The sequence below is a fragment of the Oryx dammah genome, unplaced genomic scaffold (assembly GCF_014754425.2).
Source record: "Oryx dammah isolate SB20612 unplaced genomic scaffold, SCBI_Odam_1.1 HiC_scaffold_5, whole genome shotgun sequence".
NCBI lineage: Eukaryota > Metazoa > Chordata > Mammalia > Artiodactyla > Bovidae > Oryx > Oryx dammah.
The window spans coordinates 95,556,063-95,628,151 of NW_024070189.1; the positions used below are offsets into that span (position 1 = coordinate 95,556,063).

At 42.5% G+C, this 72,089-nt stretch overlaps 2 protein-coding genes and 1 pseudogene across 2 annotated transcripts; 1 reads left to right on the forward strand and 2 right to left on the reverse strand.

Annotated features, from left to right (window-relative positions):
• Positions 1 to 10,566: 10,566 nt before the first annotated feature.
• On the forward strand, positions 10,567 to 15,921 carry LOC120864594 (olfactory receptor 7D4-like). The gene is given in 3 exon segments (XM_040241638.1): positions 10,567 to 11,017; positions 11,020 to 11,473; positions 15,729 to 15,921. Coding segments are annotated over 3 exon segments (1,098 nt in total).
• Positions 15,922 to 16,382: 461 nt separating this feature from the next.
• Positions 16,383 to 35,087, reverse strand: ZNF317 (zinc finger protein 317). Its single transcript, XM_040240769.1, has 7 exons — positions 34,900 to 35,087; positions 27,469 to 27,588; positions 26,419 to 26,561; positions 25,865 to 25,991; positions 25,320 to 25,415; positions 24,755 to 24,837; positions 16,383 to 24,247 (listed from the first exon to the last, which is right to left on the reverse strand). The coding sequence occupies exons 2-7, from the start codon at positions 27,566 to 27,568 to the stop codon at positions 22,928 to 22,930; spliced, it is 1,869 nt and encodes a 622-aa protein (XP_040096703.1). The 5' UTR covers positions 27,569 to 27,588; positions 34,900 to 35,087; the 3' UTR covers positions 16,383 to 22,927.
• Positions 35,088 to 47,031: 11,944 nt separating this feature from the next.
• LOC120864595 lies at positions 47,032 to 47,936 on the reverse strand (annotated as a pseudogene).
• Between the last annotated feature and the right edge of the window lie 24,153 nt (positions 47,937 to 72,089).

The following is a 72,089-nucleotide window of genomic DNA, read 5'->3' on the forward strand; positions in this document are numbered from 1 at the left end:
GACTGTGTCTCGCGGCCTGCAGGATCTTAGTTCCCTGACCAGGGATTGAACCTGAGCCATGGCAGTGAAAGTGCTGAGTCCCAGCCACCAGACCACCAGGGAATTCCCTCTTCTAGGTTTTAACCCACATTCAAACAATCTCCCAGGAATTTCTGCCCCATCTGCTATCCAAAAAATTATGTCTTCGGTCTTCTTACTTCCACACTGGTGAGTTCAAAACTTCGATTTGAAATTTACTATAGCTTTGTTATCTCCAGTGTTGACATAGCATGTTTAAACTCCTGATTGTTCACTTTATTTCTATGTGTTGACTGTGGATTTGTGTTGTGTATATGTCTGTACCACCACCAGTGTTTTTTAAATTGGATAAAGTACGATTGAATACATATGAAAATATAATTGATGTTTGAGTGCTTATTTTATGGTAAGCCTATGCTAACTGCTCTCTGTTATCTCATGTAATCTTCCCAACAGGAATGAATCTATTCCAATTTTAAAGGTGAGACAGTTGAGATTCTAACAGCCAACAAAACACACACACACACACACACACATAAAATGGGATATACACAAACACCAAACAATTGTACCAACTAGATGACATTCAAGACACAGACACTGCAATACAACCGTTTCAATACTATGAAAGTGAAATGGAATCTCAACAAGAAAATAAAGTTGTGTGTGTGTATGTGTGTGTGTGTTGTTGTTCAGTTACTCAGTCATGTCCGACCCCTTGTGACCCCATGGACTGCAGCATGCCAGGCTTGCCTGTCCTTCACTGTCTCCCAGAATTTGCTCATTGACTCCATTGAGTCAATGACACCATCCAACTACCCCATTCTCTGTTGTCCCTTTCTCCTCCTGCCTTCAATCTTTCCCAGCATCAAGGTCTTTTCCAACGAATTGGCTCTTTGCATCTGGTGGCCAAAGTATTGAAGCTTCGGCCTTGGTCCTTCCAATGAATATCTATGGTATGTACGTTACACATTTTCTTTGTCCATTCACATGTTCATGGACAGTTGGGTTCCTTCCATCTTTTGGCTACTCTGAATAATGCTGCTATGAACATGGGTTTACCACCTACAGAAGTTTTAAAACTTTTTAAAAAACAGATCTACATTTATAACTTTTGTCAGCTATGAAATGACTAGGATTCTTGCACACGAAATAAACACGAACAGTTTCCCATCCATGAGAAACTCAATTTTTGTCAACTGAACAACAACTCTTCCTATGCTCTCAGCCTGTGATCACAGCAATTCCTCTTTAGTTGATGCATCAGGTGCCATCCACTGCTCCCCACTGTGGTCTCCCAGGAACCCCCAAAGGTAAAGCAGAGTGAGCAGGCAATCTCTTTCTGGAGTGTCCAGGAAGTGAAATGTCTAGTTGACAGAGGGAGAATACCATTCAGTTGCCCTGTGCTGGGAGTCAGACGGCATGATTTAAACTTGGCTTCACACCTTTCTACTTCATGACTGGTACAAATTACATAAAAATTCTTAGCTCCTTCTCTCTTCTATAAAATAATAATAAAGCAGAAAAATAGGATCATAATATCACTTATACATGGAATCTTTAAAAAAAATGAAGTTATTTTCAGAGCAGAGGTCCCAAAGGTTCATAACACAGTTGCTGTCCTTCTTGTCTTCATTCTAATTATCACCTTCACCATCTTTTTGGAACACTTAGAGGACACTTGAGAGGCACCCATTTGCTGCTCACAGCTGAGATGCCTATGGGAGCTCAAATAGGTGTGGAAGAAAAGCAAAACTCTGAGGGAGACTCCTGGGACCCCTGTCAAAACAAAGAACACAAACTGCAGTCCTCGGAGCAGAAATCTTGCATATTGTTACCCTAGCATCTGTCTGTCCCAGCTGTCCTGTTTGTATTGACGATGAGGAAATACCGCTCCCAGCAGTCCTTCCCATTCACCCCATGGACATCCAGACCCACACAAATCCAATGGACCTCTTTAAAGATGCATTGTGGACTTCCCTCATGGTCCAATGGTTAAGAATCCATCTGCCAATGCAGGGGACACGGGTTCAATACTTGATCTGGGAAGATTCCACATGTCAAGGGCAACTAAGGCCATGCACCACACTCCTGAGATCAAAAGCCGCAACTACTGAGCTCACATGCTGCAGCTACTGAAGCCTGTGTGTCATAGAGCCTGTGATCTACAATAAGAGAAGCCACTGAAATGAGAAGCCTGCACACTGCAACTAGAGAGTAGCCTCTGCTCGCTGCAACTAGAGAAAGTCCGCACACAGCAAAAAAAAAACAAAACAAAAAAAAACAAAACAGTACAGCCAAAAATAAAATAATAATTTAAAAGGTGCATTGTTTCCCATCATGAAAACCTGATATCAGACCTAGAAGAGAAAGGTTACTATGGGGTGACAGGTTGGCCAGTTGGCACTTCCATCTTTTTCTGTAAGTGGTTGGCATTTTCCTGTGGCCTAGGCATTTCACATTGTTCATAAGATTCTCTAGGCAAGAACACTGGAGTGGGTTGCCATTTCCTCCTCTGTGACTGAAGTTGAAGCTCCAATACTTTGTCCAGGTGATGTGACGAGCCGACTCATTGGAACAGACCCTGATGCAAAAAAGTAAAGGCAAAAGGAGAAGGCAGTAGAGCATGAGATGGTTGGACAGTGTCACTGACTCAATGGACATGAATTTGAGCAAACTCTGAGAGATAGTGGAGGACAGTAGAGCCTGGCGTGCTACAGTCCCTGGAGTCACAAAAGAGTTGGGCATGACTGAGCGATTAAACAACAACAAGGCATTTCATAATCTTGGAAAAATTTTTGTGCTCCCTTTGGGATGATCAGGTGAGAATTAAACTAACTGAAAATATATAAGACAGATAGACTGATCAGAATAAAAATATCCTAAAGAGTAATGATAATTGTTGCCATCACTCCCCCAGATGGTCTCCACGTCTCTCCATTGGTCTCCCTAATTCCAGTCTGGCCCAGCTACAGCCCAATCTCTACACAGCAGCCAGAGAAAATTTAGAAATCAAAAAAGGACATCACATCACATCATGTTTGCTACAAAGCATGGCAGTGTCTTCCCATCTCTCTAAGATTAAAACCCTAACTTCTCAAATGGGTCTATAAAGCTCTGAATGACCAGGGCCCTAACATTTGGCCACACTCATCTCACATATTTTCCATGCTGGCTTCTGAAACACTGGCCTGTGACAAAAACATCAAACCAGTTGCTGTCTCGGGGCTTTTGCATATGTGCTTTCCTCTCCCGAGAGTGCCGAGTATGCTTTTTCCCCCTTGCCTTTTGCCTGGCTCCAGGTCTTTTCTGAATATTTCCATCTTAGTTCCAAATGTCACCTCCTCTGAGAAGCCTCAGGCTCACTCTAGCCCATAGCCCTACTTAATTAATATTTGAAATCATATACATCATTATCTATTTACGTAATTACATCATTGTCTATATATATTATTTTCTCTTTACCTGTTTATTTATCCTTCGTCTTCTTGGATAACCTCAATGGATTGTACAAGGACAAGGAAATCCCATGGGGCTTACTCTGACTTGTTTATCACATCATCAAAAATGGAAGGTGCTCCAGGGAACTCCTCTCAGTGCCATGTGGCAGCCTGGATGGGAGGGCAGTTTGGAGGAGGATGGATACCTATATATGTATGGCTGAATCCCTTCACTGTCCACTTGAAAGTATCACCACATTGTTAATCAGCTATACTCCAATATAAAATTTAAAAAGGAAGGGGCTTTAAAAGGGTTTATAAGTAGAATGAACAGGGGGCATCAACTAGGCTGACTACAAAGCAGAACACAGAGCTCTGTGAAGGTCCTGACATCCCCATCACTCAGTTACCCCTGACTTCCAACTTAACTCTCCAGACACACAGTATCAAGTTGCCTCATGCCTGTTTGGGCCTGGGAATGGTCTAGGTCATTGTCCTGTTACTGTGGTGACTCTTGAAAGCTTGTCCTCCTGTTCACTGCTTTTTTTTTTTTTTTTTTTTTACTTTTTGGCTGCACCCAAATAGCTGTGAAAAGAAGAGAAGTGAAGCAAAGGAGAAAAGGAAAGATATTTCCCATTTGAATGCAGAGTTCCAAAGAATAAGGAGGTGAGATAAGAAAGCCTTCCTCGGTGATCAATGTAAAGAAATAAGAGGAAAACAACAGAATGGGAAAGAATAGAGATTTCTTCAAGAAAATTAGAGATACCAAGGGAACATTTCATGCAAAGATGGGCTCGATAAAGGACAGAAATGGTATGGACCTAAGAGAAGCAGAAGATATGAAAAAGAGGTGGCAAGAATACACAGAAAAACTGTACAAAAAAGATCTTCATGACCCGGATAATCACAATGATGTGATCACTCACCTAGAGCCAGACATCCTGGAATGTGAAGTCAAGTGGGCCTTAGAAAGCATCACTATGAACAAAGCTAGTGGAGGTGATGGAATTTCAGTTGAGTTACTTCAAATCCTGAAAGATGATGCTGTGAAAGTGCTGCACTCAATATGCCAGCAAATGTGGAAAACTCAGCAGTGGCCACAGGACTGGAAAAGGTCAGTTTTCATTTCAATCCCAAAAAAAGGCAATGCCAAAGAATGCTCAAACTACTGCACAATTGCATTCATCTCACACACCAGTAAAGTAATGCTCAAAATTCTCCAAGCCAGGCTTCAGCAAAACGTGAACCGTGAACTTCCAGATGTTCAAGCTGGTTTTAGAAAAGGCAGAGGAACCAGAGATCAAATTGCCAACATCTGCTGGGTCATGAAAAAAGCAAGAGAGTTCCAGAAAAACATCTATTTCTGCTTTATTGCCTATGCCAAAGCCTTTGACGGTATGGATCACAATAAACTGTGGAAAATTCTGAGAGATGGAAATACCAGACCACCTGACCTGCCTCTTGAGAAACTTATATGCAGGTCAGGAAGCAACAGTTAGAACTGGACATGGAACAACAGACTGGTTCCAAATAGGAAAAGGAGTGCGTCAAGGCTGTATATTATCACCTGCTTATTTAACTTATATGCAGAGTGCATCATGAGAAACGCTGGGCTGGAAGAAGCACAAGCTGGAATCAAGATTGCCAGGAGAAATATCAATAAGCTCAGATATGCAGATGACACCACCCTTATGGCAGAAAGTGAAGAAGAACTAAAAAGCCTCTTGATGAAAGTAAAAGAGGATAGTGAAAAAGTTGGCTTAAAGCTCAACATTCAGAAAAAGAAGATCATGGCATCTAGTCCCATCACTTCATGGCAAATAGATGGGGAAACAGTGGAAACAGTGTCAGACTTTATTTTGGGGGGCTCCAAAATCACTGAAAATGGTTATTGCAGCCATGAAATTAAAAGACGATTACTCCTTGGAAAATTATGACCAACCTAGACAGCATATTCAAAAGCAGAGACATTACTTTGCCAACAAAGGTCCGTCTAGTTAAGGCTATGGTTTTTCTAGTGGTCATGTATGGATGTGAAAGTTGGACTGTGAGGAAAGCTGAGCGCCAAAGAATTGATGCTTTTGAACTGTGGTGTTGGAGAAGACTCTTGAGAGTCCCTTGGACTGCAAGGAGATCCAACCAGTCCATTCTAAAGGAGATCAGTCCTAGGTGTTCTTTGGGAGGACTGATGCTAAAGCTGAAACTCCAGTACTTTGGCCACCTCATGCGAAGAGTTGACTCATTGGAAAAGACGCTGATGCTGGGAGGGATTGGGGGCAGGTGGAAAAGGGGATGACAGGATGAGATGGTTGGATGGCATCACCGACTCCATGGACATGAGTCTGGGTGAACTCCAGGAGTTGGTGATGGACAGGGAGGCCTGGCGTGCTGCAGTTCATGAGGTCGCAAAGAGTAGGACACAACTGAGCGACTGAACTGAACTGAACTGAACTGAACTGAATCTTAGTTGCAGCACATAGGATCTTTGATCTTTGTTAAAGCACGTGGAATCTGTAGCCGCAACATGCAAACTCTCAGTTGCAGCACATGAGATCTTTTAGTTGGTCATGTGAACTCAGTTTGCAGCATGTGGGCTCTAGCTCCCTGACCAGAGATTGAACCCAGGCACCCCACATTGGGAGCATGGAGTCTTGCCACTGGACCACCAGGGAAATCCCTCTACTGCTTTCATATCTGTCCCAAAGAGTGGTCCACAGGTGTCCCCAGGATCTTGAAGAAGACTTCACCCAAGATGTTTCTTAATCTTTAGACTTGTAATTGAACTGGAAGTGGAGTAAGATGCTCCCTAAGGGAAGCTGGGTACCCTAGAGTCCATACCCAAGGAGAAAAACTGCTTCTGGAAGAAAAGGGGCTAATGAGGGCTGAGGTATGGGGTTGTAGGACTTGGGGATGAGGGGACAGCAGATCCCACGTGTGGCTCCAGTTCTGCTCCCAGTGGGTGGATGTGGCAGAGCAGGTTACTGCCCGGACCCTCGAGGGGGGAACTTTCCAGAAACAGACCACAAAAGCAGCCAATCATTCAGTAGGAAGTGAGGGGATTCAGCCCCATGTAATCCTCCTGTGCTCTTCTCCTCTGGCTCACCTATCCCACGGCAGGAGGAAATGCCCTGTGCCACGCCAGGTATCAGTCTAGCCCTGAGTCCCAGACTCAGCTCTTTGTCTCTGATCTCTGTCCTTGTCTGTCCTCCACTGAGAGAGGCAAAGATCATACAGCCCAGACCTTTAGAAATTGTACTGTGATGCCTTACGTTGCTCAGAGACAGCTGTGGTAAAGAGGTAAGAAGGAGCCAAATATTTTCCTTGCACATTTTCCTGGCACACAGGTAGGTATGTATGGGGAAGAGGTGTTAGTCGCTCAGCTGTGTCTCTTTGTGACCCCATGGACTGTAGCCCGCCAGCCTCCTCTGTCCATGCGATTCTCCAGGCAAGAATACTGTGGTGGGTTGCCATTCCCTTCTCCAGGGGATCTTCACCCCCTAGGGATCAAACCCAGGTCTCCTGCGTTGCAGGCAGTTTTTTTTTTTTCCCGACTGAGGGGAAGAAAAGCCTACCAAAATCAAGGAAATGTCCCTGGTGCTGGACAGAGCTCTCCAAGCCCCACTACACTCTGTGTTCTCTTACCTCTATTTCTAGGTCAACTCTCCTTTAAGTGTCCCTCAGTTTTGGCCCACCCCCTCATAACCCACTCTATGTGTGTATGTGTTGGTCCCTTGGTTGTGTTCAACTCTTTTCAACCCCATGAGTCAGCCACAGACCGCCAGGCTCCTCTTTCCATGGAATTCCCCAGGCAAGAATGCTGGAGTGGGCAGTCATTCCCTTCTCCAGGGGATCTTCCCAAACCATGATTGAACCCGGGTCTCTTGCACAGCAGGTGGATTCTTTGCCATCTGAACCACCAGGGAAGACTACTCTGTACCCACCTGAATAATTTTCCACCAATTTTTCATTCAAAAGGACATTTTTACATCTACAGAGCTTCTCCTCTATGCCTAACACTGAGCTGGGTACTGCACATAAAGAGGTAACTATAATGTATTGCTCTCCAGGTAAGATGTAAAAACCCAGAAATGAACACATGGATGCAATGTGATAGCTTGCTTCAGGTGTGGTCCAGTTTCAACAAGGTACAGAGAAGGGCCAAAGAGAGTATGCCCGTTGCTGCCTGGCAATGCCAATGAAGATTTCAGGACAGAGTATGGAAGGGGGGATATGACTTTTCCAGGTGAGAGGGGACTCCCAATGAGAGGGGCAAAGGTCCAAAGCTATGAAATTGTACAGGATGTTCCTAGAATTATAAAATGTTGAGTTAGTTGAGTATCTAATATCAAAGCATTATTTTCCAATAAATAAAAGTGTGACTCTCATATACATAGTGTTGCTCATGCTCACTTGCTCAGTCACGTCAAACTCTTTGTGACCCCATGGACTGCAGCCCCCCCAAGGTCCTCTGTCCCTGGAATTTTGGGGATAAGAATAGCCAGGCCCTTCTCCAGAGGACCTTCAGGTACAGGGATCGAACCCAGATCTCCTGCATTGGCAGGCAGATTCTTTAATCACCACCAGGGAAGCCCAGTATTATCTATATTACAGACTAAATTCTCACATTGGCTAATAACTGTTTCCTGACTGTCTAGTCTGTCCCATTGATATATCTGTATTTATGTCATCTCACTGTTTTAAAAGTTGCCTGTCCTCATTCATCTTTCACAAACTTTCTTGGGTTTTCAACTAAGTTCCTTACATTTGACCTGTTAATACTCCTACTAATCACTTTCTTTGAGTGGCTGGATCATCAGAGTCTTAATCAGAATAATGACCTCAGAGGAGTCAAAGGCAGTAACATTTCTGTAACACTCAATGCTACAGAATAGCAGAGCCCATGTCTCTTACCTTCCATACTTGGCTCTAACCCAGTGCCTGGCATACAGTAGGCACTCAAATAACTGTGAAATCAATGAAAGATGAGGAGACACAGAGAATCATTTAAATGTCTGCAAACATCTAAAGTTATCATGGCAAAAAGAAATGATCTTCAGAGAGGGGAACTAAAACCATGTATGTTATAGACACATTTCAGCTCAAAGGAAGTAACCTTTGCTTAAATGCATATAAAATTGAGGACAACTGTTCTCAGTTTAGACATTCCCTCCTGTGGCAGGGGTGCAACATTCAAAGAGAAACCAAGGCTTTTTTTTTCTTTTTTTTAATTTTAAGGAATGCAATAAAAGACAGAAGGCTCTCATTCTCTTTATTTTCAATTGAAAAAAGTTCATAATAAATAGTCTCTTTGTTCTTAGTCAAAAGATTTTATGATAGGGAATTGTCTCTACTCTACCCTGACAATTTCTGTTATTCATTCAACAAATATTTATAGAGCACCTATTATATCCCAGATGGCTCAGTGGGGAAAGAATCCACTGCAATGCAGGAGACGCAGACAGAGTTTGACCCCTGGGCTGGAAAGATCCCCTGGAGGAGGGCATGGAGGCAAACCACTCCAATATTCTTGCCTGGAGAATCCCATGGAAGAGGAGCATGGTGGGCTTCAGTCCATAGGGTCGAAAAGAGTCAGACATGACTGAAGCTACTAAGCACACACACATATTATATACCAAGTGGTGGCTCAGAGGTTAAAGCATCTGCCTCCAATGCGGGAGACCTGGGTTCGATCCCTGGGTCGGGAAGATCCCCTGGAGAAGGAAATGGCAATCCACTTCAGTATTCTTGCCTGGAGAATCCCATGGACGGAGGAGCCTGGTAGGCTACAGTCCATGGGGTCGCAAAGAGTCGGACACAACTGAGCGACTTCACCACCCTCTCCTTCACCACCACTATACTAAGTGCTTATGTTATGAAATGGCAATGCAACAGAAAAGGCACAGTCCTCTCAACCTGAAGAAATGTAAAGAACACAAACCTGCTGGGGACAATTATGGTGGGGGCTCTGATTTTGCCTTTGGAATTAGGGTGCATTATGCTACATTGATCATTATGACAACAATAGAGGGATCAATTGGGAAAGTAATAGAGAAGCTACTATATGATAATGGAGGAATTATCTATAAAGCTTTTCCATGGTATCCTTTTCCAAGTCAAACTTGAGACAGAGAATGGTCTGCTTAAAGATCCTGTTTCAAGCAAATGACATGAGGATAAGAAAATACCATTTAATTTTGTAACTCCCAATGATCACCTCTCCACCTTTCCCTGGGACTTGGAAGAGACCACAACTGCAAGGCAGGAAGGGGGGATGGTCATGAGGCTGGTACTTTCACAGAAATTAGGGAGCAAAGGAACAGTCATGAGTCAGGGAAGATGAAAGAAAGCCCTGCATGGTGTAGAACATTCATGTTTTTAAATATATATATATTTATTTATTGGCTGTGTTGGGTCTTAGTTGTGGCACACTGGATCTTTTGTTGCAACACCTGGGCTCCTGTGGCACACAGGCTGTTGCGTTGTGGCATGTGGGCTCTATAGCCCATGCTCCATGCCATGTGGGACCTTAGTTCCCCGACCTGGGATCAAACCTGCATCCCCCACACTGGAAGGCAGACTCTTAACCATTGGACCACCAGTGAATTCCTAGAACATTCATTTTTTAAAATTTATTAATTTATTCTTGGCTACACTGGGTCTTTGCTGCCACATGCAGGTTTTCTGTAGTTGCAGCAGGCTGAGGTTCCTCTCTAGTTGCAGTGTGTAAGCTTCTCGTTGCAGACTTCTCTTGTTGCAGACCAGGGGCTCTAGTGTGCATGGGCTTCATTAGTTGTGGCTCAAGGACCTAGTTGATCCATGGCACGTGGAACCCTCCTGGACCAGGGATCGAACCTGTGTCCCTTGGACTGGCAGGCAGATTCTAAACCACTGGACTCCCAGGGAAGTCCTGGAACGTTCAATTTTTAAAGCAATGTTCCAAGGAGTAGAGGTCAAAACAAGGAAGGTATTATTGAGATCTTGGTCAACTAAAGAAAACTCATGGATAAGACATAAGACGAGTGAGTTTCAAGTATATGGCATATTCCTGTTTTGTCATTGTTTGAACACTATTCTTGCCTCTTTCCATAAGGCAATTTCCATAACTTATATGGAAACAGAGAACCAGACAGTTATTTCAAAATTCATCCTTCTGGGGCTCTCGGATGATGTGGACCTTCAGCCCCTCCTCATTGGACTGTTCCTGTCCATGTACCTGGTCTGTGTTACAGGGAACCTGCTCATCATCCTGGCCATCATCTCTGAGTCCAACCTCCACACCCCCATGTACTTCTTCCTCTCCAACCTGTCCTTCACTGACATCTGTTTCACCTCCACCATAGTCCCCAAGATGTTAGTGAATATCCAGAAGCAAAACAAAGGCATCACGTATGAAGGATGCCTTACCCAGATGTATTTTTTCATGATCTTTGCTGGGCTAGATAATTTGCTACTGACAGTGATGGCCTATGACCGGTTCGTGGCCATCTGTCACCCCCTGCACTACACAGTCATCATGAACCCTCACCTTTGTGGTCTCCTGCTTCTGCTTTCTTGCAAAGTTTGATGGTTTTGAGGGTATCTTTCTGCAAAGAGACAGAAATCCCCCACTTCTTCTGTGAACTTGCTCAAATTCTCAAGCTTGCCTGCTCTGACACCCTTGTCAATGACATTGTGCTGTATTTTGTAACTGGCTTGCTGGGTATTATTCCCCTGATTGGGATCCTTTTATCTTATTCTAGAATTATCTTCTCCATAATGGGCATTTCATCTTCTGGGGGAAAGTATAAAGCCTTTTCCACCTGTGGGTCTCACCTCTCAGTTGTTTCCTTGTTCTATGGTGCAGGCCTTGGGGTCTACCTCACTTCAGGAACAGCCCATCCCTCCAGAAAGGGTTCAATAGCCTCGGTGATATACACAGTAGTCACCCCCATGCTGAACCCCTTCATCTACAGTCTGAGAAACAGGGACATGAAGGGGGCTCTAAGGAGAGTTTTCACTAGAGGAACATACTCTCAGTGAGATAATGGAAGTTAAGGGCAGGCAACGGAGATCCCAAGTGCTGATAACTGGTGTCCATGAAGGTGCAATCTGAAGACATAGAAAAGGAACACTACTGATGATATACTAGAAGAAAATATGTCTGAGCCAAAGAAAAACTTGAAGCAGCACATTAAAATGCTCACCATCTACCAAGGAAAAAGAATGACCAATCAATAACTAAACTTCTCATGGAAACAAATCATTCCAAGGATTGATTCCTATAAGCATCAAGGGAGGAAAAAGCAAGTCAAGAAATGCAGATGGGGAGAGGACAAGAATGACCACAAAAACTTACACATTGGCTCACCTTTAAACCCTCTCAGTTATGTTCAAACTTCTAGCACTGTACCTGCTGGACTATGCTTTTCCCTAGTCTTGGTCTGAAAACCATTGTTTGGACTGTCTCATACCAACCTCCCTCACCCTGTAAGATTTTACCCTTAGTGAGTCATGCTTTGGTGTTGGCCATTGACCTATACTCGGGACTTTAATGAGAAACTTCTTTAGGACTTTCAGTGCAGTTTCTACTTTCAGAAAAAGGAAACTCTGGTCTCTGTTGACCCATTTGATCTAAAATAAAGGTCCAAAACATTCTACTGTCTTCCTTTGCTGGTCCACACTTCCCTGAATTGTCACATGCTAGGCTTCAAATAGAAACTGTCAGCTCTTCAGAGAGCCCAAACTTGACCACCATCCTTCTGCTCATTCATTTCCATAGCACTTAACATATTTTGAGGTGGGGCAGATCACAGAGGTCAAGAGGGCTCTGGGTTAATCTCTATCATTCACTAAGGGTGCAATCTCATGCTTGTTACTTAACCTCTTTGTGTCTCTGTGCACCATATTTCCTTAAGAGTTCCAATGGAGACTAAACATTATACATAGAAGAATTCAGAACAGTGTCTGGCATTAAGTATCAGAAGATCCATGAGGGCCATCTAGGTCCACGTTCACCATGGTAAAGGTACAAAGGGATCCATTATCACCAGACCACGTGGAAAAGCTGTAGAGGGTTGGTCAGGCTACGGGTTTAGAAGAGGCTGAGTGAATTCCCAGAGCTGACTCACAGCACTGAGGACATCATGTAGGAGCAGCAGCCTGTCCAAGGCTCAGTCCAGAGCACCACGTGCTGAAGATCAGATCTGCAGAGTCCAGGAGAGAACTTCCCTGGATCTAGAGACTAAGGATTGGACCAGGACTCCCTGCAACAGTTAACTGGGAAGGCAGAGCATCCTTTATACAGTTCAGCCCAAAGGGGAGATTCTCTTGAAATGAGGGTAAAAAATTAAAACCTACCTTGGGTTGACCTGAGGAATGCTAAACCCTCTTGGTGAATACCTGGTTTGGATCCTGGCAGACTCCAATGGTTGAATTATAACTTTCTCACTTACTCTTGGACAGAGGAGCCTGGCAGGCTATACAGTTAATAGGTTGCAAAAGTTGGACATAACTAAAGCAATTTAGCACTGTTTATAAGCAGTCTCAGATTCTTCATTGGTATTAAATAATTGCTGGGGTGATTATAGAAAATTAACATCAAATGCACACATTTGCAAAAAGCAGTGGCTACCATATTTATGAACATATTTATTTATGCCCCCATCTTGTACCAAAAGAGGTACACCTATCAGCAGGATCCCGGACTCCAGAAAGCTCTGCACAGCTGCATTCTTCTCCAGCAGGGGTCTGAGGCTGAGATACAAATTGATTGCTACTGGTGAAAAAAAAAATCACTTTATTCAATACAACGTTTTAGATTCCAATCGTTCTATGGAACCTCTGGCCCTGGTGACCTGGAGAATTAGAATAAGATGAAGCCAAGATAGTACCATCCTAATAAGCCTGGAACAGTATGATTGTCCTGTCTTTCAATTAGTTACAAGTGTAGACATTTACTATATTACAGTGGATTTCAACCTGGCTACTGTTAAAATTTGGGGCCAGATAATTCTTGGGACAGAGGGTGAGGGAGGAGCAGGGGCACTGCCCTATACATTGTAGGGTGCTTAGCAGCATTTGTGGCGTTATACACTAGACACCACTAGCTTCCCCTACTCTCACATCCCATTCAAAAAAGATTTTTAAAAAATTTCCAGACATTGCCAAATATCCCTTAAGAACAAAATCACTCCTGAATGAAAATCAGTGATTTACCATGACTCTGATGAAAGGAAAATGAAGAGGAAAAAAATAAGTGAGGGTTAGACCCTGGTTTTCCTAAGGCCCCAAATAGAACAGATTTAAGATACGAGCCTCTTCTTACAGGAAGAATGGGGCCTTAGGTCTGGTACAGAAGCATTAATGGACATTTGTTGAACTGATGAACAAATTTTAGTTCCAGAGGACAAGAACCTTGTCTGTTCATTGGTTGCCTGGAGAATGATGGGGAAGCATTAAAAGGGACATGAGGAAACATTTGGGGGGGTCACCATCTTGACTGTGTGACGGTTTCACAAGTGTATATATAGGTCAAATATTATAGGTCAATATTATCTCAGTATATATTTTAAGAATGTGCAGCTTCATATATGTCGATTTTTAAAGACTTATTTTGGCTGCGCTGGGTCTTCATTGCTCCATGAGGGCTTTCTGTAGTTGCGGAAAGCAGGAGCTACTCTTCATTGTGATGCATGGGCTTCTCATGCAGTGGCTTCTCTTTTTGCACAGCACAGGCTCCAGAATGCACACTCAGTAGTTGTGGTGCATGGGCTTAGTTGCTCAGCAGCATGTGGGATCTTCCTAAACCAGGGATCGAACCCATGTCCCCTGCATTGCAAGGTGGATCCTTAGCCACTCGACCACCAGGAAAGCCCCTTCCCTATATGTTCACTACATTTATATAAAGTTATCCTCTCTCATTTGAAATCCTTGCACTATAACACTGGGCTTGTGGTGACTGCAAAAATAGGTATCCTTTCTTTCCTTTCCTGTACCCACTTCCCTTCTTTGTAGCTCTGAGGATTCTTCCACCCTGGGCTCACCCACGTGACCAGCACTAGGGAATGGGGTGCAGGCAAACATGACACATACAGGCACTTGAAAAGCACCTGCACAGTGGAGCTTGTGCTCTTCTAGAACCTTCCAGCATCATATGTACAAAGCCTCATCTCACAAGGCCCCATCTAGACTGTTAGAGGATGAGACCAGAATGAGGAGCAAGTAACCCCCAAGCCAAACCAGCAGTCGACTGCAAGCACCTTAGCCCAACTGTCAACCAACAGAACTGTAAACTAAACAAGTGGTGGCTGTTTTACACCACTGTGTTTCAGGTAGTTTATTATGCAGCAATTATGAACAGGCTCCCTTCAATTCCATTCTACTACAAAGCGTGCACAGGCTACTTTTCTAAACTGAATCTCCCCAAATGTCAACATATTTCTATCAACTTCAATTAACACTGAGATTGATAAAGTCCTAAAGTATGTGTTATATAATGTCCCATGTTACCCCTCTAGTTTTATCTTCTACTTCCAAGACTGTCCTTTTTTACATGTCAGAGAATGTGATGCATGATTTTCTTTGCCTTTGCACTCATGATTGACATGCTTACTCAAATCTGATTCTGAACACTATAAATAAGCCTTCTAAGCTTAGCTTGTGTCATCTCTTCAATACAGCTCTCTTTGAACTCCAACAGTTCAACATACCTCCTCGGGTCCTTGTTAATGGATTAACAGGCCATATTAGCTATCTTATTTATTGTTTATACCCATCTCTCCTCTTAGATCTTTACTCCTTTAGGGACAGCATCATGTCTTTCTTCCCAAAGCCTAATCCAGTATAAGGCCCTTAATCGATATTCACTGGTTATTTAGAGAGGAAAAAATCCAGAGTGGGTTGGAGTTACCCAGACATTACACAAGATAGAGCTGGTTCCTGTAGGAGAAGCCCCAAGAACTCAGGCCATAATGAGACATGAAGACTGAGTAAGAATATAATTAGAAGTCCCCTCCAGAAAGACTGTGTAAGGTAGCAGGTCTGTCCCAAGAACTGGCAGAAAAGTGCGATGACATGCAAGAGCTCTGGGGCACTTAGGTGCAGGTGGGAATTCAGTTTCCTTCTGCCCTGTTAACTGACATGATGTTGGAACTGGGCTGATGGAATAGCTGTGTTGGATTCCCATGGCTCCTAATTAAAGAAACAGTCTTACATTAGTCAATGCCGAGAAAAAGTACTCTTCTCCCCTTGGGCCTAGCCTCTAGGGTACATTTTTTTCTCCTCCAAATCTAGGCAAGAGCTCATCAATAATTGCTATTCCTTCACTAGTGAGCTGAGGAAAACTTTTGATCTGCAAAACGCTCAGCACCTTCACTCACCGAAGCACAATTACCGACAGCAAGCACCCAAAGACCTGCATGGAGCACTGCAAGTAGAAAGGGCGCAGAAAGGAGAAACGACCATCGAATGTGATGGTCACTCGTGATGACCATTGAATCAAAAAATATTTTTAAATCATATGACCACTTTACTGACCTCTATGCTAGATGAAATGAGCTATTCCCCAGGAAAATACAGATTACCAATGCTGACTCCATTCAGGTTAGAAAACTTAACACAGACTAACTTCCATAAAAGAAATAAAGTTCCTAAGAAAATATGCCACTAAAAAACAATTCACCCAGATGGTTTCATAGGGAATTCTACCTAATTTTCCAAAAACCACATAGTCCTAATGCTGTACAAACTATTCCAGAGTACTGAAAAAGAGGAAAAAATTTCTAAGTCCTCTCATGAAGCAGCCATAATACTAAAACCCAAACCAGAAAGACAGTTGTAAGAAACCATGTATCAATTACTCATGAATACCAATGCAAAATTCTCAACAAAACACTAGCAAACAATCCAACAATACATTAAGAAAATAATATACCATGGCCAATGAAATTCATTCTCAGGACACAAAATTTATTGAGTGTTGAAAATTTATTAATATATTAATAATTCAGAGGAAGAGAATCATATTCCTCCTCACAGATGTTCAGAAAAACTCTGACAAAATACAGTACACATCTATGATAAAATATTTAAGAACATAGAATACCTTCTTAATATGATAAAATATTGATCCTTGAATAACATGAGTTTGAATTGCAGGAGTCCACCTACACATGGATTTTTTTCAAAAAATACATATTGCAGTACCACACAATCTGCAACTGAATCCTTGGATGTGGAATCATGGACATGGAGGACCAAAAGAGTTATACGCGGATTTTTTACTATGTGGAGTGTCAGTGTCCCTAACCCCCATGTTGTTCAAAGGTCAACTGTATACTTCATTCTAAAAGACATTTATTTTAATCAATGGAAAAACAGGGTATTACCCCTAGAACAATACAAAAATGCCCTCTATTATCATACTAGAGGTATTAGCCAATGCAACCACACAGGCAAAAAAAATTAGAGGCTTAAGAACTGACAAACAGGGACTTCCCTGATGGTCCCACTGGGTAAGCCTCCATGTTCCCAATGCAGAGGGCCTGGGTTTTGATCCTTGGCTGGGGAACTAGATCTCATATGCATGCTGTAACCAAGAGTCTGCATGCTGAAACTAAGAGTTCAAAACCACAACTAAGACAGCACAGCAAAAATAAATAAGTATTTTTTTAAAAGACTGATAAGCAAAGCTCACTCAATCTGTAGATGATACAGTAGTATGCCTGGAATATCACAGAAAATAAATAATAAAATGAACTCAAAAAAATGAAAGAATTCAGTGAAGCAGCACATTATAAAATCAAGATACAGTATTAGTTGCTCTCACATACAAAAGCTGTGAAGACATAATAGTTGAGAAGTTTTAATTAACAATGTAAGATTAAATACTTACGGAAAACCTAATGAGACTAGAATACTTGTAAAAGAAAATTTTTAAACATTCCTGACAAACACTAAAGTAGACTTGAACAAATGGGAAAACATCCCTTGTTCTTGGATAAGACAACTTAACATTATAGACATATTAATTCCCCACCAAGTTAACTTATAAATTCAAGGCAATGCCAATAAAAATACCAACAAGCTAGTATTATGGAGATGGACAAGTTAACAGACAAGTACACATAACCTCCCCCAAACACACATACACAATACCTAGGAAAAGACTGAAAAAGAAAAACCATGAGGGGAAACTAGTCCATCCAGATATCGAGACTTATTATAAGGCTTATTTATAATTTAAACACTGTGACATGGTGTGTGAACAAATAGAACAGTAGAATAGAATTAAGCCTAAATTTAGACCCAATGCATATGGAATTCAGTATACAACAAAGGTGGAAAATTTCTGGGGTGAAGATATACTTTTAAAATAAATGATGTTGGGTTAATATGGAAAAAATAAAACTTAATCCTACTTCACACTCTAACACAAAAAATCAGTTCCAAGATACAGATCTAAATGTATACACAAAAACAATAAAACTTATAGAAAAAAAAGTGTGGAATATCTTCTTGCCCTCAGGGTAGCTAAGTGTTTCTTACACAAGAGGAGGATGCCCATAAAGATTAGATGACATTAAAATTAAGAACTTATTTCATCAAAAGATAACAATTAAAACACTGAAGAGACAAGTCAGAATGGGGAAAATTACTTGCAAAACATATCCAGCCATAAGGCCCACATCTGGAATATATCAGTACGAAAAAGGCAGGCAAATTTGGTATCATCTGATCCAGTTCCATAAAAGAGCCTGTTGGAAAACTGTCTACAAACACTTTGGAAAGCTGGCATCATCTGTGAAATATGCATCACATATGACCCAGTGATATTAGTCCAGGGTATAAACCCAACAGAAACTCACGCATTTATGCACTATCAGAAATATTAAAATATGCTCACAGCAGCATTATTTACAATAGCCTCAAACTGAGAAGTCAAATGTCCAGTAACACAAACTGCTTAATAAACTGGAATATTCAAACAATGGAACACAATAAAATGAACTACTATCTAGAGGAACTCAAAACAATATGGATCAGTTTCACAAAAATGTTGAGTAAATTAAGATAGACACTAAAGAACGTATACTGTTCGGCTCCATTTGTATAGGGTCCAAAAATAAACATCCAAGCCATGTTGTCAGAGCCAGAACACGGGTCACTTGTGGGGAGTAAGGCAAGGTTTGTTATTTGGTGAGAAGGAATTATCAGGAATGCTAAAACATGTAAAACATTTTTCTTGCCTGCTTACATGGATGAGTTCATGTGACAATTTAGTGGTACATGAGTTAAGGCTTCCCTGGTGGCTCAATGGCAAAAAAAACCTGTCTACCAATGTAGGAGACGTGGGTTTGATCACTGGTTTGGAAAGATGCCCCAGAGAAGAAAATGGCAACCCACTCCAGTATTCTTGCCTGGGAAATCGAAATCCTATGGGCAGAAGAGCCAGGCTGTTTACAGTCCCTTGGGTTGCAAAAAAGTCGGATATACTTAGCAAGTAAACAACAACAAAGTATGAGTTAAACACTTTTCTGAAGTTCAGCAACACCTGTTTTAAATGATACCACACACAAACCATTACACACTTAGAAACACCTTTGGCATTAAGATAAACTGAACATGCACAGACCTTACAACCTAAAAATTTCACACGCCTGGAATAACTCACCAACACTCCAGAAAGTGTGTTATACATTTTCTTACAACAGCATTGTTCATAATCGGGGAAAGTGGAAACAGTCCAGTAACTGTACATCAGCTGTCGTTAAACAAATTGTGGGAACCACTTATCCGAAGTGAAAATGAAACTACAGCCACATTCAATGTGACTCTCGAAATACCCTTGCTAGTTAGCCAAGAAGTTCATCTGGCTTTTTCCTGAGATTTTACAGAAAGACCCAAGTGAATTTTTTGGCCAACCCAATACTAATACTGTTACTTTTTTATTTTCAAACTCTAAACTTTTTATTTTGTATTGGGCTATAGGTGATTAACAACGTTGTGGTAATTTTACATAAACAGTGAAGGGATTCAGCCATACATATACATGGATGCATTCTCCCCTAAACTCTCCTCCCATCCAAGCTGCCACATAACATTGAGCAGAGTTCCATGTGCTATACAGTAAGTCCTTGTTAGTTATCCATTTTAAATACAGCAACTGGACACTGTTGTACTTAACTTGAACTCAGCAATGAACTTCTAACAGATTTCTGTTTTTGTATCCTATCCCTCTACTCAGCCAACCAACCCAGAAGCCAATATGATTCTTTAAAACAGAGACGGAATAGTTGTTACAGAACCCTCCACTGACCTTCCACAGAGAATAAAAGGCAAAGTCTTTCCAGTTGACCCACAAGATGCCTCTGTGAAAAGGATCCCAATCCAGCTCTGACCTTTCCACCTTCTGTGACTCCTAAGCTTGCCAGATTCCAGCCACACTGGCCCTAGCAAGCAAAATTCTTTTTTCATGACCTCTGAACTGCCTCAGGTGCTCTTGCCCACATTAGAATGTGGCACACACTTGCAGGAAATTTACATCTCTGCTCTATAATGTCCCCTTAAGCAACAGGTTTTCCCTATCCATAAAGTAGATTCATTGAACCCCCATATCCTTGTCATCATCACCATGCTTAAATTTGGGGGCACTGAACTGACTGCCGATATACCACGTATTTACTGTTTGTTTATCGCGTGCCTTCATCCATGTAGAATGTGATCACCATAAAGGCAAAAATCCTGATTTACCGCTATAGACTCAGGGCACAGAACAGGGCCTGACATAAGAATGAACTTGAAACACAGGCACAGGGACCTCCCTGGTGGTCCAGTGGATAAGACTTGTGTTCCCAAAGCAGTGGGCCCGGGTTCCATCCCTGGTTAGGGAACTAGAGTCCACATAATGCAACTAAAAAAAATCTTGTATGCCATATCTAAGACCTGGCACAGCCAAATAAATAAATATTTAAAACAAATAAACAACAAAAAAGGCATTACAACTTGTTAATGAACTGACCTCAAACAAGTAACATTAAATTTCCTTGCCTCAGATTGCCCATATGCAAAAGGGTGTTACTGGCAGTACCTATTTCTTAGGGCTTTTGTGAAAACCAATATACTTACTTCAACACAAGTCAAGAAATAATGCTTAAGCACATCAGAGACATGAAATACAATTTTTAAAACAAGGGTACAAGGATTTTTGTTGTTCAGTCACTAAGTCATGTCTGACTCTTTTGCGACCCCATGGACTGTAGCCTGCCAGGCTCCTCTGTCCATAAGATTTCCCAGGCAAGAATAATGAAGTGGGTTGCCACTTCCTTCTTCAAGGGATCTTCCCAACCCAGGGATGGAACCCAGGTCTCCAGCATTGCAGGTGGATTCTTTACCACTGAGCCACCAGGGATGCCCTTAAGGATTTTTAAAAACCCAAATCCAACAATTATAAGCAGATTATACCAACATGTATAGCAACAGCTACCCAACCCCTCTAATGACTTGATGCATGGATTATGGACAACATCCAATCTGGTACAGTAGAACATCCCCACCACCAGTAAAACAATTATTAAATAGATTAAACAATGAAACATCCCAAGCAGCTTAAACCAATAGCCAGTTTTATTTTTTCTCATGTAATAGTAAGTCTGGAAATAACAAATCCAGGGCTAGTGCAGACACTCAAAGAGGCCACCGAGGAAGCCAAGATTATTGTGATTTTTCTGCAGTAAACTGCCCCACCCCTCTTGCTTAGCCTGTGGCTTGCATCTTCATGGTCATAAGATGGATCTTTAACACTAGGTACTGGATCTCTTCTCAAGGTGAGAAGTAAGGGGAAGAACAAGTTTGGGGCGGGGAATGTAGAGAGGAATCCAGGTAAGACAGACTCTTAAGTGCTTTCTCACAGCCTGTATCTGCTTTTTTTTTGTCAATGGCCAGGCTGTGGACATGGACTCTACTAGTTGCAGGAAAACCTGTAAGAGATTTTCTAAAATAGTATACCTTACTAATCAGAACTTGGATCTTTCTGATATGAAAGAAAAAGATACTGAAGATGCAACTACAAGTTTAGGTTATTTGTGGCTGTACAGGAGGCCAAAAACATTTCAAAGGACCAATTTGATGATGACATCCTGCTCTGATCACAGCTTATTTGAATTAGATATTTGTAACAAACAGGTACTAAAAATACCCACATGTTACACAGCACATGACACTATTCTAAACAAACAAAAAACCCCACTGTTTAAAGTAAGTTGTCCAAAAAGAAATAAACACATATCACAAATGAAATTATAGTAGAATACTATGTACAAACCTTCTGTGATGAGGCATGAGGGTTACCTGCAAGAGCATAACATTAAAATTAAATACTGAAAAATTAATGAGCTGGGGTCCATTTTCGTGATAGAAGACTGACTGATAAGTGCAATTCCACATGTACTGAGAAATCCTAATGGGGAGAGAATTCTCATAAACACACGTGAGAGGGCTGTAGATCAAACTCCACAGAGGGACTGTCTGCAGTGTGGGTTCTCATGTGATTCCTAAAACAATTACACCAAGTATAGTTTTGAAGCTGTAAATAGGAATTTCTCATAATGTGAGTACCCACGTGTTTAACAAAAAAAATGAGGAATTGTTGGTTAAAATTTCTCAACCTTAGCAATACTGACATTCTGGGGCACATACTTTCTCCCTCTTGAGGAAAGCCCCTGTGCATTGTAGGATATTTAGCAGCATCCTTGGTGTCTTCCAAAACATGCCAGTGGCAATCCCCCTCCACTTTTAAAGACTGACTATGTCTCTAGACTTTGCCAAATGTCCCCCAGGAAGCAAAATTATCCCCACTGCTGTAGATAAAGAATTGGCATTCTTTTTTCTGTAAAGGGCCAGAGAGTTGAGTATTTTAGGCTTTGTGGGCCAAAAGTGATCTCCATCAATTTTTTTCTTCTTTAAAAACACAACCACTATTCTAAACTTGCCAGCTGCATTAAAACAGACAGCTGGCTATAGCCTACCAACCTGTTACTGGCTTCCCTGTGGTCCTTATTTCATAGATTTTTCTCATAAGGGATACAGTCAGACCAGGAAAGGTTTGTCTAGTCATGGAATTTACAGAGATCCTCCAGGATGAGCTTGTTCTTGTGCCCAGAAGGTACAAGGTGGTACTAAAGTCATTCTGACATTAAATACCAGGTTAGGGGTTCCCTCTCAAAGTTCTCCTGTTTGTTGGGAGTTACATGTACGCTGACGGCTTCCTCACACCTCAGATACACGTTTTCTCAACCACTGTGAGTTCTCACATAGTTCCAATGCGACATGGAAAAACCCAAGTCTTTCCACAGCTTTTATATGAACTGAATTTCTCCCAAGTTAACAATTTAAAAGCCCAGTGAGATGAGTTCCTCAAAGCTTCCTGCCTTCCTGACACCTGTCAGGTTCCCTGCCAATCTGAGTTCTCCTGTTTTTCTTTAAAAAAAGATGTGTCATTGGAGTCTTTTCCACACCGATGACACAAAGAGCTTCTCACCCCGGTGAGTTTTCACGTGGCTCCTGAGGGATGAATGGTCACTGAAAGCTTTCCCACAGGCCAGGCACTCATAGGGCTTCTCCCCAGTGTGTATCCTTCTGTGCACATTGAGGTTCGAGCCAATGCTGAAGGCCTTCCCACAGTGGTCGCACTCATAGGGCTTCTCTCCTGTGTGACTCCTCATGTGTGTCTTGAGGGTTGACTGGTTTCTGAAGGCTTTCCCACACTGTCTGCATTCAACACGCTTCTTCACGAGATGAATGCTCATGTGCCTCCTCCGGGATAAGTAGTCTCCAAAGACCTTCCCGCAAGCAGCACACTCATAGCGCCTCTCTTGGGTGTGGATCTTCCTGTGCGCAGTTAGGTTGGAGCTCGCACTGAAGGCTTTCCCACAGAGGTCACACCTATACGGCTTCTCTCCAGTATGGGAATTCATGTGCGTCTTGAGGATGGACTGGTTCCTGAATGCCTTCCCGCACTGTCTGCACTCGACAGGCTTCTTTACAATGTGAATTCTCATGTGTTTCCTCCGGGACAGGAGGTCCCCAAAAGATTTCCCACACTCTTTACACTCGTAGGTTTTCTCTACTGTGTGGTTCTTCTTGTGCAAGTTAAAGTTTGACTTCCACCGGAAGGCTTTCCCACACTGCGTGCACTCGTAGGGCTTCTCCCCAGTGTGATTCCTGACGTGTTCTTTGAGATGGGAGGGGTGCTGGAAAGCCTTGCCACAATCATGACACTCATAGGGTCTCTCCCCAGTGTGTGTTCTCCTGTGGGCAATGAGGTGGCAGCTCCGGCCATAAGCCTTCCCACACTCGTCACACTTGTATGGCCGCTCCCCAGTGTGGACTCTCATGTGTATCTTCAGGGAGGAGAGGGTGCGGAAGGCATTCCCACATTGAGTGCAGTCGAAGGGTTTCTCTGTGAGATGAGTTCTTGCATGACTCCTGAGGGCTGAGGGGTCATTGAAAGCCTTCCCACAGGCACTACACTCGTAGGGCTTCTCCCCAGTATGTATTCTCCGGTGCCGTGTGAGGGAAGCACTTGTGGTGAAGGCTTTCTGGCACTGATGACATTCGTGCATCTTCCTCCCACTGTAAATGCTCATGTGTTGGGTTACATGGGACCTGTTCCTGAAAGTCACCCCGCAGTCCCGGCGGTGATACGGTCTCTTGCCAGTGTGCCTTCCCATCTGCTGAGTGAGATGAGTGCCTATGCTAAAGACGTCAAACAAGTTAGTGTACTCTGCGGACTTCTCTCCAAGCTGACTGTTTTCCTGTTGATGGAGAAGGATCACTAAGGCATTTAGGAAATGACTAAGGCATATCCCATGTTTGTTACATTCCTAAGACTATCCCCACATAAACTGGTATAAGTAGAAGCATATTGCAATTACTAATGATGTCCCAATCTGCAAAGCAAAAATATTGCTCCTGCCCTGTATGGACTCCATCAAAAAAGAAAATAAATGAATGCCATGAATGTAACTTTCACAAAGCTTCTTGCATATACACTTTGTTAACTGTTTAAAACTAAATTAAGCCAACACTCAACATCTGAGATGTAGGTATAGAAATTATTCCTCAATAGGACTTTAAGAAAAGTCTGGGGCTAAATTCAGGGTTTTCCCAAAACTGGTAATACTATCTCTATCACTGTTTGCTCTTGGGGGTGGCTGAGCGGTGTGGGGGACCTGCCTGGTTTTGGGAAGCTTTTCTAACTCAGGCTAACCCCTGTCCCCTCCCAATATGGAAGATTCAGAATTATTCCAAGGAAATCTTACCACTGTCACACCATTAGATGTTTCCTTCCCAAAAATATCTTCCACAAGAATTGACCATTTGGTTTTAGATGGCGTCGCCCAATCTGAAACAAATTGGGAAAATATCAACCTGCTGGTGAAAGAAAATGCTGGGATGATGGTGACAAAAATAGAGGTGGCTTTCTTTGCAGATACAAACCATAAAGAAGAGAAGGGAATGTGAGAGGGGAGAACACACGTATGAAAGGACTGAGAAATCTGGACATGTGAGACATTTGGCAATGAAGGGGGTAGAAATTTAAGTTGACTCACTAAGAATTAACTCTTCAAATACTAACATTGATAATGATATTAAGAGTATGACCAAGAATGTTGAATAGGAAAGAACAGGACAAAGAGCCCACATGGCCACTTCAAAGTTAAACATGAAGGGACACCAAAACCAAAAGACTTTTGAGAGGATGGAGGTGTAGTGAAAGAGAAAGAGCATTTTCAACCTGGGTGAGGTTTCCCAATGAAACTCCATTCATCCCCATCGCTGGCAAGAGCAGATTCTCAGCAGCACTTGTGTCTGCCTGGTGCTTACCAGGACAAGGGCCTCGGTGAAGTTCCCGATCTTCTGTCCTCAGCTCCTCTTCTTGCTCCAAGTGGGAGATGAGGCTGGGTTTGCCCACCTGGCATCCTACTCACAGGGAAAGACATATGTTGAGGGAAGATCGTACAGAGGACCACCCCTTCCAATAGTCTGGGGTCAGTGTTTTGGTCTTCGGTGTTCTGAGGATGGACAAGTCTGACTTAGGAGCAGCAAAATGGCAGTGCCACATTTCTAAGGAACACAGTGAAAGGCTTTCATAAAACACAAAACCCCAAATATTCGCACACATTTTGCCCTTCAAAAGAATGAGGATTTCTTAACTCAGGAAACTATGCCCAAGCTCAGACACACCTAACCTCCAAGGTCAATGCAGTGGAGGTTAATATCCAAAGGGAGATACCACTAGGGCATGGACCAGGTCAACTTGTCCATAACTGTATTCTAAATCCCCACACAGTTCCTGAGCCACAGCAAGCACTTGTAACAAGGACATCTGATTCATGAATGAACAAATGAAGAAATGACACCAGCCTTACCCACTGAGGCAAGGTTACTATAGTTCTCCAGCATCACATCTTTGTACAGTTTTCTCTGAGTAGAGTCCAGCAAGGGCCACTCCTTCTCAGTGAAGTCCACAGCAACATCCTGGAAAGTCACTGATTCCTGAAACACCACACACATTTGGGGTCAGTGAGAACCCAGCCTGTGTTAAAAGATGGCTGAGGATAAAGACTACATGTGAGAGACTCTAAACACAGGATTTTCAATTCAGGGCTCTGAGGTCTAAACATTTATTTACTTTAGAAGACAGTCCTTAGATGTCTTCTCTTCCTTATGAGATAATTTCATCCTATCTCATTGCTTCAAATGCATCTGACGTGGGATCAAACCTCCTTTCACTTCCAGCCTGGCCTGAGAGCTTTGAGCTGTATGATGAAAAAACAACCTGTTACATGTCATTTTCCCTAACATCCCTGATATCAGCCTCACAACCTTCTCTGCTTCTTCCTCTTGCACTCTGATCAGGCATCCATCAGCCTAGATGAAGACCCCTCCCCCACCTTCAGGGGTCTTAAAGAGCTTGGTATACCTGGGATGGTTCAACACTGGTTGATATATGAGGCTCCAGGCCATTGCATGCAAACAGGTCAACATCCTGGGGACAGGAATGGTCTTTTGAAGGAAGAGGAATTTCTGACTCATGGATATAGGCAGGCTCCTGGCTGGTCATAGCTAGAGAAGAGAGAACCCATGAGGATTAAAGCCCACATGACACTCACAAATCAGGAAATGATCCCATACTAATTATGTGTGTGTGCAGTGCACATGCCCCAATCACACACACATACACAAGTTGTGTAACAAGCCAGAGCAGCCCTGCTCCACTCAAGGATAGGAAAAAGGGTGGTGGGCCTACATAGCCATAAAGAAAATGACACACATCCTCAAAAAATAAAAAAGAAAGAAACTAATATACGTTCTCATTCTCAATTTATGAGTGAAAAAATGAAAGCTCTAAGAGATGGAGCTATTACTTTGCTCAGACTTATCAAAATAATAAGTAAAGTAAGTAGGTAAAGTCACTCAGTCGTGTCCGACTCTTTGCGACCCCATGGACTATAACCAACCAGGCTCCTCCCTCCATGGGATTCTCCAAGCAAGAGTACTGGAGTGGGTTGCCATTTCCTTCTCCAATGGGTTATCAATTACCTGTAGCCTTCTTTGCTCACCAACTACAAACACTCCCTGCCTCACCCAAACTCACAAAGACCCTGAACCAGACACAGTTGCCAGGGGAGCTCTCGGGACTCTGCCCCACCCACTTCAGCTCAAGCACCCCCGCCATTTTTGACCTGGCAAAGACCCTGAACCAGACACAGTTGCCAGGGGAGCTCTCGGGACTCTGCCCCACCCACTTCAGCTCACGCACCCCTGCCATTTTTGACCTGGCAAAGACCCTGAATCAGACACAGTTGCCAGGGGAGCTCTCGGGACTCTGCCCCACCCACTTCAGCTCACACACCCCCGCCACTTCTGACCTGGCGGCCCTCCCACTAGCTATGCACACCCTGCCCTCAGTGAAGCGGCAGGAACCACGGGAGCCTGACTTCTGAGGGCATCCAACACCCGAGGAGCTTACCCCACGTGGGAGCCAGGCCAAGAGTGGCCATCTTACGAGAGTGACAGCGAATCTGCCTGGAGAGCAGGGCCTGGGGCCAGGAAGCCGCTTTCTCTCTCATGGGTCTCCTGGCGTGGACATCTGCAGGAAATGAGAGAAAGACTGCTAGGTGTAGCCAAGGTTTTCTGTCTCTCCCGCTCACATGACAATTCTGACTTTTGTTTTTCAGCATTTCCTCTTTTGAGAAGCAAGTTCTGTCTCATCCTGGGCCTTAACCTTGCTTAGGTAAAACCTCCAGGCAACATGGTGGAGGTCCTGGACCCACCTCAACTAAGACTCAGAGTCACTCTCTCAAGTAATGTGTCACCAATTGTTATTCAGTTGCTAAGCCATGTCCAACTCTTTGCAACTCCATGGACCATAGCCCACCAGGCTCCTCTGTCCATGAAATTTCCCAGGCAAGAATACTGGAGTGGTTCCCATTTTCTACTCCAGGGGACTGTCCCAACCCAGTGATCAAACCTGCATCTCCTTGGCAAGCAGATTCTTTACCACTGAGCCACATGAAAAGTCCATGTTACCAATTCACTCACTAAACACTTAGACTCCAGACTTATTCAAGGCTCATCCTGGCTTATGATGGTTCAAGTAACCATGAGGAGGATCCATCTAGGACCATGTGTTCCGATCTCCAATGCCTTTGGCCCCATACTCTATGAACTGTGGGCTACAGCTCAGGGCTTATCATCACTAGAATCAGGTTCGCCTCCCTAACAATGATTCAAAAATTTGCTCTCTGGACAAAATCTCCTACATAATATGTACCCTGTTAGACAAGAAATGCCAGGAAGACAAAGATTTTTCACGTCTTTGTTTTGTTCACTGCTGCAGTGTCTGAAGGGCTTCCCCAGGTGGCTCAGTGGGTAAAAGAACCCACCTGCCAATGCAGGAGACATAAGAGATGCAGGTTCAATCCCTGAGTCAGGAAGATACCCTGGAGAAGGAAATGGCAACCCACTCTCCAGTACTGTGTCTGGAAAGTGCAATGGACAGAGGAGCCTGGTAGGCTACAGTCTATGGGGTCACAAAGAGTTGGACATGACTAAGCAACTAAGTATGCAGTGTCTGGAACAGTACCTCAAATAATAAACAGATTTAAAGTGAGTGAAACAATGAATGGTGACAAATAAGCTGACCCACATTTCTCTTCATACTGAGATGACATCCCTGGGCCTTGGGGTCTTGGGAAGATCACAAGGGATGGAACTTGGAGTGGAGGGGGATCCTGTTCAGATCCTATGAGATATATGTATGTTGACACAGCCATGTGGCTTAGGCACGCCTTGGCCCTCACTGTTCACCATCTGCAATATGGGGCAAGGTACACAAGTGGTTCAAGCCTGGATGGAGAATGCACTCACATCAATTTCAAATCTGTGGAATATTTTCAAAGTCTCATGGTAATGTAAACTATAGACCAGAGCAAGGTTCTGGAGTATTTCTCATCTGAGCAATTATACCACTTGTTGAGCTAGAATTGGTGACCCTAGATACAGATCTCAGTATCACACAAGCACAGAGTTAATGCCACCATGTATTCTGCATGCTCACATGCATTTCTCCCACACCCTAATCTCACCACTGCTCCTCACAATTACAAAAGACCTACCTTCATCGTTTTTCAGTCCAAAACACATTTTATCCTTTACAATTGTTCTATTATGATTTCTCCTTTTGTGGCCATAATTCCTCCAATATTTGATTTAAAATCCCCATATTCAATTTTGTAATACAACCCAGAGATATTCAGAATTTGCAGGTGGAACTACTATAGAGAGAATAATCTTTTCGATACTTTTATTGAGTGGTATTTCTGCCCCTGCTAGAATTGTTTCTACCAGTCATTCCTGTAGGCCCAAAGAAACAATAGTTTTGAGAATACTGCAAGCCATTTTTTTTTACTCCAGAAATGTGTTACACTCATAAATTAACATCTCTATACTTCACTATCTGTAAGCTTTCAACCAATCAGATGAAATGTCCCAGGGGATACAAGGACAGATTAATACTTGTTTCCAACAGGCAATCTACATATACTGGTTAAATCTCCCATTCAAAACTATTTTAAGCACCATACAAAATAAACACAGGTATTTTTAAAAATCATTCACATGCTGGTAATAAACATGCAGAAATTTTAAAACGTGTAATTTCTAAAAGGACAATTACAATTGTTAAAATAAAGGCAAAATGTTGAAATAAAGTTTCATCAGATTACACAGTCCCCCTCTCAAAACAAACAAACAAACCCATTTTTCAGAGTCTTAAAGTCTGGTCCTCAAGCCAGCTACATAAACATCACCTAGAGAACTTTAATAATTCTGCTTCCCAGTTCATATCCAAGCCCAATTAAAGGAGAGTTTTGAAGTAGACTGATGAATCTATTTTATTAATAACAAGCACTATAGGTGACTTTTACACAGGCTTAAATTTAAAAACCACTTCTAGAGAATAAACATGAGGGCACACAGATAAAGAGATGATAAGCATAAAGAGCCATGGGAGACAGAGGAAAATGGCTGAACTGATTCTAAACAGAATTCTAAAAGGAGAAGGAAGGAGTCCAGGCAATTATTGCAAAACACAGTAGCTGTGAATTTCTCATTTCAGAAGGCAAATATAAAGACACTGAAGATAAAAACAGATCACAGTTAGATACAATTAAACTGAACCAGAGAACAAAAATGGCAGAAGAATATCTGAATAGCAGCCTGGGAGGAAAATAATGCAGGTTACCTTTAAAGCAATGGGATGCAACTTCAAGTTGCATCTCAATCACCTGGAGAGCTTGTTAGAACTGGAAATGTATTTTTAAAAACTCACATTGCTAGGCCCTAGCCCCAGTTTTTGACTCCGAAGATATGGGGTGTGAAATGCAAGAATATGCATTTATAACAAATTCCCAGGTGATGCTGACGCTGGTGGTCTGAAGACCTCACTTTAAGAATCACTGCTTTAAAAAAGTAAAACATGAGGCTGACACCTGACTACTGGCCAGCAACAATAGGAGCCAGAAGATAGTAGAACATCTTCATGGCTCTGGAATATACTTTAAAAATCAAAATGTCCCTTAAGATGGCAAAATAACATCATATTTGAACTTGCCACTCACAGAAAAGAGAAATTCTAAAACAAATACTTTAGGGAGAAAGGAAAATTCAAGGAAGCAAAGACTATTAAGAACTTACACCAAAGGGTCCAAGAACCAAAGAAAGAACACAACAAAGAAAATGTGTGGGTATAATGAAACTAAACATGACTATACACGATAATCTCTTTTGAGTTTAAAAAAAAAGACAGAATTAGAATGCATGACCAGTGGCATGATCTGATGGTCCAGTGGCTAAAATTCTGCTCACAATGCAGGGGGACCAGGTTCAATCCCTGGTCACGGAACTTGACCCTGCATGCCACAAAATAAAGATGAAGATTCAAGATCTTGTTTGCCACAACTAAGACCAGGTACAACCAAATAATTAAATAAATGTTTTTTTAAAAATAATAAAATAAAACGGATGATCACAAAACCAGGAGAGTGATGTAAACGAGGAGAGTGATAAGGTATCAAAAATCTAAATTTCATGAACAAACAAGGATAAGAATTCTCCAAGACAACTACTAAGATAATACATATAAATAAATTCTACATATATATATATACATATATATATACACACACATAGATAAATTCAAAACATGCAGAGAAAAATGTGGAGTGAACAAAATTCTCAAATCAAAAGCTAGAGGGCAGGGGAAAAAAAAAAAAGCTATAAAAAAGCTGACCAAATGCTTCAACTACAGTAGAAATATTCTCAAAATGGAGTAAAAACAATCCAGTTATATGGTGCTTGCAAGAACATCTAAAAAATAAGGATATAGCAAGAATGGAAAGGTAAATGGGCTTCCCTTGTGGCTCAGCTGGTAAAGAATCTGCATACAATGCGGGTAGACCTGAGTTCAATCCCTGGGTGGGGAAGATCCCCTAGAGAAGGGAAAGGCTACCCACTCCAGTATTCTGGCCTGGAAAATTCCATGGACTGTACACCCCATGGGGTCACGAAGAATCGGACATGACTGAATGACTTTCGCTTCACATACAAGGTAAATACTTTTTTAAAAATCTGGTTTAAATATTTTAATACCAGAATGAATTAAAGCAAAAAGGCTAAGAGTAAAAACTGAGGAACTGCATAATGAAAAAAGGTATAACCCCTGAAAAAGCTATATACTGTTTTAGCTATATACTATATATGTTTTAGCCTCAAAAATACAGGGGGAGGGTAGTAGGTCTCTAAGGAGAATGGACAAAGCCACTACCAGAGCTCTCAATAATACGTTCAAGCAGACAACTCAATAACTATATGCAGACTGCACAAGATGAAATAGTATTTCCTAACTATAAAATCCAACCACACATGGAGTACAATGTGTGTCTCAGAAAATGGCATCAAGCTGACTACAGTGTAAGTTAGCAAACAATAACCAAAAACCAGAAAAAGGTCACAGAAATTGAAACTAAAAGTCCTAAATAACTTTCATGTCAAAGAAGTCATAGTATTTGATAATACTTAGAACTGAAATACAATAGAATATTCACTACAGTCCTTTGGGACGTGCAGGTATCCAATGTAAGAAATTGTAAAGAAACGTGCCAAGAAAGTAAAAGAAGAAAATTATGAAGAACACAAAGTTATGAAACAGAAAACATACATATTATAAAGTGATTCAATCAAGCCAAAAGTTTTAAGAGAAAAAGAAAATTGACACAATTCTGACAGGACTTATTTAAAATAAAGGAAAGAACATACAAATACAAGAATGAAAAACTGGTAACATCACACATGTATCAAGCACTAAAAACACAGTAAGAGATGACTTCATGGCAAACAGATGGGGAAACAATGGAAACAGTGACAGACTTTCTTTTTGGGGGGCTCCCAAATCACTGCAGATGGTGACTGCAGCCATGAAATTAAGACACTTGCTCCTTGGAAGAAGAGCTATGACCAACTTAGACTGCATATTAAAAAGCAGAGACAAAGGTCTGTCTAGTCAAAGCTATGGTTTTTCCAGTAGTCATGTATGGATGTGAGAGTTGGACTATAAAGAAAGCTGAGTGCCGAAGAATTGATGCTCTTGAACTGTGGTGTTGGAGAAGACTCTTGAGAGTCCCTTGGACTGCAAGGAGATCCAACCAGTCCATCCTAAAGGACATCAGTCCTGAATATTCACTGGAAGGACTGATGCTGAAGCTGAAACTCCAATACTTTGGCCACCTGATGCGAAGAACCACTCATTGGAAAAGACCTTAATGCTGCAAAAGATTGAAGGCAGGAGAAGGGAACGACAGAGGATGAGATGGTTGGATGGCATCACTGACATGATGGACATGAGTTTGAGTAGGCTCCGGGAGTTGGTGATGGACAGGGAAGTCTGGCATGCTGCAGTTCATGGGGTCACAAAGAGTTGGACATGACTGAGCGACTGAACTGAACTGAATTCAAGACCATATTTTAACAACTTTGATTATACAATTTAGCTTTAGATGGAATGAATAAGTTCCTAAAGAAATTTTATTTACCATAATTAAATAGAGAACTTGGATGCACTTTGACTCTTAGAGAACTGAAACAACAGCTTTAGAAAAAATATATATATATATCCAGACCCCAGTGGTTTTTCCTGGTACAATTCCCTTGTAAAGAAAAACTGAGTCTACTCTTAGGTAAAATATTCCAGAGTTTAGAAAAAAAGAGAGAACACTCCCACCCCATTTTATGCGGCTGGCATAAATGTGAAACAGAAAAGGAAAATTACAAGCCAATTTCACTCAAATGTAGACTGGTTTAATTCTGTAATTGGTTTAATACCATTACCAGGTAAATAAGATAATCTTATTTTTCACTTATTCATTTAAAACACAAACAGAACTAGAACCTACAGATCAGGCATAGTTTGAGATGACTGAAGTACATCAACACATCAAAGTAGATGCTGGAAAAAAAAAAATCACTCGGTAAGAGTGATTTTCATGCACAAAACTCTTAAATTAGGAAAAAGGAGCTTCCTTTACCTAACACTATTTTTTTTTTTAAAAAGCCTTCAGCTAACACTCAAGTTAATTCCCCTTAAGGTCAGAAAGAAAACAGTACTGCCTCAAGTTGGCTTTTCGAACTCCATTCAATGCTACTGGAAGTCCAGCAAAGAAAGTAAATAATAAAAATAAATGTGTGATACGAAAGAAAAACATAAATATACATCAGTACTTTCCAAGGAATAAAACTAACAATAACAAAATGATTATATCTTTCTTGCTGACACTCATAAAACTTGACTGAAAAGCATTATAGAAGATGTAACCAGTTAACTGTAAAATTCAATGGCATAATAACGCCAATATTCTCAAAATTTATACACACGCACAGGTGTGTGTGTGTGTATAAAACACAATTTGCAAGTAAAACCACAGTATATGGAGCTTTGTAAACTGACTAAAATTTAAGTCACTATGTATCTAAAAAAATGGTAGGCGCATGTCTCTGAAAATACTTGGGTGCATGTAATTCATCATAAGTAATTATCAAAATTAGGAAATACATTTTTAAGAAAACATACAAGCAGTAAAATCCAGGGAAAAAATCATGGAGAAGGAGGTGGATGCAGTTCAGAAGAATACAGGTTTCTGAGTTTTCATAATCTTATTTTTCTTGTCCTAGTTTGAGGAATCACTTTATTCTTCTTTTAATTTTGTGTGTTTTCATACTTTGGGGAGGGCATATATGTCTTATATTCTAATAAAAAAATTATTCGAAGGGAAAATAGAAAAGCACCAAATAAGATAGCAAAAGTCAATGCAAAATATTAGTAATCATATTAAATATTAATGGACTAATTCTCAAGTTAAACAACAACGTTGACATGTATTTTTAGATCTAGTTATAGACTATTTACACGACAGTCAACTAAAGTAAATAACAGAGAAGTTTAAGCGTAAAAAAGCATGCAAGACAAATGTTAACTGAAAGAAAACCAGTGTGCTGCTATTAGTATTAAACAAAAATGACCACAAAGCAAAAGGTAGGTAGTTTATCCTTGGGTCTCCAATTCCTGACTCACATATCCATCTCAATAACGTCCTGAACTCATCTGGAATGGGCTTTTCAGTCCCCACCCCAAGATGTCAATTTTTTTGGACCACATCACTGGTGCCTCAGCCGGGTCCTAAACTTCGTCACCAGCACTTCATACCGCTTATGACAGGGTCTAAAACACACTCCTGCCTGGCTTCCCGGTCCCAGGTCCTGTCCCCTGTTAACTCCGCCGTCCTTCTGCGCTTCCCGGGTTCTCATGAAGGCCAAGAGTAAAGGATTGAGTGAGGAAAGCGGGACTTACATCACCGACAGTAGAATCATGGGAAGCAAAGGTCACGGAAGCTGCGGCCGAAGGGATGACAAGTTCATACGGAAAGTCCGATAGGCCGCGGGGACCAAGAGCTTGTAAGAAGCCGCGGTGGACCACTCCTCTTCCCATGTGTTTGGCAGCACTCTCCTCCCAAGAGTAATGGCTTCCGCTTCACTTCCGCCTTCTAAGTGTCGCGGGACTTCAAAACTGGACGCGAACAAGGAAGCGCAGAGCGGAAAGGATTCTGGGAAATGTAGTTTGGGAATTAAAGCGAACGTGAGAGAGTTGCCTAGGTGTAATCTACGAATCAGGCACATTTTCTCCAACTTATACTCCTTGGAAGAAAAGTTATGACCAACCTAGACAGCATATTCAAAAGCAGAGACATTACTTTGCCGACTAAGGTCCGTCTAGTCAAGGCTATGGTTTTTCCTGTGGTCATGTATGGATGTGAGAGTTGGACTGTGAAGAAGGCTGAGCGCCGAAGAATTGATGCTTTTGAACTGCGGTGTTGGAGAAGACTCTTGAGAGTCCCTTGGACTGCAAGGAGATCCAACCAGTCCATTCTGAAGGAGATCAGCCCTGGGATTTCTTTGGAAGGAATGATACCGAAGCTGAAGCTCCAGTACTTTGGCCACCTCATGCGAAGAGTTGAGTCATTGGAAAAGACCCTGATGCTGGGAGGGATTGGGGGCAGGAGGAGAAGGGGAAGACAGAGGATGAGATGGCTGGATGGTATCACGGACTCGATGGACGTGAGTCTGAGCGAACTCCGGGAGTTGGTGATGGACAGGGAGGCTTGGCGTGCTGCGATTCATGGGGTGGCAAAGAGTCGGACACGACTGAGCGACTGAACTGAACTGAACTGATAATTGTTCAAGTCCCTTGGTAATCAGTTTTCAGGCCTCTTTTCGTCCTATGTCTACGTTAGCATTGAATCTTGCCATTTTAAGTAAACACTGCTTTTAATAGATACATTAAAATGCCACAAATCAAACTCCTGACTCCATATTATCGACATCAAATAATAGCAACCCGATTTTTCCACATTTCCATTATAAACTTGACAACAGGCTGGACTCTTCTCTCTCCAACACCGAACCGGGAATGCTCAGTTCTACTTTGACCATCAACCACGAATCTTACTGCTTTGCAAGAAATATTTTTCCTGTTTCTGAGTCAAGAAAGGTCACAGCAGTACTTGAAACCGAGAAGGATCCATCTTATCCTCTGTTGCCCTCTTTTCCTGCCTTCAGTCTTTCCCAGAATCAGCGTCTTTTCCAATGACGGTTCTTCCAATCAGGTGGCCAGTTATTGGAGCTTCACCTTCAGCATCCAGTCCTTCCATTAGTGTTCACAGTTGATTTCCTTTAGGATTGACAGATTTGATCTCCTTGCTGTCCAAGGGACTCAAAAGAGTCTTCTCCAGCACCACAGTGTGAGAGCATCAATTCTTTGGCTCTCAGCACTCACATCTGTGCAGCTTCCCTGATAGTTCAGAGGGCAAAGAATCTGCCTGCAATGCAGGAGAGCCAGGTTCAATATCCCAGTCAGAAAGATACTCTGGGGAAGGAAAAGGGAACCCATGCTGGAACTTGGCTGGAGAATCACATGGACAGAGGAGTCTGGTGGGCTACAGTTCATGGGTTCACAGAGATTCGGACAGGACTGAGGAACTAACACTTTCGCTTCCATTTTCTCACATCCTTACATGACTAGTGGAAAAATTAGTTTGACTATACAGACCTTTGTTGACAAAGTGATGGCTCTACTTTTTAATATGCCCTCTAGGTTGTAGGCAAGAATTCCTTAGAAGAAATTGAGGAGAAACAGGAGTCCTAAATGCAGTACTTGGATGCAATCTCAAAAACGACTGAATGATATTTGTTCATTTCCAAGGCAAACCATTCAATATCACAGTAATCCAAGTCTATGCCCCAACCAGTAATACTGAAGAAGCTGAAGTTGAACGGTTCTATGAAGACCTACAAGACCTTCTAGAACTAACACCCAAAAAAGATGTCCTTTTCATTAGGCTTCCCTGGTAGCTCAGAGGTTAAAGCATCTGGCTCTGATGCAGGAGACTCGGGTTTGATCCCTGGGTCGGGAAGATCCCCTGGAGAAGGAAATGGTAACCCACTCCAGTATTCTTGCCTAGAGAATCCCATGGACAGAGAAGCCTGGTAGGCTACAGTCCACGGGGTCGCAAAGAGTCGGACATGACTGAGTGACTTCACTTTCACTTTCATTATATAGAACTGGAATGCAAAAGTAGGAAGTCAAGAAACACATGGAGTAACAGGTAAATTTGGCCTTGGTGTAAAGAATGAAGCAGGGCAAAGGCTAATAGAGTTTTGCCAAGAGAACGCACTGGTCATAGCAATCACCCTCTTCCAACAACACAAGAGAAGACTCTACACATGGACATCACCAGATAGTCAATACTGAAATCAGATTGATTACATTCTTTGCAGTCAAAGATGGAGAAGCTCTATACAGTCAGCAAAAAACAAGACCGGGAACTGACTGTGGTTCAGATCATGAACTCCTTATTGCCAAATTCAGACTGAAATTGAAGAGAGTGGGGAAAGCCACAAGACCATTCAGGAATGACCTAAATCAAATCCCTTACAATTATACAGTGGAAGTAAGAAATAGATTCCAGGGACTAGATCCGATAGATAGTTCAGTTCAGTCACTCAGTCATGTCCGACTCTCTGTGACCCCATGGACTGCAGCACAGCAGGCCTCCCTGTCCATCACCAACTCCCGGAGTTCACCCAAACTCATGTCCATTGAGTCGGTGATGCCATCTAACCATCTCATCCTCTGTCCACCCCTTCTCTTCCTGCCTTCAATCTTTCCCAACATCAGGGTCTTTTCAAATGAGTCAGCTCTTCGCATCAGGTGGCCAAACTGTTGGAGACAGAGTACCTGATAAATTATGAATGGAGGCTCATAACATTGTATGGGAAACAGGGATCAAGACCATCCCCAAGAAAAAGAAATGCCAAAAAAGCAAAATGGCTGTCTGAGAAGGCCTTACAAATAGCTGAAAAAATAAGAGAACTGAAAAGCAAAGGATAAAAGGAAAGATATACCCTTTTGAATGCAGAATTCCAAAGAATAGCAAGGAGAGATAAGAAAGCCTACCAGTGATCAGTGCAAAGAAACAGAGGAAAGCAATAGAATGGGAAAGACTAGCGATCTCTTCAAGAAAATTAGAAATACCAAGGGAACATTTCATGCAAAGATGGGCTCAATAAAGGACAGAAATGGTATGGACCTACCAAAAGGAGAAGATATTAAGAAGAGGTGGCAAGAATACACAGAAGAAATATATTAAAAAGATCTTCACAACCCAGATAATCATGATGGTATGATCACTCACCTAGAACCAGACATTCTGGAGCATGAAGTCAAGTGGGCCTTAGGAAGCATCACTAGGAACAAGTTAGTGGAGGTGATGGAATTCCAATTGAGCTGTTTCAAATCCTGAAAGATGATGCTGTGAAAGTGCTGCACTCAATATGCCAGCAAATTTGGAAAACTCAGCAGTGGCCACTCAGCAGTGGCCACAGAACTGGAAAAGGTCAGTTTTCATTCCACTCTCAAAGAAAAGCAATGCCAAAGAATGCTCAAACTACTGCACAATTGCACTCATCTCACACGCTAGCAAAGTAATGCTCAAAATTCTCCAAGTCAGGCTTCACAGTACATGAACCATGAAATTCCAGATGTTCAAGCTGGATTTAGAAAAGGCAGTGGAACCAGAGATCAAATTGCCAACATCTGCTGGATCATCAAAAAAGCAAGAGAATTTTAAAAAATCTATTTCACTGACTGCACCAAAGCCTTTGACTGTGTGAATCACAACAGACTATGGAAAATTCTTCAAGAGATGGGAATATCAGACCACCTTACCTGCCTCCTGAGAAACCTGTATGCAGGTCAAGAAGCAACAGTTAGAACCAGACATGGAACAACAGACTGGTTACAAATTTGGAAAGGCTGTATATCATCACCCTGTTTATTTAACTTATATGTAGAGTACATCATGCAAAATGCCAGACTGGATAAAGCACAAGCTGGAATTAAGATTGCAGGGAGAAATATCAATAAGTTCAGATATGCAGATGACACCACCCTTATGGCAGAAAGCAAAGGGGAACTAAAGAGCCACTTGATGAAAGTCAAAGAGGAGAGTGAAAAAAGTGGTTTAAAACTCAACATTCAAATAACGAAGGTGATGGCATCTGTACCATCACTTCATGGCATATAGATGGGGAAACAATGGAAACAGTGACAAACTTTATTTTGGGGGGCGCCAAAATGAAGATTGTGACTGCAGCCATGAAATTAAAAGACACTTGCTCCTTGGAAGAACAGCTATGACAAGCCTTAGTTTAGTCACTCAGTCATGTCCGACTCTTTGTGACCCCATGAACTGCAGCACGCTAGGCCTCCCTGTCCATAACCAACTCCTGGAGCTTACCGAAACTCATGTCTATTGAGTCATGATACCATCTAACCATCTCATCCTTTGTCGTCCCCTTCTCCTCCTGCCTTCAATCTTTCCCAACATCACGGTCTTTTCAAATGAGTCAGCTCTTCACATCAGGTGGCCAAAGTATTGGAGTTTCAGCTTCAGCATCAGTCCTTCCAATGAATATTCAGGATGGATTTCCTTTAGGATTGACTGGTTGCATCTCCTTGCAATCCAAGGGATTCTGAAGAGTCTTCTCTGACTCCACAGTTCAAAAGCATCAATTCTTTGGTGCTCAGCTTTCTTTATAGTCCAACTCTCACATCCGTCCATACATAACTACTGGAAAAACCATAGCCTTGACTAGACGGACCTTTGTTGGCAAAGAAATGTCTCTGCTTTTGAATATGCTGTCTAGGTTGATCATAACTTTCCTTCCAAGGAGTAAGTGTCTTTTAATTTCATGGCTGTAGTCACCATCTGCAGTGATTTTGGAGCCCCAAAATAAAATCAGCCACTGTTTCCACTGTTTCCCTATCTATTTGCCATGAAGTGATGGGGCCAGATGCCATGATCTTAGTTTTCTGAATGGTGAGCTTTAAGCCAACGTTTTCACTCTCCTCTTTCACTTTCATCAAGAAGCTCTTTAGTTCTTCTTCACTTTCTGCCATAAGGGTAGTGTCATCTTCATATCTGAGGTTATTGATATTTCTCCCAGCAATCTTGATTCCAGCTTGTGCTTCATCCAGCCCAGTGTGTCTCTTGATGTATTCTGCATATAAGTTAAATAAGCAGGGTGACAATATACAGCCTTGATGTACTCCTTTTCCTATTTGGAACCAGTCTGTTGTTCCATGTCCAGTTCTAACTGTTGCTTCCTGACAATCCTAGACAGCATATTAAAAAGCAGTGACATTACTTTGCCAACAAAGGCCTATCTAGTCAAAGCTATGGTTTTTCCAGTAGTCATATATGGATGTGAGATTTGGACCTTAAAGGCTGAGCACCAAAGAACTGATGCTTTTGAACTGTGGAGTCAGAGAAGACTTCAGAATCCCTTGGATTGCAAGGAGACCCAACCAGCCAATCCTAAAGGAAATCAATCCTGAATATTCATTGGAAGAACTGATGCTGAAGCTGAAACTCCAATACTTTCGCGACCTGATGCGAAGAGCTGACTCATTGGAAAAGATCCTGATGCTGGGAAAGATTGAAGGTGGGAAGAGAAGGGGACGACAAAGGATGACATGTTTGGATGGCATCACCGACTCAATGGACATGAGTTTGAGTAAGGTCCAGGAGTTAGTGATAGACAGGGAAGCCTGGCGTGTTTCAATCCATGGAGTCACAAAAAGTCGGACACGACTGAGCGACTGAACTGAACTGGAGATTTTTGTAAAAAATGGCACAACCGGGTTTGGGTGGAGTGCTACTGGCATCTAGTGGTGTCATCTGGGGGTGCAGCTAAACATCTCAAAATGCACAGAATAATCTCCCAGAAAAGACTTTTATCTGGTGCCAAAGGTGAATAGAATGAAGATTGGAAGCGGAGTCAGGGTGTGGCGATAGGGTAATGGTAAAATAGCAGCACACCTTTTGAGAATCAGTCTGACTAATTGGTTATACATTGAAAGTCCCCTCAAAGCCGTCCTTGATTTGCTCAATTTGCTAGAGTAGCTCGCAGAACTCAGGAAAATAAGTTACTAGATCACTTCTTTATTACAAAGGATACTAAAGAATACGAATGTACAGTTGAAAAGATATATACACAGGTCAGGGTCCAGAGGGTCTTCAGCACAGGAGATTCTGTCCTCTGATAGTTCAGGGGGCTCCACTGTCAGAGCACATGGATGACTTCTTGCGTTCCAACCTGGAAGCTCCCTGAACCCCAACCTATTAGGTTTGAGGCAAGAAATAAATGGACTCCAGTTGGACATTTAAAATCAGCCAGCCTCCTCTTTAACCTCAAATATGCAGATGAAACCACCCTTATGTCAGAAAGCAAAGAGGAACTAAAGAGCCTCTTGATGAAGGTCAAAGAAGAGAGTGAAAAAGCTGGCTTAAAACTCAACATTCAAAAAATGAAGGTCATGGCATCCAGTCCCATTACTTCGTGGCAAATAGATAGGGAAACAATGGAAACAGTGACAGACTTTATTTTGGGGGGCTCCAAAATCACTGCAGATGGTGAGTGCAGCCATGAAATTAAAAGACACTTGCTCCTTGGGAAAAAAGCTATGACAAACCTAGACAGCATATTAAAAACAGAGACATTACTTTGCCAACAAAGCACTGTATAGTCACAGCTCTGCTTTTTCTAGTAGTCATGTATGGATGTGAGAGTTGGACCATAAAGAAGGCTGAGCACTGAAAAATTAATGCTTTTGAACTGTGGTGTTGGAGAAGACTCTTGAGAGTCCCTTGGACTACAAGGAGATCAAACCAGTCAATCCTAAAAGAAATCAATTCTGAATATTCATTTGAAGGACTGATGATGAAGCTGAAGTTCCAATACTCTCGTCACCTGATGCGAAGCACCAACTCATTAGAAAAGGCCCTGATGCTGGGAAGGATTGGAGGCAGGAGGAGAAGGGGACGACAGAGGACAAGATGGTTGGATGGCTTCACCGACTCAATGGATATGAGTTTGAGCAAGCTCTGGGAAATAGTGAAGGACAGGGAAGCCTGGTGTGCTGCAGTCCATGGGGTTGCAAAGTCGGACAGGACTGAGAAACTGAACAACAAGCCTCCTCTTTGGATTTCCTGAGTCAAGAGATAGGTGGGCTCCAGTTGAGGAATTTATAAAGAGCCCCCTGTTTGATCTCAAAAATGAAAGTAACAACGGAAACAGGGTAAATAGTCAATTTTTGTCTCTTGTAAACACCTCAAGGGAATAACCATGGCAAGGACAAAGAGAAGCAAAAACCCTGTCTGAGTAAAGGATAAGGGAGACACTGCTGCTACTGCTAAGTCACTTCAGTTGTGTCCGACTCTGTGCGACCCCATAGACAGCAGCCCACCAGGATCCCTCGTCCCTGGGATTCTCCAGGCAAGAACACTGGAGTGGGTTGCCATTTCCTTCTCCAATGCATGAAAGTGAAAAGTGAAAGTGAAGTCACTCAGTCATGTCTGATTCTTTGGGACCCCATGGACTGCAGCCCACCAGGCTCCTCCATCCATGGGATTTTCCAGGCAAGAGTACTGGAGTGGGGTGTCATTGCCTTCCCCCAAGGGAGACACTACACATGGCAAAAAGTCTCCTTGAAGGCAAAAAGTCTCCTTGAAGTCAAAAGTCAAAGGGTAATTCCAGGCAATAATGAGTCTTGCTCCTCCCGGAAGGCTTCACTTGTGAAATTTCCCTGTTAGTCCCATGGTTAAGACTCTGTGCTTCCAATGCAGAGGGACAAATGTTCCGGCCTGGTCAGGGAACTAAGATTCCACATGATACAGCATGTCAGCATCTTCTCAGCATTTTCCAGCAGCACAGGTAAAATTTGCTATTATCACTCCCTTTTATATGTTAATATTTGAGCCATGCATATAAATGCCTAGTTTACTATAAGATACCATTGTGTGTGTGCTCAGTTGCTCAGTCATGTCTGACCCTTTGTGATCCCATGGACTGTAACCTGCCAGGCTCCTCTGTCCATGGGATTCTCCAGGCAAGAATATTGTAGTGGGTTGCCATTTCTTCCTCCAGGGGATCTTCCCAATCCAGGGATCAAACCTGTGTCTCTATGTCTCCTGCATTGGCAGGCGGTTCTTTACCTCTAGGGCAACCTGGCAAACCCACATGCTACAGGGTGTGGCCAAAACAACAAAGAACAACAAAAGCAAAAGTTTATCAACCCCTTCTTAGAGTAATTTATATTTATATGCATTTAATAGTTTAGTATTTTATGCATTTAATAAAATACATAGATTATAGAGGAAACAAATTATATTAAAATATTAAGGGAAGCAAAAAAATGTGTTTTATACTTGAAATGTGCTAAGAAAGAAAATCATAAATGTTCTTACTACAAAAAAATGTGGTAATTATGTGGCATGGTAGAGATGATGGCTAATACGATGAATGTAACCGTTTTGCAAGATATAAGCATTTTGCAAATTAGTACCTTGTACACATTAAACTTACACACACACACACACAAAAATGCTGCATGTATACTAGGAGAGGAAAGGACTCCAGAGTGGTGAGTCAGACACTGGTGCTGGTTTTACCCTTGAGGTGGTCTACAAGGGAAGCTGAGGGACCAGTATGAGCTTTAAATTCTGCAGGATCAGGGGTGAACAGTGAGGGTAAGGATCTCCCTTTAGACTAGCACCCCAAAGGAATGTCTCTGGGTAATAGGGAGGAACTGAAAACAAACCAGTATGGGCTATAGCCAGGTTGCCCACCACCTGTGGGATGCCAGAAAAACCTTGGGTAACTATGGTGCATTACTATCTCAGATGGTGAAGACTCTGCCTGCAATATAGGAGACCCAGGTTCAAACTCCACATCAGGAAGATCCCTTGGATAAGTGAAGTGAAAGTCACTCTGTCGTGTCTGACTCTTTGCAACCCCATGGACTATACAGTCCATGGAATTCTCCAGGCCAGAATACTGGAGTGGGTAGCCTTTCCCTTCTCCAGGAGATCTTCCCAACCCAGGGATTGAACCCAGGTCTCCCGCATTGCAGGTGGATTCTTTACCAGCTGAGCCACTAGGGAAGCCCAGAAAATGCCAAAGGGAGGAATAATCACATCAACCCCTAAGGAAAAGCAACTGGACAATCTTGGGGTGGCTGGGGATACAAGGCCTCAAGGAAGCTCGTGCCTTCCATGGAAACTGTCCCTAGACCAGCCATGACTTTGATCCTTGTGCATCCATCTATTTTGACCATGTGTGGATAGGAGTCTTCTTCTCTCCAACCACTGCTAAAGGCATGCATTCTGTTGATTTCACATTTTGACCTTGCCACTGCTTCAACTGCTGGGATTTCAAGTATCAAGCCTGTTCAAAGCAAGAATGCATGAGTCACTTGGAGCAAGATGTACTAGAAGAGGAGAGAACTGGTACCTGTTCAAGCACACTACACAGAATACAGGGGCGACAGGCAATGCCTAGACTGTGACATGCATGTGTGTGTGCTAAGTCGTTTTAGTTGTGTCTGACTCTTTGTGACCCCGTGTACTGTAGCCCATGAAACTCTTCTGTTCATAGGATTTCCCAGGCAAGAAAACTGGAGTGGGTTGTCATTTCCTTCTCCATATTGTGGAATATTTGGAACACAAAGAGGGCAGGACCCTAATATAATAAACATCCATGTCCCACCTTTCTGGGCTTCCCAGGTGGTGCTAATGGTAAAGAGACCACCTGCTCATGCAGGAGACATAAGAGACCTGGGTTTGATCCTTGAGTTGGGAAGATCCCCTGGAGGAGGGCATAGCAACCCACTCCAGTATGCTGGCCTGGAGAATCCACCTTTCTGAATTAACTTCTGGACTGGGAATTAATACTAATGCTAATTAATGCCAATACTAATTTGTGTAAACTTTTAAATTTATCAACCTTGCTAGAGATTGCTTTATTAGTATTATTTCAAGAAACCAAATTTCAGCTTTTTTCTCTCTACTACTCCACTTCTTCAAAATTAATTTAATTTGTTCTTTTGTGATCATTATTTCCTGCTTTATTCTTTGAGTTTGCTACATTTATTCTTATTAATACCTTACTATGTTAAAATAGCAAGGTATTAAATAATATTCCAAGCTTTAACACACATTTTAAGGCTACAATTTTTTCTTTAAAATTTTTCCTCTTGGAGAAGGAAATGGCAAATCACTCCAGGATTCTTGCCTGGAGAATTCCATGGACAAGGGAGCCTGGTGGTCTATAGTCCATGGGGCTGCAAAGAGTCAAATACCACTGACCAACTAACATTTTGATTTTCACTTTTCACTATCAGACAAAGTAGATTTTAATGCAATAATACACCCAGGGATAACAAAGGTAGCTTCATAAAGATAAAAGACTGAATGCACCAGAAAGATATAACAATTCTGAATTTGTACTCCGTATCTAATGATTGAAGTATGAGCAGAAATAGTCAAATTCAGTGTGTGTGTGTGGAGGGGGGGTGGTGATTTGGCTCAAGAAGGAGGGGATACATGTATACTTATATCTGCCTCTGGGAGATAGTAAAGGACAAGGAAGCCTGGGGCACTGCAGTCCATGGGGTTGCAAAGCATCAGACACCACTTAGCACCTGAACAACAACAAATAGCTGATTCACCCTATGAACCAACATGACATTGTAAAGCGATTATCCTCCAATAAAAATAAAATTTAAAAAAAGTCAAATTCAATATCACACTGGCTGATTTTAACATATATCACTCCATGATTGATAAACCAAGGAGACAAAAAAGTCAGATTTCAACAGGATTGACCTAATGGATGGGCATATACAGAAAATGCACTTAATCACTGCCGAAATGATCTTTAAGCACAAACAGATCATCTACTAAGTTTGACCACAAGTGCTGCATTCCACACTGAAATTTCAAAGAATTTAAATTGTGCCAAGTATGTTCTCTAGCCACAATGCAATGATACTAAAAGCCACCGACAAAGGCATAAAAATAGGTCCTCCACATATTTGAAAATGAAGAAATGCACTTCTATATAACTCATGGATGAAAAAAAAACTCTCAACTGACTTTATTCTAAACAATTTCTCTGTATAGATTCCAGCAGAAATGAGGAAAATGAAGATGACTCAAAAGGAAGAGGATGAAATGAGAATTGTTTTATCAACATATAATGCTAAAGCAAATGCGTGTTCACAAGTATACAAACACATGAACTGCACACCTGATAATAATGGTTTTTTCCTCCAGCTTTATGGAGATTAATTGACTTCTGTTAGCACCTAATACCACTCCAGTACTCTTGCCTGGAAAATCCCATGGATGGAGGAGCCTGGTGGGCTGCAGTCCATGGGGTCTCAGAGTCAGACACGACTGAGTGACTTCACTTTCACTTTTCGCTTTCATGCACTGGAGAAGGAAATGGCAACCCACTCCAGTGTTCTTGCCTGGGGAATTCCAGGGACGGGGGATCCTGGTGGGCTGCTGTCTATGGGGTTGCACAGAGTTGGACATGACTGGAGTGACTTAGCAGCCGCAGCAGCACCTGATAATTACACATTTGATTTTACTAGTGCTTAGTCTAGATAAATTTCTGTACACATATATTTCCTGTTTCACTATTAAGTATGTAATATTTTGCCTATTTTACAGATATCAAACTGAACTCGGTTAAGTTGCTTAATAAATGACAGATAGTAAAACACAAGATAGAAGGATTTTTGGGGGAGTGTGCATTGCAGCAAAGTGGGAGATCTTAGTTCCCTGATCAGGGATCAAACCCATTCCCCTTGAAGTGGAAGCACGGAATCCTAACCACTGGATTGCTAGGGAATTCGTAGGATAGTAGGATTTAATACAAAGATACTTGACTTGAAAACTCATGATTAATCACTTTACTAGGAGAATTAAATTTTGAAACAACCGGAAATTTTGGCATACCCAATATTTCATTCCCTTTGACTCATTCTAGAAGCCCACACCAAAAGTTGATGACAGAATCATGAAAAAGAAAACGTTCTGGAGATGAATTTCCTCAAGGCTATCTTTATGTCTCTGTTCCTCAGGTTGTAGATGAAGGGGTTCATCATTGGAGTAATCACAGTGTACATCACACTGCCCTCCTGGGGGAGAGAGAGTAGCTGCAGAACTAAGGTAGATACCAACACAGGTCCCATAATTTAAGAAAATGACAGAGAGGTGAGACCGACAGGTGGAAAAAGCTTTATACCTCCCACCAGTGGATGGGATTCTCTGGATGAAGGAGACAATCCGTGTGTAAGAGAAAATTACATCTGAGAGAGGACCAACACATAACAGCTTAGTCACCAGATACACCAGAAGGCCATTGATAAGAGTATCAGAACAGGCAAGTTTGAGGCTCTGAGCAAGTTCACAGAAGTGGGGGATTTTCAAGTCTGTGCAGAAGGACAGCTGCAACACCATCGGACTGTGGATCAGGGCATTCAGAATGTTAACGAACAAAGAGAGAAGCAGCCGCAGACCACAGAGACAGGGGTTCATGATGATCACGTAATACAGTGGGTGGCAGATGGTCATGATGGTCAGGAGTAAATTGTCCGTACAAACGAAAACCATGAAATACACCTGAGTGAGGCAGCCTGCATAGGTGATGGCTTTGTTCTCTGTCTGGATGCTCGACAGCATCCTGGGGACTATAGTGGAGATGAAAGAGATGTCAACAAAGAACGTGGGAGAGGAAGAAGTAGATGGGAGTGTGGAAGTGGAGGTCAGAGCTGACAGCCAGGATGATGAGCAGATTCCCAAACATGGTGACCAGGTACATGGACAGGAAGAGCCCAAACAGGAGGGGCTGCAGGTCTGCATTATCAGAGAGGCGCAGGAGGAGGAATTCTGAGACGTCTGTCTGGTTTTCTGATTCCATGTTGTTGATACGTGTACTGGAAAATATAGATATAAGTTACTATGAAATGGATACACAGATATCATTTGTTTGAAAGAAATTTTTCTTCTATGCCTTAAATTCTAAAAATATTTAGGGATCTCCCTGGTGGTCCAGGAATTAAGACTCCATGCTTCCACTGCAAGGGGCACAGATTCGACCCCTGGCCAGGGAACCAGGAACCTGCATGCTGGGTGAGGCAGCCAAACAATTTTTTTTAAATTTTTTAAAGTAATTCTTCCCTTCAAGTTCCTCTACCCATTTCCTCCTTCTCCAAGTAATTTTTGAATAACTTCTAAATACTGTACATTTTTTCCAATACTAAAATTTAAAAAATGAAAACAAGTGCTACTATTTTTTTCTAGGAACCATCATGGGCTTCTCAGGTGGTGCTAGTGGTAAAGAACCCGCTTGCCAATGCAGGAAATGTCAGAGATGTGGGTTTGATCCCTGGGTCAGGAAGATCCCCTGGAGAGGGCATGGCAACCCACTTCAGTATTCTTGCCTAGTGAATCTCATAGACTAAGGAGCCTGGCAGGCTACAGTCCAGAGGGACACAAAGAGTCGGACACGACTGAAGCAACTTAGCACACATGCATGCAACATGCCTCCAGCACTTTATTTTCTTAGTATTAATTAATTTATTTTATTTATTTATTTGGCTGCATCTGGTCTTAGTTGCAGCACTTGGGATCTTTAGTTGTGACATGCAAACTCTTGGTTGAATTATGTGGGATCTAGTTGCCAGACTAGGAATCAAACCTGGGCCCCCTGCACTGGGAGCACAGAGTTTTAGTCACTGCACCACCAGGGAAATCTCAAAGCATTTTAAAATCGATGATTAAATTCTAGTCAGTTCTTCATACAGATCAAGCCTGGTTAAGAAGTGAAAATGAAAGTGGCTCATTCATGTCTGATTCTTTGAGACTCCATGGACTATACAGTCCGTGGAATTCTCCAGGCCAGAATACTGGAGTGGGTAGCCTATCGCTTCTCCAGAGGCTCTTCCTGACCCAGGAATTGAACCAGGGTCTCCTCGGTTCTGCATTGCAGGCAGATTCTTTACCAGCTGAGCTAACAGGGAAGCCCTCAAGCCTAGTTGGATGACTTTATTTTCTCAGAGGATTTTTAACTCTGTGGTTAACCTTATACTGAGCCTGCTCAGATTTGCAAATCTCAGGTATTGCTGGAAATTATAAGCTCAGATTCTCTTCTATCTCAATATAAAAAATAATATCATTAATCTACTCCTTTAAATATTCTAACACTATTGCACTGTGGGGAACAATCTGCAAGCTATTTTGCTAAATAAAGGTTAAAAAAATAGTATGATTACTAGTGTGCAGACAAGAGTTGAGGAAGTAACATAGATGTCTATCTGTGCATAAAATTTCTCTTCAAGAATCCATAGAAAATCAGTGCAATGTTAGCCTCAAAAAGAGGACTTTATTGCTAAGAAACAGGAATAAAAGGGACATTTTTCACTGTTTTTGGTACCTTTTGAATTTTGAGCCGGGTAAATGAACCTCTTCAAAAACTTAACTTTTTATTTTGCTTGATTTTCCTTGACCAAGATTTCTCAAAGGCCTAATGATATTTTCTAATGCTTGGTATCATAAATCTGAAACCATTGTGGTTATTCTCTAATATTTGGTAATTTTCCTTTCTTTTAGAGGAAAATACTATGATTTATCTTTTTCATTATAAAAATGATTTGTACCTCCCCAACAAATGTGATTCCTGGTGGCTCAGCAGTAAAGAATCTGCCTGCCAACACAGGAGATCTAAGTTTGATCCCTGGGTTGGGGAGATCCCTGGGAGAAGGAATGGCAACCCACTCCAGCATTCTTGCCTGGGAAATCCCATGGGAAATCCCATGGAGCCTTGTGGGCTATAGTCCATGGGGTCGCAAAGAGTCAAACACGACTCAGCAACCAAAGAACAACATCCTAAGAAAATGAAAGGTTTCAATTTATAAATTAAAAAAAAAAAAAAGAAAGGTGGTTGTCAGGGGATGGGAGGATGGCAGAATGGGGGTGGGTGGTGGGTGGCTGGTGTTTAGTATTTCAAGGGGACCAAGAATCACTTTTGAAAAATGAAAACTCTTCTGGAGATGAATGGTGGTGATGGTTACACAAAAAGGGAATTGAACTCAATGCCACTGAACTGCATACTTAAAATAGTTAAAAGGGTACATTTTATCTTCCATCACTTGTCACTATTAAAAAATAAATGAATTTATAAGAAGTACTGAAGGAACTCTTTCTGTTTTGCTTACTCATGTGCTTGTCCTCTGTGCTTTGAGAAATCAGCCAGCTGCCCCCTTATTTCTTGAATTTCATGGATGTTCTCAGGAACACAGCCCCACCCCCACTTCTGTTTCAGGCTTCTCCCTCAGTCAGGGAATTCTGCAGATCAGGGAATATTACCATTTATGGAGATTCAGATTTTACCTCCTCCTGTTCTTGGTAGAATCACATCAAAGTCAATAGCACAGGTCTCCTCCTTCTCTTCCTGAAATAAAGGGGTGCATTGGAGCAGCCTGAAATTCTCAGAAAATATTAGGAAGTATTGATTTCCTTCGAATAGCAAATTGGTCCATAAAATTTCAGGGTGAGAGAATGGGGTCAGCAGAGCCAGGAGCAATTGCAAACCTGGTGCCAAGGGACTTGGGAATAGGCCAGAAAAATCGAGAGGCCCATTAGACTGTGACTCTCAGTCTTGACCATGTGTCAGAGTCACCTGGAGGGTTTCTTAAAACAGAGATTGCTGGGCGCCACCCCAGTTTCAGCATCTCTAGGTGAAGTCTGAGAAAATGCATTTCAAAGAATTCCCCAGGTAATGCTGATACAACTGGTAGAACCTGCTGCATAATTTTCAGGTCCCAGTGCAAAATGAAAATTTGGAACCCCAAGTTGTGAAAATGTCAAGACAGTGATAGCAGAGCATTCAACCAAGAGCAGGGTCCTCTGTGGCCCTTCTGATTGCACACCCACAAACCCAGCTCTGGTTGCTGGTCACATTTTTAAGGGACACATTATTTTTCTAATATTTATTTATTTCTATGTATTTCTTTGGGATTCCCTGGTGGCTCAGATGTAAAGAATCTGCCTGCAGTATAAGAGACCTGGGCTCAAACCCTGGGTGGGGAAGATCCCGTGGAGAAGGAAATGGCAACCCACTCCAGTATTCTTGCCTGGAGAATCCTATGGACAGAGGAGCCTGGTGGGATACAGTCCATGGGTTTGCAAAGAGTCAGACACAACTGAGCAACTCACACAAACATACACATTTATTTATTTATTTGGCTGTACCAGGTCTTAGTGTGAGATCTTTAATTGGAGCTTGTGGGACCTAGGGATTGAACCTGGGCCCCCTGCATTGGGAGCATGAAGTCTTAGCCACTGGATCAGCAGGGAAGTCCTGACACATTTCTTTTTCTTTTTTTAATTTTTTGGCACAGCATGCAAGATCTTAGCTCCATGACTAGGGATTGAATCTGAGGCCCCTGAAGTGGAGGCATAGAGTCTTAACTCCTATACCACCAGAGCAGTCCTAGGGATACGTTTTGAGAATCGTTGGTTTAGATTTCCTGCTTAATTAACCCAAGACCACATCCAAATGAGAATAATAGTGATAATGATAATGATAATAATAATAATGTTTCCCCTTTCCCCTAGAACTTACAAGGGTTTCTGTATCTCCAGGATGGCCCCATAGAAGACCACAGGGGCTGAGTTTCTCCCCAGGAGGTAGATGTTGAAGACAAATTGATGTTTGAAAATTTCAAGGAGACAGTCATGCGTGCAGTTTCCAGATAAGACACATTCTCTAAGAAGTTACAAGGTATCTTCCTTTCTGGTCTTGTAAGTGTAAAATTATACTGATAGGGGACGGTGTGGGGGGGTGGCAGTTTACAGTTTTTGTTTTGTTTTTGTTTGTTTGTTTTCCTGGCCCTTGGAGCGTTATCTCCAAAGTTCCTCATTAGACAAATTGCTCTCTCATCACTTCAGTCCTGCAGCAGAAAGAAGAAAACTACTGGCTTGCTAATTCTCTGAGTGGGGATAAGCACGTGATCTTTCCTCTTACCTCTCTCAGATATCAAAGTTCACAGCCCAGGTTGGTCCAGATGCCAAACAGCAGAAATAGTCATCCTTTACCAAATATCACCCCCTTATCAAGGAAGCAGTCTCCCAAAATGAGCCATTCCTGATCATCTTCATGGTTGTTGCTAATACTCCTATTGACTTGGAAGTGACTCTTAATTTTGTTAAACACAGCAAAGTTGTTTTTTTTTGTGTGTGATGTATTTTGTAAAATGTATGTGTGTTCAGTTGCTCCGTTGTGTCCGACTCTTTTTGACCCCATGGGTTGTAGCCTGCCAGGCTTCTCTGTCCGTGGGATTTTCCAGGCAAGAACACTGGAGTAGGTTGCCATTTCCTTCTCCAGGAGATCTTCCTAACTCAGGGATCAAACCGGTATGTCTTAGGTTTCCTGCATTGGCAGGTGAATTTTTTTACCACTGAGCCACCAGTGAAAGTGAAAGTCGCTCAGTCGTGTCCAACTCTTTGTGACCCCATGGACTTTAATCCATAGAATTCTCCAGGCCAGAATACTGGAGTGGGTAGCCTTTCCTTTCTCCAGGGGATCTTCCCAACTCAAGGATAGAATACAGGTCTCCTGCATTGCAGACGGATTCTTTACTAGCTGAGCCACCAGGGCAGCCCAAGAATACTGGAATGGGTAGCCTATCCCTTCTCCAGCAGATCTTCCCGACCCAAGAGTCAAACTGGGGTCTCCTGCATTGCAGGCAGATTCTTTACCAACTGAGCTATCAGGGAATATTTTATAACATGTTAAAATATTTGGCTTGGCCAAAAAGTTCATTCAAGGGACTTCCCTGGCAGACTAGGGGCTAAGACTCAGAGCTCCGAATGCAAGAGATCCAAGTTCCATCCACGGTCAGGAACTAGATCACACATGCCATGACTAAGACTCAATGCAGTCAAATAAATAAAAAAAATATATATATATTTTAAAGTTCATTCAAGTTTTCCCATAATATCTTACAGAAAAACCCAGATGAACTTTTTGGCCAAGCAAAACATACAGTCTGTGCATCCTGTTTGGGAAACACTAATGAGTACATCTCTACAGTAGTTTCTAGATTTTTGCATCAGGAGTACCTGCTCAGGTGACTTCCTCCAACACCTCTGTCAGGGCCAGGGTTCTTGATTTGGGGTTCTACTCATTGGTGACACTTACCTATGACTGTACTGAGATCCAAGACTCTTGTGATTATTTGATGATGAAAGGCCATTTTCCCCTGAAAAATGCAATTACAAGAGAACGTCGTGTCCGACTCTTAGCAACTCCATGGACTCCTCTGTCCATGGGATTTTCCAAGCAAGAGTATTGGGGTGGGGTGCGACAGTGCCAGACCCTAATAGGAGCTGATAATGTATTACTGATGTGAGTCAAGAAACTGTTCCAATCCATGAATTAGGTGCCATAATGATTTATAACCACAATAGAGGTGAAGCGGTCTTCCCTGGTGGCTCAGACGGTAAAGAATCTGCCTGCAGTGTAGGAGACCTGGGTTCGATCTCTGGGTTGGGATGATCCCCTGGAGAAGGGAATGGCTACCCACACCAGTATTCTTGCCTCAAAAATCCCATGGACAGAGGAGCCTGGCAGGCTACAGTCCATGGGGTGGCAAAAAGTCGAACACGACTGAGCGACTAACACTTTCAAATACAACCAGTGATTAGAGGCAATGGTTTGCTGGGAAGTCAGTAAAAGACCTGATTTGTGCCACTGATCAATTTCCGGTGGGGACTGGGGTGGGGTGGGGTGGAGGTGGGGGTGTAGGTGGAGCAGCCATGGTGGAGTATTGGAGCATGTGGTGATCTTAGTTCCCCCACCAGGGATGGAACTCATGCCCTCTGCATTAGGAGCACAGACACCTAACCACTGGACCAGCAGGGAAATCCCAACCTTGGTCAATTTCGGAGGTGTAAATTCTCCCATGATAAATTCGAGCTACCAGTCCCTGAAGGCGGAGTTGGAAAGAGCTATGTGATCCACTCTGTTCAGTTCAGTTCAGTCGCTCAGTCATGTCCAACTCTGTGCAACCCCATGAATCGCAGCACGCCAGGCCTCCCTGTCCATCACCAACTCCCGGAGTTCACTCAGACTCACGTCCATCGAGTCAGTGATGCCATCCAGCCATCTCATCCTCTATCGTCCCCTTCTCCTCCTGCCCCCAATCCCTCCCAGCATCAGAATCTTTTCCAATGAGTCAACTCTTTGCATGAAGTGGCCAAAGTACTGGAGTTTCAGCTTTAGCATCATTCCTTCCAAAGAAATCCCAGGGCTAATCTCTTTCAGAATGGATTGGTTGGATCTCCTTGCAGTCCAAGGGACTCTCAAGAGTCCTCTTCAACACCACAGTTCAAAAGCATCAATTCCTTGGTGCTCAGCCTTCTTCACAGTCCAACTCTCACATCCATACATGACCACTGGAAAAACCATAGCGTTGACTAGATGGAACTTAGTTGGTGAAGTAATGTCTCTGCTTTTTAATATGTTATCTAGGTTGGTCATAACTTTTCTTCCAAGGTGTAAGCATCTTTTAATTTCATGGCTGCAATCACCATCTACAGTGATTTTGGAGCCCCCAAAATAAAGTCTGACACTGTTTCCACTGTTTCCCCATCTATTTGCCATGAAGTGATGGGACGGGATGCCATAATCTTCGTTTTCTGAATGTTGAGCTTTAAGCCAACTTTTTCACTCTCTACTTTCACTTTCATCAAGAAACTTTATAGTTCCTCTTCACTTTCTGCCATAAGGGTGGTATCATCTGCATATCTGAGGTAATTGATATTTCTCCTGGCAATCTTGATTCCAGCTTGTGCTTCTTCCAGCCCAGCGTTTCTCACGATGTACTCTGAATATAAGTTAAATAAGCAGGGTGACAATATACAGCCTTGACGTACTCCTTTTCCTATTTGGAACCAGTCTGTTGTTCCATGTCCAGTTCTAACTGTTGCTTCCTGACCTGCATACAGATTTCTCAAGAGGCAGGTCAGGTGGTCTGGTATTCCCATCTCTTTCAGAATTTTCCACAGTTTATTGTGATCCACACAGTCAAAGGCTTTGGCATAGTCAATAAAGCAGAAATAGATGTTTTTCTGGAACTCTCTTGCTTTTTCCATGATCCAGTGGATGTTGGCAATTTGATCTCAGGTTCCTCTGCCTTTTCTAAAACCAGTTTGAACATCAGGGAGTTCACAGTTCACGTATTGCTGAAGCCTGGCTTGGAGAATTTTGAGCATTACTTTACTAGTGTGTGAGATGAGTGCAATTGTGCGGTAGTTTGAGCATTCTTTGGCATTGCCTTTCTTTGGGATTGGAATGAAAACTGACCTTTTCCAGTCCCATGGCCACTGCTGAGTTTTCCAAATTTGCTGGCATATTGAGTGCAGCACTTTCATAGCATCATCTTTCAGGATTTGAAACAGCTCAACTGGAATTCCATCACCTCCACTAGCTTTGTTCATAGTGATGCTTTCTAAGGCCCACTTGACTTCACATTCCAGGATGTCTGGCTCTAGGTGAGTGATCACACCATCGTGATTATCTGGGTCATGAAGATCTTTTCTGTACAGTTCTTCTGTGTATTCTTGCCACCTCTTCTTCATATCTTCTGCTTCTGTTAGGTCCATACCATTTCTGTCCTTTATTGAGCCCATCTTTGCATGAAATGTTCCCTTGGTATCTCTTTCTTGAAGAGATCTCTAGTCTTTCCCATTCTGTTCTTTTCCTCTATTTTTTTGCATTGATCGCTGAGGAAGGCTTTCTTATCTCTTCTTGCTATTCTTTGGAACTCTGCATTCAGATGCTTATATCTTTCCTTTTCTCCTTGGCTTTTCGCCTCTCTTCTTTTCACAGCTATTTGTAAGGCCTCCCCAGACAGCCATTTTGCTTTTTTGCATTTCTTTTCCATGGGGATGGTCTTGATCCCTGTCTCCTGTACAATGTCACGAACCTCATTCCATAGTTCATCAGGCACTCTATCTATCAGATCTAGGCCCTTAAATCTATTTCTCACTTCCACTTTATAATCATAAGGGATTTGATTTAGGTCATACCTGAATGGTCTAGCAGTTTTCCCTACTTTCTTCAATTTAAGTCTGACTTTGGCAATAAGGAGTTCATGATCTGAGCCACAGTCAGCTCCTGGTCTTGTTTTTTGTTGACTGTATAGAGCTTCTCCATCTTTGGCTGCAAAGAATATAATCAATCTGATTTTGGTGTTGACCATCTGGTGATGTCCATGTGTAGAGTCTTCTCTTGTGTTGTTGGAAGAGGGTGTTTGCTATGACCAGTGCATTTTCTTGGCAAAACTATTAGTCTTTGCCCTGCTTCATTCTGCATTCCAAGGCCAAATTTGCCTGTTACTCCAGGTGTTTCTTGACTTCCTACTTTTGCATTCCAGTCCCCTATAATCAAAAGGACATCTTTTTTGGGTGTTCATTCTAAAAGGTCTTGTAGGTCTTCACAGAACCGTTCAACTTCAGCTTCTTCAGCGTTACTGGTTGGGGCATAGACTTGGATAACTGTGTGATATTGAATGGTTTGCCTTGGAGACAATGAGATCATTCTGTCGTTTTTGAGATTGCATCCAAGTACTGTATTTCAGACTCTTTTGTTGACTATGATGGCTACTCCATTTCTTCTGAGGGATTCCTGCCTGCAGTAGTAGATATAATGGTCATCTGATCCACTCTGAGGATTCCTCCATCTTCAAACTCCAAGCTTATTCATGCCTCAAGGCTTTTGTATCAGCATTTCTGGCACTTCTCTCTTTTGAAATGTCTTCTCCCAGATCTTCCCACAGGTGGCTTTTGTAATTCAGATTGTCAAATTTTTAAAAAAAGCCACTACTTCAAATGTTGGTAATTACTGAATGCCTTTACTAAAAGCAGACAACTGCAACAGGAAGAAATGCTTAGTTAACCAGAAATGTCTCAGGGAAGGAGTGGAGCAACAAAGCTTTAATTTGCAGACTCCCAGGCTTCCCTGCCGAGAGGGCAATGGCACCCCACTTCAGTACTCTTGCCTGGCAAATCCCATGGATGGAGGAGCCGGGGAGGCTGCAGTCCATGGGGTCGCTAGGAGTCGGACACGACTGAGCGACTTCACTTTCACTTTTCACTTTCATGCATTGGAGAGGGAAATGGCACCCCACTCCAGTGTTCTTGCCTGGGGAATCCCAGGGACAGGGAAGCCTGGTGGGCTGCCATCTCCGGGGTCACACAGAGTCGGACACGACTGAAGCGACTTAGCAGCAGCAGGCTAGGTTAAAGCGTCTGCCTGCAATGCTGGAGACGTGGGTTCGATCCCTGGGTCAGGAAGATCCCCTGGAAAAGGAAATGGCAACCCACTCCAGTATTCTTGCCTGGAGAATCCCATGGACGGAGGAGCCTGGTAGGCTACAATCCACGGGATGCAAAGAGTCGGACACGACTGAGCGACTTCACTTTCACTTTCACTTTCAGGCTTCCCTGGTGATGTGAAGAGCTGACTCATTTGAAAAGACCCTGATGCTGGGCAAGATTGAGGGCAGGAGGAGAAGAGGATGACAGAGGATGAGATGGTTTGATGGCATCACGGACTCAGTGGACATGGGTTTGGGTGAACTCTGGGAGCTGGTGATGGACAGGGAGGCCTGGCGGGCTGGAGTTGATCAGGTCGCAAAGAGTTGGGCACGACTGAGCCACTGAACTGAACTGAACTGAGGCTTCCCTGGTGGCTCAGATGGTAAAGAATCTGCCTGCAATGTAGGAGACCTGGGTTCAATCCCTGGGTCAGGAAGATCCCTTGGAGAAGGTAATGGCAGCCCAATCGAGTATTCTTGCCTGGAGAATCTCATATACAGAGGAGCCTGGTAGGCTACAATCCATGAGGTTGCAAAGAATCGAAAATGACTGAGGGACTAACACACAGGGCTGGAGAGGGAAGGAGAGAGGGAGGGGCGCGTTGAAAACTAGTTTGTGGGCGGGGTTGGGGTGGGGCTGGGTATGAGGGTGGGGTAGGGAGGTAAGTGCAAGATGGAGTAGGGGAGTGTCTTGAAACTTAACAAACTGCTTTAAATAATTGCAATATAAATTTAGAAAAAAAGATTGCAATAAGGAAAAGATGAGGCAGGAAACGTTTGTCATCAGGAACGTTGAGGAGGGGTGGGATTGACAGTAGAGCAGACAAGTTACAGTACTGGCGGGGGTGGACTGGTGGTGGTGGTAGTGGTGATTTAGTTGCTAAGTCGCATCCCACTCTTGAGATGCCATAGACTGTAGCTCACCAGGCTCCTTTGTCCGTGGGATTTCCCAGGCAAGAGTACTGGGATGGGTTGCCACTTCCTTCTCCAGAGTATCTTCCCCCAACTCAGGGACTGAATCCAGGTCTCTTGCATAGTCTGTCACCAGGAAAGCACTTTATCTGCATTATCACCCTCCAACAGAAAACAACCTGCTTTATTATTGTTTTACACTTGAGGACAGGAACACATGACTTTAACATAATTTTTATCAGCCCAGGGCTAGAGAGAGTAAAGTCAGATTTACTCTTTACTTTCACTTAATGCATTAAGTGAAACTCCATTCACAAGGCACCTAAACCGTATTCTTTTCTGCCAAACCAACCTGCATTCAGGGAGCTGAATTTAGGAGAAAGGCATACTCTCTATATGGGGCTTCCCTTGTGGCTCAGCTGGTTACGAATCTGCCTCCAATGCGGGAGACCTGGGTTCCATCCCTCGGTTGGGAAGATCCCCTGGAGAAGTAACTGCTACCCACTCTAATATCCTGGTCACAGAGTCCGACACGACGGCGACTTTCACTTTAAACTCTCTGTATGTAAGAACTGAGTGGAATTTCTCATAAATAAATGTTCTCACTGTCTTAAGTCAATCCAGCCCAGGTTGTGTCAAGGTCTCTCCAGGAACTTCATCTTCCCAAAGAGTGTCCCTGTTCAACTACTACCAGTCATTCAAGTATCCCATTACCATTTACTTTTCTTCTAGTATTCACTATCTACAAAACCCGTCTTACTTATTTGATTTCCCTGTGTGTATGTCGCTTTTTTTTTTTTTTAACATTCCTGGTATTCAGAATAGTGCATGGTATACAGGAATACTCAATAAACATTAATTCAATGAATGAAAATTATCCTGTAAAAATACACAATTTATTTTTAAAATACGCAACAATTTAGACTTCCGTAGGCAGTGAACCATTCTATAGAATTTACTGAATGCAATCGACCCTGGGATCTGTGGATCCGCAATCGGTCGAATCTGCAGTTGTGGAACCCGCAGTTCCAGAACCGCAGATGCGGAACCCTGCAGATGGCGGAACTCGCTGAATCCGAGGGCAGGATGTAAATTACACCGTGTTCCAGGAGGGCCTCGAATATCCCTGGCATTTGGTATGGGTGGAGTGGTGGTCTTGGAATCAGTCCTCCACAGATACCCAGGGAAGGCTGAACTTGAATCTTTACTTGACTATTAAAAGGAATATTTAGGGTAAACAGGGTTTCCTTAACTCAGTAAAGAATCTGCCTGCTAGGCAGGAGACCCGGGTTTGATTCCTGGGTTGGAAAGATACCCTAGAGAAGGAAATGGCAACCCACTCCGATATTCTTGCCTGGAGAATCCCATGGACAGAGGAGCCTGGTAGGCTACAATCTTTGGGGTCGAAAGAGTCGGACACACGACTTAGCAACTAAACCACCACCATTAGGGTAAACGGGGCGTACTTTTTGGTTTAACAATAATCCAATATAAAGTTCACTGTGTAAACCTGGTCAAAGAGAACAAGGTGTGTCTTCTAATTCTTTAGCCCTTTTAGTTGTATCATAGATAAAGTTCGGTGACCTTGTGCATTTCTCCAGACAGAAAGCTTGCCGTAACAGAAGTACAGCCGGGCCCAAGCCCTTACCTCGCTGACCTGTGGATTTCTGTCTTTTGGTGAGTAAAGAATAAGAACTTGTAGCATGGGCTCCCCACTACCCTTCACTTTGTAAGATAATTTCTAACCTGCAGAATATTTTTCTCTTGATGGTGGGCATCCGGGTGCATTTGAGGTTGAGATATCTTGTGAAATGAAATTTTTCAGTTATTTATGTTGCATAAGCATCCAGTGAAAGAAGTGCACAATGTGAGAGTTGTGAGTTTTTAAGTTTTATTTGGGGCAAAGTGAGGACTATAGCCTAGGAGACCGCCTCTCAGATATCTCTAAAGAACTACTCCCAAAAGGTAGGGGGGAGGTCAGCATGATTTTGGTAAAGACCTGCCATCAAGCAACATTTTGGCAGAGGGTTGCTACTAGTCATGAGGAGCAGATGTCTCTGTTAATTATTTTAGTCCTTTTTAGATAAAAGAAAATGCAAGGGGACTTTGCAGGGTGTGTGTGTTTGATCACTGATCGGGGAACTAAGATCCCACATGCCACTGTGGTATTGCCAAAAAAAAAAAAAAAAAAAACAAGATAATACAAGAAATTGGGCTCATAAAATCTTCTCTTAAAGAATATCTAAAGTCCTGTTCTGCCGAGTTTTCCAGAAGCATGGAGCTCCTCATTCCTGAACTCTGCTCTGAACTCCTTTCAGGGTGTGTTGAAGGTCAGCCACTGCAGACGCTAGTGACTTCATCCTTACAGAGGCAGATGGTAGTTTTTCATCCACATAGGTTTTGTTCACAGGGTGTCAGAATGGGCAATTCTATTACCTTTTAACCATAAGTTCTCCTGTTAAGGTCAGCTATATGCTCCCAGGTGGCACAGTGGTAAAGAATCCACCTGCCAAAAGAATGGAGGAGATGCAGGTTCCATCCCTGGGTCAAATAGTTCTCCTGGAGAAGGAAATGGCAACACACTCCAGTATTCTTGTCTGGAAAATCCCATCAGAGGAGTCTGGGGTGGGGGGGTGGTTCTCAAAGAGTCAGACACAACTGAGTGACTGAGCACACACATTGTTCTTTTCAAGAGAGCTCAGCTCACATGACAGCCCCCAACACTTGAAAGTCAAGAGATCCTTGAAAAAGTGATGCAGATTTCATTAAGGTTCTACCTGGAATTGGAGTTCAATTGACTCTATACGGGAGGAGTTTTGACCTAGTGTTGTGTTCATTAAGTATTTATTATCCCCCAAAGGAGATAAAACATAATAAAGGCAAATTAGGCATCTGCTTTGGCTTTAAATGCAAGGGATTTGGTTATAAAATAGCATTCTCTTACAGAATTTCTTTCTTTTCTTTTTTTTTTTTTTTGTGACCATGAAGCTTTTGTGTGGAGTCTTAACCACTGGACCACTAGGAAAGCCCCTTTTATAGAATTTGATGCTTCCTTTACTTAAATAGAATTCACGTTATTTAAACAATTCGCTAACAAGCTTCTTGTTTTTATTATTTATTACATACATTTTAGTAATTCTTATCATTTAGTCACTAAATTTTAGGGTGATTGGAGGATACTTGCTTTGTTGTATTGGTTTCTGCCACACAACTTGAATCAGTCATAACTGTATGTATATCCCCTCCCTCTTGAGTCTTTCTCCCAGTCCCCTCCCAACCCTGCCCCTCTAGGTTATCACAGAGCGCTGGGCTTCCTGCATTTTTTTTTAACTTTTTATTATTTTATTATTTCTTTTTGGCTGCACTGGGTGGGTCTTCTTTGCTGCAAGTCGGCTACTCTTGTTGCAGTGGCTTCTTTTGTGGAGCATGGGCTCTGGAGCGCTGATTCAGTAGTTGTGGCCCATGGGTTTAGTTCCTCTGTGGCATGTGGAATCTTCCTCATCAAACCCATGTCTGCTGCAGTAGCAGGCAGATTCGTAACCTCTGGACCACCAGGGAAATCCCCTGAGTTATTTTTTTTTTAATTTTTTATTTGGCTGCACCAAGTCTTAGTTGCAGCATATGGGGATCTAGTTCTCTGACCAGAGTTTGAACCTGGGCCCCTTGCATTGAGAAGACAGACTCTTAGCCACTGGATCACCAAGGAAGCCCCTTCCTAAATGAGAACACGTCAGTGGAGGACTCAATCTAAGGGTTCATTAAGCCTCTTGGAAAAAAGTTACTGAAGCCCCAATGCACAATCTAGAAAATGACTAGGATACCAACAGGCAGTGGGCTAAGCCTGGGGGGAGAGGGGGTGAACATTTTAGCCTGAGGACTCTGCACATTCAAAATCCCTGTAGCAGCTAACATCTCTGTAGCAGCTAAAATCCCTGTAGCAGCTAAAACCCCTGGATTGTACCAAGAAATGAGCAAGACAGGACATGGCTGAAAAAGAAGCAAGAGGGGAGGAAATCAAATTAGATTGCAGGAGCCTCAGCCACATGACTTGTAGTCTTGAAAGCAAGTTCGGGGTTTAATTTAAGACAGGTGGAAAGCCATTATGAGCAGGGACACAATGATTATAGACTTGTGTTTAGCAGAGCTAGCTGTGTGGTGAGGATGGAGTACAAAAGGAGAAGCTTGACTGTCAGAGAAAAGACGAAGGATTAATAGTAGATTTTAGGAATTAGTGACAGTAATCTAGACTCTGATGGTTGCAAAGTAGAAAAAAGTGATGACTTGGGGAAGAGATGAAGGGTGGAATCCATACTCATTAATTTCTTCACACTTAGAATGCTTTACAGTGTAGCCAGTGATGTGCTAGTGACTGGATATAGATGGTTTTTAAATATATGTTTCTATTTATTTATTTCTATGTATTATTTGGCTGCACTGCATCTTAGCTACGGCATGCAGGATCTTCAGTCTTTGTTGTGGCATGTGATATCTTTAGTTGAAGCATGCGAACTCTTAGTTGTGGCTTGTGAGATCTAGTTCCCTCGCCAGGGATCAAACCCAGGCCTCCTGCATTGGGAGCTCAGGGTCTTAGCCACTGTGCCACCAGGGAAGTCCTCAGGTATATGGTTTTAATAAGGTCACTCTCCTGGACATTGGGCTTCCCAGGTAGCAAAGTGGTAAAGAATCCACCTGTCAAGGCAGAAGATGAAGGTGATGCAGATTCGATCCCTGGGTCAGGAAGATCCCCTGGAGCAGGAAAGGGCAACCCACTCCAGTATTGTTGCCTGAGAAGTCCATGGACAGAGAAGCCTGGCGGGCTACAGCCCATGGGGTTGCAAAGATTGAGAGGGCTACAGCCCATGGGGTTGCAAAGATTGAGACTCGACTGAGCAGACATGCATACACTCTTGGACATTAGATCTAGTGGAAGAGAAAGAATATAAACAAGCAAAGAACAAATATATGATTACAAATTGTGCCGAGGGCTACATAGGAAGAATAGAGAGAACTCTTAGACAAAAAGAGATTGTCTTTATATTAAATATGAGGCTCATGATAAAGTTGATTCTGAGAAAATGACATTTACATGGACAGAAAAATAACAAAGGAAAAAGTATCCATGTGTCAGGGAACAGGGAAGAGTTTAGTAGTTGGAATTTTCTCTGGAGGGAGCACCATTGAAGAAATGATTAGGTATGGGTGGAGATAGGGTGTGTCTTGGATTAGTCTGTCAATTTCTGCTGTGTGGTAGGGTGGAGAACTCTACAAAGGAATGGTTTTAGGTTTCAGGTAATTGCTGCCTTTAGGGGATGGGGTAAAAAGTGCACCCATATTTTTAAATTTCTTTGGCTGTTGTGGACTGAGGGAGAGCAGTCTAGGATTCTGTGTGTTTTTTTAAATTTGTTTATTTTATTATTTTTTAAAATGTATTTATTTGACTGTTCTGGGTCTTAGTTGTAGCATGTAGGATCTTTGGTTGCAGCATGTAGGATCTAGTTCCCTGACCAGGGATCAAACCCTTGACCCCCTGCATTGGGAGCACAGAGTTTTAGCTGCTGGACCACTAGGGAAGTCCCTTTATTATTATTTTTTTAATTTTATTTTTACTTTATTTTACTTTACAATACTGTATTGGTTTTGCCATACATTGACGTGAATCCGCCACCAGTGTATACGAGCTCCCAATCCTGAATCCCCCTCCCACCTCCCACCCTATATCACCTCTCTGAATCATCCCCGTGCACCAGCCCCAAGCATCCTGTATCTTGTATCGAACATAGACTGGAGCTTCGTTTCTTACATGATAGTATACATGTTTCAATGCCATTCTCCCAAATCATCCCACCCTCTCCCTCTCCCTCAGAGTCCAAAAGTCCATTCTATACATCTGTGTCTCTTTTGCTGTCTCACATACAGGGTCATCATTACTATCTTTCTAAATTCCATATATATGTGTCAGTATACTGTATTGGTGTTTTTCTTTCTGGCTTACTTCACTCTGTATAATCGGCTCCAGTTTCATCCATCTCATTAGAACTGATTTAAATGTATTCTTTTGAATGGCTGAGTAATACTCCATTGTGTATATGTACCACAGCTTTCGTATCCATTCATCTGCTGATGGACATCTAGGTTGTTTCCGTGGGAAGTCCCTTTATTATTTTTGACTGCACTGGGCCTTTGTTGCTGTGTGTGGGCTTTCTATAGTTGCAGTGCTTGGGCTTCTCATTGAGATGACTTCCCTTGTGGAACACAGGCCCTAGGGCACTTGGGCTTCAATAATTGCACCTCCCAGGCTCTAGATCACCGGCTCAATAGTTGTGGCCTATAGGCTTAGTTGCTCTGCTCCACAGCAAGAGGAATCTTACCAGGATCAGGGATTGAACCCATGTCCCCAGTATTGGCAGGTGGATTCTTAACCACTGGACCACCAGGGAAGCCCTCTGTGGGTTTTATTGTTTTTTCTTCTGTGGGCTTTAATTGAGTTCAGCCCACAGAAAGGGGGAAGGGCTTATCAATTAATCTTTAGTTTCAATTAATTATAGCTGTGGGGTGGAGTAAAGGTATGTGATACCAATGATACCTTCTATGTGCTGTGAATACCTCGGGCACTAGTACTCTTTGCTGAGAATGCAGATGTTTGAAGTAAAAACTCTTTTTGGAAGAGATGATAAATTCAGTCTGATAAATTTCATCAGTGGTGCCTACAAAAATTTTAGATGGCCACAGTTGAAAAGGCAGCAGGATATATGGGTCCTAAAGATCAAATTTGAGTTCTCTAACTGGAGATTTGGGTGTCATGAGCATAGAGATGGAATTTAATTTCAAAGGAATTAAATTAGATGTGGAATGCACAGAATAAGGTGAGAGATGAGGGCCAGGACTGAGCCTTGAGAACAGTCAACAGTGGGAAAGGAGCAGACCATCCCAGAGAAATAAGATGCCAACCAGGAGATGTCACAGAGCCTATGATAGAGGCTGATTTATAGAAGAAAGTAGTGATAGGATTTTTCTGATGGGTCAACTAAGTCATGGAGAAGGAAATGGCAGCCTACTCCAATATTCTTGCCTGGAAACTTCCATGGACAGAGGAACCTGGTGGGCTCTACAGTTCATGGGGTCACAAAGAGTTGGACACAACTGAGCTACTGAGCTTGTACGTCAAAAACAGAATGGCATTCACTGGATTGATTCTCTTAAATCCTTGGCAGTCTTGGTAGAGCAGTGTCAATGAAGCGATGGTGAGGTAGAAACTAGGTTGTAAACAGTGTAATTAAGGGAAGTGAGGAAATGGGGAAAATGTGAGGATAGACTATTCTTTTTAAAAAATATTTATTTGGTTGCTCCAGGTCTTAGCTGCACCATGTGGGATCACATTTCCTAACCAAGGATCGAACCCTGACCACTTGCACTGGGAGCTCAGGTCTTAGCCACTGGACCCCCGGGGAAGTCCCTGGGGATAGACTCTTCTTTCAAACAATTTGATGGAGAAAAGGAAAAGAGATTGAGCAGTAACTGGAGGGCTAAGTGGGTTCTAAGCTATGAATTCATTTCAAGATGGGAGATCTTTTTTCTTTGAACTAAGAAGCTTTATTTAGAAAGAAGAGATACAAGACAATATGTATTAGAAAATACAAGGTAACCTTTAGAAAATGTACAAAAATTCACTGAACTTTTTTTTTTTTTTTGGCCTCACCCAGTGGCATAGGGGATCTTCCCCAGCCAGGGATGGAACCCTCACCCGCTGCAGTGGAATCACACACTCTTAACCACTAGACCAGGGAAGACCCACAGTCACTTAAGATAACACTCAAACTTTGCAAAAAATTATAAAGGGAAAAGATTAGCCAGGAAAATACCTGTCTCCAAGCCCATGTACTTTCTCATTTTTTTTTTAAATATTCTTTTCCATTATGGTTTCTCATAGAATATTGAATATAATTCCCTGTGCTGTACAATAGGGTCTTCTTGTAAGATGGGAGATCTTTGATTATATTTCAATGTTAAAAGTATGAGTACAGGACTTCCCTGCTGGTCCAGTGGTTAGGAATCCACCTGCCAATATAGGGGACATGGGTTCTATCCCTGGTTAGGGAAAATTCCACATGCCTCAGGGCAGCTGAGCCTGAGTACAACAACTACTGAGCCCGCACGCCCTAGAGCCTGCTCTCTGCAGCAGGAGAAGCCCACCCACCGCAAGTAGAGATTAGCACCTGCTCACTGAAACTAGAGATAGCCTGTACAGCAACAAAGATGCATCACAGCCAAAAATAAATAAAAAATTTTTTTAAAACAGTATGAGTTCAGTGGAGTAGAAGTTGATGGTAATGGAAAAGAAAAAGGAATAAGTAATACAGCAAGCTTTCTGAGAAGGTAGGAAGGGATTAGACCAGTGGTTCTTAACCAGGAAATTTTGCCCCCTAAAGGACATATGCCAATACCCCTTACACAACTTGAGGGGATACTACTGACATCCTCCTGAACTCAGCTGGTAAAGAATCTGCCTGCAATGCAAGAGACCCTGGTTCAATTCCTGGGTCTGGAAGATCTGCTGGAGAAGGGTTAGGCTATCCACTCCAGTATTCTTGGGCTTTCCTGGTAGCTCAGCTGGTAAAGAATCTGCCTGCAATGCTGGAGACATGGGTTTGATACCTGGGTTGAGAAGATGTCCTGGAGAAGGGAACAGCTACCCACTCCACTATTCTAGCCTGGAAAATTCCATGGACTGTATAGTCCATGGTGTCGCAAAGAGTCGGACATAATTGAGCGACTTTCTCTTTCACTTTTGGGCTTCCCTGGTGGCTCAGATGGTAAAGAATCCACCTGCAATGTTGGAGACCTGGGTTCCACCCCTGGGTTGGGAAGATGTCCTGGAGAAGGAAATGGCATCCCACTCCAGTATTCTTGCCTGAAAATCCCATGGACAGAGGAACCTCGCAGGCTGCATTCCATGGGGTCACAAAGAGTCAGACATGACTGAGCAACTTCACCTGCTACTGACATCTAATGTGTAGAGTCCAGGGATGCTACTGAGCATCCTTCAATGCACAGGATAGTACCCTCATAACAATAAAGCCTTTTCTTTCTCAATTGCTGGCATGTCCAACTCCTTGACACCCTATGGACTATAGCCCACTGAGCTCCTCTGTCCATGGGTTTTCCCAGGCAAGAATACTGGAGTGGGTTGCCATGCCCTCCTCCAGGGGATCTTCCTGACCCAGGGATCAAACCTGCATCTCCTGCATAGGAGATGTTGACTTTAGATAAGAAGGCAGACATATCCTCAACTGCAAAGTGAAAGAAACCGTGATGCTGTGGAACTGCTTTTGTTTTTGTTTTTTTGGCATACCTTTTTTGACAAAATTTTATTTATTTACTTATTTATATAAACTTATTTATTTTATTGGAGGTTAATTACTTTACAATATTGTATTGGTTCCGCCATACATCAACATGAATCCACCACAGGAATACACGTGTTCCCCATCCTGAACCCCCCTCCCTCCTCCTTCCCTGTACCATCCCTCTGGGTCGTCCCAGTGCACCAGCCCCAAGCATCCAGTATCATGCATCGAGTGGAACTACTTTTGAACTGGTGGTAACAAGATGAAAAATCCTTCTTATCATTGTTACAGTTGTTCTGCAAAAGATGTAATATCATTTGTTTATTTACTTTTGATTGCAGTGATTCTTCATTGCCGTGCGCAGGCTTTCTCTAGTTGCAGCCAGCGGGAGCTATTCTTATTTGCAGTGCATGAACTTGTCCTTGTGGTGGTTTCTCTTGTTGCAGAGTACAGGCTTGTAGTTCCCCAACCAAGGATTGAACTCACACCCCCTGCATTGAAAGAGGAGAGTCTTACCCTCTAGACCACCAGGCTTCAGTAGTTGAGGCTCATGGGCTCTAAAGCACAGTCTCAGTAGTTCTCACCTGGAAGCTTCTCCAATCAGGGATGGAACCTGCCAATGACCCCTGCATTGGCAGGTAGATTCTATCCACCGTGCCACCAGGGAAGTTCCAAGATCATTTGTTATTGAGACAAAGTTGAGACCATATGAAATTCAAAATCTTGGAGGAATTTTGAAAAGGTCTTTAGATAATTAGGAGATTAAATCCCCCGTGGAGCTTTTCCTTATTTAGAGTATGGAACTCAAAATTTTTAGTGATTCTCTTGTATTTTATTGGATGGGAACTACCCAGGCAGAATAGACAGATAATATTATGATTTCTCAGAGAGAAATTTGGTGTTTTGGAAAATATATTATTGAAGTGATGGGCCATGACATTCCGTACACAGTGCCAAGAAAATGAGGATTATAATAGCAATATGGTGGAAGTATGGATGGCTTGGAAGCTTCTATGAGGCAGGAGAGAAGATGCAGTGCAGCCAAAAAAGAGAACAAGTGGAAGTATATACTGTGTTTATAAAGTGGGAGATCTGACTTCTTGCCTTTGTAGAATGCAAGAATCTCAAGTAACAATAAATTCAAGGTATGTGATTGAGATGTGGAAGCCATGGATTGGATGTTTGCTAGTTTATGCCCACAAACATGGAATCGTCTTGAATTAGAGCAGGGATAAGAGTTAATGTTTTATTCCTCTTTAAAAAAATTTTTTTAGCCATGCCATGTAGCATGTGGGATCTTAGTTCTCCAACCAAGGTTCGAACTCATACCCCCTGCATTGGAAGTGCAGAATCTTAAGCACTGAACCACCAGAAAAGTCCAGGGATAGAGTTAAAATGAAGAACGGGAGTTAGGTGCCAGTGACTTTAATGAGTCAAGTCTGTTTGGTGCTAATTCAGGTGAGAAGAGAGTAAAGTGCCTCAGAGGAGATGGATTTCTTTCTTTTTTTGATATGGGATTTTTGATAAGTGATGGGTAATGTGGTTTGGTAATGATAATGTGAAGGATAGGCTTCTCAGATGGCTCAGTAGTGAAGAATCCTGCCAAGCAGGAGATGCCAGTTCAATTCCTAGGTCAGGAAAATCCCCTGGAGAAGAAAAGGGCAATGCACTCCAGTGTTCTTGCCTGGGGAATCCCAGGGATGGAGGAGCATGGTAGGCTGCTGTCTAAGGGGTCGCACAGAGTCGGACACAACTGAAGCGACTTAGCAGCAGCCGCCGCCAGTATTCTTGCCTAGAAATCTCATGGACGGGGACGTCTGGTGGGCAACAGTCCATGGGGTCACGAAGAGTGGGACACAACTTAGTGACTAAACAACAATGTGAAGGACGTATGTTAGCGATGGGAGAGACCAAGAGCAGCCCTCATATTGCTTTGAAGTGATGCCTGGCATGCGGAACACAGACCCAGGATCAAAGAGGGCTTGAGTCTGAAAGGAGCATGTGAGCATGTACAGAATGAACAGTGATCAAATTGTCCTCAGTGCAAAGGAGAAACAGAAACCTTGTTAATTCTTTTGTTAATATTTCTTTATTCCAGAGCCCTGCCTGGAGTGGATCATAGAAGCAGTAAGAGGAGCTTCCAGGTTCTCCTGGTTGCTATCTGAGCATACTTATGACTCACAGACTTACAAAATGGCAGCCCCACATCTGTCCACTATATTTGGTAAGTCCCTAGGGTAGATTTAATTCACCAGGATTAAGTGGGCTCAGTACCTTAGAGTGGGCTCAAAATAAAAGAGTTGAGGAGTCACGGGACTGGAAGAAGGGCTACAATGAAAGGAGGTGGGTATGGAGCTCTTTGAACCCTTGGAGCCCCAGAATTGTTCATGTCAGATTCAGTGCCCTTTGGGATTTTAGAGGAAGGACATATATGCCTGGTGGGGAGAGGGAAGAAAATTTAAGTGGTACTTCTTTATTTCATCGATTTGTTTTATAAAGCTGGGAAAGATAACAACCTTTGTAAATTTCAATTTCCTTGTTAAGAAAATTGAGAAGATAAACCCATTTCTCATGTGTATCAAAGCACCCTATTCTCTTTTTTTAATCAAAGTGTAGTTGATTTACAGTTTTGTATTAATTATATTCAGTTCAGTTCAGTTCAGTTCAGTCGCTCAGTCGTGTCCGACTTTTTGCGACCCCATGAATCGCAGCACGCCAGGCCTCCCTGTCCATCACCAACTCCTGGAGTTCACTCAAACTCATGTCCATCCAGCCATCTCATCCTCTGTCATCCCCTTCTCCTCCTGCCCGCAATCTCTCCCAGCATCAGAGTCTTTTCCAATGAGTCAACTCTTCACATGAGGTGGCCAAAGTACTAGAGTTTCAGCTTTAGCATCGTTCCTTTCAAAGAACACCCAGGGATGATCTCCTTTAGAATGGACTGATTGATCTCCCTACAGTCCAAGGGACTCTGAAGAGTCTTCTCCAACACCACAGTTCAAAAGCATCAGTTCTTCAGTGCTCAGCTTTCTTCACAGTCCAACTCTCACATCCATACATGACCACTGGAAAAACCATAGCCTTGACTAGATGGAACTTTGTTGGCAAAGTAATGTCTCTGCTTTTCAATATGCTATCTAGGTTGGTCATAACTTTTCTTCCAAGGAGTAAGCGTCTTTTAATTTCATGGCTGCAGTCACCATCTGCAGTGATTTTGGAGCCTCCCAAAATAAAGTCTGACACTGTTTCCACTGTTTCCCCATCTGTTTGCCATGAAACGATGGGACCAGATGCCATGATCTTCGTTTTCTGAATGTTGAGCTTTAAGCCAACTTTTTCACTTTCCTCTTTCACTTTCATCAAGAAGCTTTTTAGTTCCTCTTTGCTTTCTGCCATAAGGGTGGTGTCATCTGCATATCTGAGGTTATTGATATTTCTCCATACGCTTTTTCATTATGCTGTGCTTAAAGTAGGACCTTGTTTGTTGTTTATTTACTTTATATATAGTGGTTTGTATCTTTTAATCCTAGACTCATAATTTATCCCTCCCCAACTCCCTTTCCCCTTTGGTAATCATAAGTTTGTTTTCTGTATCTATAAGTCTGCTTTTGTTTCATAAATAACTTTGTATCATATTTTAGATTCCACATGTAAATTACATCATATGATATTTGTCTTTTTGTTTCTGACTTACTTTACTTAATATGATCTCTAGACTCATCCATGTTGCTGCAAATGGCATTATTTCATTCTTTTTCATGGCTGAGTAGTATTCCATTGTACATACTACCACATCTTTATCCATTCATCTGTCAATGGATATTTAGGTTGCTTCCATGTCTTGGCTGTTGTGAGTAGAAAGCATCTACTTTCTGACTCTGGTGGAGCTAGTGTGTGTGTGTGTGTGTGTGTGTGTATGACTCAAGTGATGTCAGACAACTACACTTGAAAACACTGCAATAATATATATGCCTACATGCTCATTTTATCCTCTCCTCTCATTCTGCCTGTTCTAGACCCTTGCTTTGCCCATGAAAGGATCACAGAGATGGGAAACTTCCCCTCTTGGTTACAGGTGAGTCAAGAGTTATTTTCTTTCTCCTAAAATGCATTCCTGTCCCTTGGGGTGAATGCATCTCTTTCAGTACTCTGAAGCCTCACAACTCAACCTGCATTTTGGAACTTCTGATAGTGGTTCAAGAAAAAAAAAATTGCAAATAGAAATGCCTTATGACCCAGCACTCCCACTGTTGGGCATACACACAGAGGAAATCAGAATTGAAAGAGACACATGTACCCCAATGTTCATTGCAGCACTGTTTATAATAGCCAGGACATGGAAACAACCTAGATGTCCATCAGCAGATGAATGGATAAGAAAGCTGTGGTACCTATACACAATGGAGTATTACTCAGCCATTAAAAAGAATACAT

Coding starts and splice junctions, on each gene's coding strand:
- ZNF317 (XM_040240769.1), bottom strand. CDS start 27,568: ATGAGAGAGAAAGCGGCTTCCTGGCCCCAGGCCCTGCTCTCCAGGCAG. Junction 26,562..27,468: donor TGGCCTGGCTCCCACGTGGG/GTAAGCTCCTCG, acceptor TCTCTTCTCTAG/CTATGACCAGCCAGGAGCCT. Junction 24,248..24,754: donor CATCTAATGGTGTGACAGTG/GTAAGATTTCCT, acceptor CTCCATCAACAG/GAAAACAGTCAGCTTGGAGA.